Consider the following 70712-nt stretch of genomic DNA (forward strand, 5'->3'; position numbering starts at 1 on the left):
CACAAAGCCCTCACGCGTGAGCCAGCCAAGCTTAAATTTGAACGGGCGACGATTCGCATGAAAGCCAGCAGAACCAGAGTCTAGCAGAAGAGGGACATGATCGGAGAGGCGATCAAGCCGTGGAAGAGCCTAAACAGGCACAAGGGGGAATTAGTTCCCACTCAGTAGTCATGAATACCCTATCCAACTTCTCAAAAGTGGGAGTTTGAAGATTGTTAGCCACGTAAACTGACGACCCGATAGGTTAATTTCCCTCAAGTCCAAACTGTCAATAACAACATTGAACAGGAAAGGCCACCGATTGTCATTCCTTTAAAAAATCTTCTTTGAGGTAGAGCGGCACCAAAAACCGCCATATACAAGACTCCAATTGAAGTCATTAGATCGTGTTCTAAGATGGAGTTTCACATAGAAATTGTCACCAAACACATCCAAAACCTCAAAAATTGCATAATTCACCCTCAAGTAAAATCCTGCCCGATCGACCCCGAGGAGGAATAGAATGCCACTGAAAGTCCAACCCACCAGCAAAATGAGTCAAAACATGATGAGGGAAATCCTTCCTACCTGACTCCAAAAGGACCACAAAATCGAGACCATGGTCGCTAACAATCTCAGCGATGTACCCATGTTTAGCCAAGTCACCAAGGCCTCTCCGATTCCAGAAAACGCCTTTCATGAGGAAACAATTTGGAGAGATTTTAAATTATTGACGACCTTCTTGTAGCTAGATCAGTAGGCGTTCAATCTGTGTGTCGACAGCTTTCGACCATCGACGCACTTCATGCAATAGCAAGTTTGGTTTGTAAGCGAGCAGAAGGCGCCGTCAGGCCAGCCGCCGACCTTGCACTTGGCGGTGCAAGATTTAGGATCGCTGCAGAACCCGTGCGGGAACTGCGTGCAAAGCCTTGCACTTCCACCCCTGCTCTCCACTGTTGCACCAAAGAACAAAACAACAACAGGTTCTTGTTAGTTACAGAGTAATCGATCCTCCCTCCGTTCCAAAACAGAAGGCGTATGGGTTTTATTGACTGTCAAGTTTAATTTATAAAGTTTGACTGAACTTACGTCACAAGATAGAGAGATTGACAAAGCATGTGTGTGTGCGCGCGCGCGCTTACCGGAAGAGATCACCATGAGAGTCAGCATCAAGATGGAGATGAGGGCGATCTTGTTGGAATCCATGAGGTGGGTTAATTTTCGTGCTGGTTTCTTTTGGCAGCTTGGGGCGCGCTTCTAGGTCTACTTAGTTGTACAAGGTATTTGTAAGGAAGGAACTTCTTAGGAGAGCCATCGATCACGTTTTGTTTGGTGCAAATGCATGATGGGATCAAATAGGAGAGGAACAACACAGGTTTTTGCAAATTTGGATAAAAATGATGGATTTTTATAACATATATTTATCAGGCCATTAATCAATCAATAAACGATTGCCTTAATTGGCGCAAAAATGAATTAAGGAGCCATTAACAATATACTGTTTTTGCCTTTTCGTCATTGTGTGTATCTTGTGGTATGACTTTATTTTCTTTAATTAGAAAAGATATGCTCGTCGATTCTAACCCATCAGTATCGTGGGTGCATTCTTGGTAACACTTTGTGTATATCTTGTTTGGAAAATCTTATGACTTTTGATTCAATACACCCCCCTCTACTCTAACGAAAACACAAGGACGGTCCAGATCATTCCGTACCCCTTCATAAAAAAGGCACGATGGACACTTCTCTTCATTTCCACTTGGCTCCGAACAACACTCAGTGTTTTGGATTTTGCCGAAGATTGCACCGTTGGATTGCGTCAAAATTTCACTATATTGTATTAGACACAAGTTCTGCACAATCCCACCGAAGGGATCGGCGAAATATTTCTTTAGCCAGTGGGAATCATACGAACAAGTCGGATGTACGTGCTGTCCCGCACGGCCGCGAGAAATCCAAACAACACTCAGTGTTTTGCAGTTCTCCGACGATTACACGGTTGGATCGCGACAAATTTCACATGGTAGTGGAAGACACAATTCCTCAAAATATCACCGAAGGGATCGGCGAAACCTTTCTTGAGGTAGCGGGAAACATGTGAACAAGTAGGACGTTTGTGCGGCCTCGCAGGGTCGCGAGAAATCCAAACAAAACTCAGTGTTTTGAAGTTTTCTGGAGATTCCACCGTTGGATGGCAACGAAATTTAACATTGTGGTGATAGACAAAATTCCGCACAACTCTACCAAAGGGATCGTCGAAATAATCCTTGAATCAATGGGAGACATGCGAACAAGTCAGACATTTGTGCGGCTGCGAGGAATCCAAACAACACTTGGTGTTTCGGAGTTGGCCGGAGATTTCACCGTTGGATCGAGACGAAATTTAACAGCGTCGTAGTAGACACAATTCCGCACAAAGGCACAGTAGGGATCTTCGTACTTGAGTCATCAAATACCTTGTGAGAGAGGAAGGAGGCAGGAGAAAGAAAAGAATGGCGATCGGAGAGCAAAAGAAAAAAAACATGAAAATACCATCCTCCCCTTCTAAGTTTGGGAAGGGGGTGTATTGAATCAGGCCTCAAATCTTATATATTTTTGCATGTTATTAAGTTCTACAGCCTGTTGTTTAGATAGGCTCGTCGATATACAAGTACCATCGGTCAACACCTGCCAGTCATTTTTTGCACGCTGACAAAAGATCAATAGTCGATTACATGTCATGCCTAGCATTCTTTTTTTAATAAATGTTTGAATTTATTAACTGATAAAGGAAATAAAGCACACTCTGTGTCAAAGAAACTGAAACAAGGATGACCAACAAAGATAATCCATAAAACTAAAAGTTACACACTAAGGTACTTTCAAACTGCCATTTCTAGCCCCACATTTTCTCGATTTTACTTATTTTCTTGATGTTCTTTGATGCAATACCTTCTTATCCGAAAAAAGAGAGTAAAGAGGATGATCAAGGAGTAAACTTCGCCGACAACTCGGACCTTTTGTACAAGCAGCATACATAGATCAATTCCCCAGCCTGTAGCTAGGTTTCGTCAGGCGTTCAAGGAGGGCTGCTGGCTGGCCTTGGCCCTGGGTCGTCGTTATTCTATTGACCCAATTCATGCAGTAGCAAAATTGCTCAGGCGAGATCGCACAGTAGGCGTCTTTGAAACCGGCGTCTTTGCACACTTGGATGCAAGATTCAGGAGAAAAGCACAACCCATGCCGGGTCATCATCGGGCAATCGATTGAACCCGCAGCTGTACCCTCTGGATCGAGTAAATAAGAAAGTAACAACAATCAAAGGTCATGTTAACAAAATTACGAAATTTTGTAGTACCACATACTTGGGTCGAAGGTCATTTTGTACACAAGCACACTAGAATTGCTCATATAGCACATATACTTATAAATAGCCATGCATGAAGTTCTGCGGATAAACATGCATGCCCATGTGGTGGATGCCATTCCAAACGTACGTGTCTTTTAGGAGAACCTTAGTTGGGCCAATCTGGAGGAAATAATTGTTACTTATGATGAATTGATGCCATTCCAAACGTGTCTTGGCCAGGATGAGCTTGGGACGCCTTGAACTCGTTAAACCGTTTATTCATTGGAAAAATAATTGTTACATCGTCGAGTAAAAGAGGTACGATACAAGGAGGGGAAGTGCGAAACCATGAATCTGGAGGAAAGACCAGATTTCCTCGTTCGTTACGCCATACATAAGTACCCCTTTTTTCGGCTGAATAGGATTCGAGAATTGCTTATTTCGCCAATTCCACGAGCTCATGAGCCACACCATTGGCCTCCCTCAGGCAGACTAAACGAGATTTTGAAAAAATAGCGACAATTATCTATAGTTGCAGCCGCCGAAATATAGTTTGATTCCAGTTCCGTCATGGCTTGGATAGCTTCCAGATTGTCTGAACAAACAACAAAGTATTCATTGATTCTGTACTTGGTCCGTGCTCCAAAGGCCGGAGGCCAAGGAGCTTCTGGTGGTTATGTGTGGCAAACTGCGGAATGCATATTCGTAGTGTGTTGTTTCTATTATATATCTTTGTTCCTCGCCAAATGTTTATTTTTCGTTTTCTGTAAGACTTGGTTTGGGCCATGTGCATTAGCCAAAAGGATTTTGATTGGGTCTAAGTTCCACAACATATTGTTTAGATGGGCTCGTCAATATACATCCATCGGTCAACACCTGCCAGTCATCTTTGTCGACAAAAGATTAATAGTTGTTTTATTGGATTTTATTTATTTGCATGTCATGTCTAGCATTTTTTTAGCTAACAATCCAACTTTGGTGAATAATGAAATAAATTATACTGGATCAAAGAAATCAAAACAAGAAAAATCAACAAAGATACTCGATAAAACTAATAGTAATTCATACCAAGGTACGTACTCAAAGTTATCATCTTTAGCCTCACATTTTTCTTTTCATGCCTCCAATGAAAATGCAGACAAAACTGCAGAAGTTGCACTGACATTTTTAAAGGTTTTGATCGTACGAGTGGTTCACCCCAAAAGGTAAGAACATAAGATCGCTAAATGCACTATAGTCACTGACACACCCTTTGCGAGGCCTCTCAAGTCACACCACTGCTTCAATTCTTTGATGTGTATATGTCGGGGAAAAAGATCAAAAACAGAAAAAGAGCAAAAGCAAAACTACCGACAAAAGCACACTTGACACAACTACTAGCTGCCAACTCATGCCAAAGTACCGGACTACAATCATTTGGATCGAGAGCCATAAGTCCGCTTGTTGCTTAGGATTACGTACGATAAATTAAACCGTTTGATCCTGTGTGCCACGACATATGCCAGGTAACTTAGGTGTCTAGCTCGAGTCTCCTTACCCTAATTTGTTGACCGGCAAGTACTCGAGTCTGTCATCCAAACAGTTTATATAGATCGATCCATCCTGTAAGGTTATGTCACGCATATATTTAAGGATGTTGGGTCGTTGTTCCATTGACGCAATTCATGCAGAAGCAAATTTCAAGAGGTGAGACCGTGCAGAAGGCGTCTTTGTAGCCTGCTTCTTGGCAGTCTTGGACGCAAGATCGAGGGGAAATGCACGGCCCTTGCTGGACCAACACCGGGCAATCGATTGAACCCCCAGCACTACCATCTGGATCGAGTACATAACAAAATAATCAGTACCGATATGTTGACCTTCATATGGTATATTTACAACGTACTCCCTCCGTTTCATAATTCTTGTCGAAATATTACATGTATCTAGACGCATTTAGGAATAGATACATCCATTTTGAAGCAAATTTAAGACAAGAATTATGGAGCAAAGAGACTATTGTAATCTTTACCATGCAGACTAGAACTTTAGAAAGAAAGAAAAAGGTGACTTAGCACTGAAAACTTCCTTTAATTAGTTTAGAGAACAAAAGGAGGAGTACTATATACATCGTCAGAGGATTTTTTTTAAACATCTATATATCAACCAGACAACCATATGATTATGATAATATTGTAGAAACACACACATATATATAGTTGAGATATATTCAGGCATGCTTACCGGAAGACACGATGAGTAGTGCCAGCATCAAGAGGAACATGAGGGCGATCTTGCAAGCCGCCATGATCAAGGTTCTTCTGGATCTGGCTGTGGTTCCTTCGAGAGCTTGAGGTCTATATATAGGTCTATGTACTGCCTTGTCGTACATTTGTATATATGGAACTTCTTTGAAGAACCTGTATGTAGTTTGTTTGATGAAATATGGAAACGGGTCACGCAGATTTTGCAAAGTGGGTAAGAAATTAATGATGATTAATTTGATGGACATGCTGTATCAATTCTTAACATGCATGTAAATATATCGGGGATGGCAGCATTTATTTTATCACTATAGATAGCTAATATTCTATTGAGTGGTATATTGCATTTTTTTTACCAGTAGAGCAAATCAAAGTTACATCTTTCACGAGGAGAGGTACAATACTTTCAGGTGTTGCATTCTTGGTAACACTTTGTGCATATATCTTGTTTCGGCTGTGTGCGTGTTCGGCGATCAATAAAACTTTGTGTATCGATCGATATGCCGTTGAGATCAATCAAACTTCCATTATCGAAAAAAAAACATACTCCATCTTGTTTCGGCCATGTCTTTTCACTCATCATAGGAAAATGAAATTAATAATATTGTTAATTTATATATCCATCTCGAACAGAAAACATGTTAAGTTTTGCTGATTCTCTCCATCTATACATAACATTTTTTACACTGACAAAGGAAAGTATATATACTACTGTAGGCAGCAGTAGCTAGACAATGGTTGATTCATCAGACAGGCAGCAGGTAGCAGAACTCTGCGTCATAGGGCTCGATCTCCACCATCTTCTCCAGCGCCGGCGTCGGCCATTGGCACGTCGCTCGCCATGGAGATGGAACGGAGAGCTTCAAGAGTGTTGGGTAGAGTGCGGCTTCTTCTTAGTTTGTATTAGTTCCTGAACAAAGAGGTTTACACTTTTTGTGTTGAAATTAGTTGCGGTTTATCATTTTGAGTAAAATCTGTTTAAAATTAATTATGTTGTAGTTTGCACACGATCTTCATGCACAAATATCTTACTCCATGCATAATTTCATAATAGACCAGATCTACTCATGCACCGGAAAATTTATAGAAACAGAATTCGATGCTACAGAAATTCCATTCATCAAATTTCTGATCTAATAAACGACGTAATGAATAACCCATCAGTCAAACCAACAAACACATGAAGATGCAGACAATCACTTGATCGACATATAAAAATTACAGTATTACCCCTTTTCAAAAAAAAATTACAGTATTACCCAACAGATCTACTACTAGTATAATCAGGGACTTCTTGAGTCTTGCTCAATGCTCATTAGGCAGAAGCATTTCCTGAGAGGGGAAGCTTCTGGTTTCCTATAGCTGATAACAAAAGGCATTGCCTTGCCATCTAAATTTCTATTCTGAATCTGAGTAAGTACTAACATAACATTGCGTAGTTCTTGATGCAGTATGGTGTGGTCAATGAGCCTGCAATTGCAAGTCACAATCGTTTCCTTCCGCATCTTCAGATGAAGCGCAAGCACGCCTCGTGGGGCAATTGCGGTAGTCATGGAATACATATTCCCCACAGTACCTGCACAGCCTTCGATTTCTTGGTGGCTTTGCCTGGGAACGCACAACGGTCGATCTAGTCAGTAAAGATAGATGATACTGCTTGGGAGTTCGAAGATGATACAGGGAGAGAAGCAGTAGCATGGTAATATGAGAGGTAAGTGGAGTAATTACTGGCAATTGGAGATATATACCACCATGCTAAACAATTTGTAGCTTCTAGAAGCTATTCTGTTGTCTGATATGGTAATTTATATCAAACCTTTGGGACATATCAGTTAGAAGATTTACTATGGAGGTTGCTTGCTTAACACCACATTTATAGCATTCATTTGAAGCTAAATGCGATGACCGCAGGAAGATAAAAGACAGAATTTATTATTCACCATTGGTTGATACTAGTCTGCAATGCACCGAAACATCTACAGCCTGCTCAAGACAATAGTGTTTATTATCAAAGTTTTAAATAACGAGATATGATGTCTAGCAACAGCTCTCTCCAGCACCTAAAAGCGGAGCTAAATGGCGCTATAGCCACTAAATTATAAATAGGTTAAAAATAGCTGAACTCTGCTAAAAAACTGCTATAGCCCTCTATTTAAAACTTTGATTATTCTGTATTATAAGCAAGCTTACTGTCTTCCTGTAGTACTCATTCTCATCCCTCAACTTTTCATTCTCCTTTCTCAAGGACTTGTTCTCCTTCTTCTTCGAATCCAACTCTACTTTGAGTCTCCGAATCATTTCAGCCTCGAGCTCTTTCGTCTTGCAAGCAAGCTGCCGCCTCAGCATCTCATTTTCAGATCTCAGATACTGACCTGTGTACATACAAAATATTACAGAGAAATCACACGTTGTGTTTTTAAGCGAGTAAGATCTAGTGATGATCATTTTTATACCATGGACATTTTTGTTCTGGATCTCAGCTCCAATTGTCTGCTGTTTGCTGGGTGACATGGATGCTTTCCTCTTCCTTCCTTGCATCCCAACTTCATGCTCAACATAGGTATCCCCAGAAACCTCCTCCTCTGCATTTGAACATTCCATTTCGGCCACCATTCAAAATGCAATCAGTCTCGTATATGAAGAAGCATGCATTCTACTCAACAGAAGACATGAATACTGTGTCCTATAAGTGCCAGTTGCAAGGATAATCAATATTCTTATACCTTGACATATTTTATCTTGGGTATCAGTTCCAGTAGTCTGCGGTCTAGTGCATGGCACGGTTACTTTTCTGTTCCTTCCTGCAGCCCACCTTCCAGCTGAAAATGGCTGTCCTCAGAAATCTCCTCCTCTGCAATTAAACATTCAGTTTGCGCAACACTCAAAATGCAATCGATCGCAAAGATAACGAAGCATGCATTCTACACAGGACGAAAGTACCAACTGCAACAAGGGATAAGCAACTTTTTTCTACCTTGAACTTTTTTGTCCTGGATCTCATTCTTATTCATCTGCAGCTTACTGGGCGTCACAATCACTTCCCTCTTCTTTCCAAGCAGCCCATCTTGACCATAGCCATCCTCAGAAACCTCCCCTGCATTTGAAGATTCGATTTGCACCACCACCCAAATCCAGTGAATCTCACATATATCCGTTTTAAAAAAAAGACAATCTCACAGATAAAGAAGCACCCATCAATCCTACTCACGATGGAACTGCACGAATAACAAGAACAGTATGCAAATTGCAGCAGCAAGGGATAATCAATACAATTTATAAAATCCATCTAATGTAGAGCAGCTGGAGGAGCATTTGAATCTGGTCAGGAGGCAACATCGGGTGCTCCTGCAAACTGTGTTGACTAAAGTGCATGCGCTGCATTGCCTAATCCATTCTCGACAGATTAAACCCTAATCTGTTGGGTGATCGTTGGTTAGGATCGAAATCAGCGGCCGCATGCCTTTCAAATTAGGCCAGGTCTCCCGCTGGAGAACTGAAAATTTGAACCCCTCTCCCCAAAAAAATCCCAATCTATGATGAAGCATTCAAAACCCTCCAAAAATGGGCGTGCGATTTCCACAACCGTACGGAGCCATACGAGAGGATCGTACCGAGAATTAATTAAACTAGAACAAACCGCTGCGAAATTAAAAGGATGTCTCCCGGGAGCTTAATTAATTTAATTACCGTCGCCATGACGACGGGTGGCGGCGCTGTTCTCGGCGCACGCGGCGGCGGCGACAGCGGCCAACTCCTGCTGGGCCACCGCGCCGGCATTGTCGATTCCGGTGGCGATGGCGGCGGCGGCGGCGGGGATGCCCTCCTCTTCGTCGTGCTCCTCCTCCGCGTCTTCGTCTTCCTCGACGCCGTTGTTGAAGGTTCTCCACCACCCTTTGAGTTCCTCTGGGGCGTGGGCGGCGTCTGCGGCCATGCTTTGCCGGCGGTTGGAGGCGCAGCGAAAATCGGAACACTATACCCCTCTCTCTCTCGCTCCCTCTGGAACTGGAACTGAAAGAAAGAGAGGAAAGTGGTTTATATTTAAATTTCTTTTTTCACCTTCCCGCTCTGCCCATGCTGCCGCAATTTTCGTTCTACTCCAAAATATACTACGGAGTACTCGTTCAAAACAGAGTGAGCAGTGGTAATCAGATCATTCGTACTTTCTTCTGCCGTTTCTAAATATTTGTCGCTGTTTTAGTACAAAATTAGTAGTTTATTTAGTAAAAAAAATTAATGTAGAAAAAGAAATGAACTAATTTCCTTAAGTCGGAGTTGGGTTCTTTTTTGGACGCATGTCACCGTTCCATAGCATTCTTTCTGCACAATAGTGTTTGTTGTCATGTTTGGGAGGTCCAAACTGCAAAAGCACTACCTAAAATTGGTCAAGAGACCATGCATTCTTATCGCCGCTGCAATCACATCAGGGAAATCGCCTAGCCAGCAACAAACATCTTCCTTTTCAAAAAGAAAAAAATACTCCCTCCGACCGGTATTACTTGTCTCAAATGTGCCCAAATACAGATGTATTTATTTGTAAAAAGCGTCTAGATACTTGTAATATTTTGACAAGTAATTCCGGCCGGATGAAGTAAATATAATTTCTGTTATAATCTAAAAATCAAATACATTCACACAAATAGCACAGTAAAGTCCAAATATCAAATGCCACCGATATTTTATTAATTATGCATCCATGCCATTTTCTCAACATACATGGTTTATGCTTACACCATACTTAGGAGAGTAGCATACTAGCAGAGAGTAGTATCGATGCTGCCCAAAAAACAAATACTAGGAGTAGTATTTGAGAACCAAAAATCACCATACACATGGCATACACGCAGTCAGCATTTGTTTTATCACTATATGTAGCTGATATGCCGTTTATTTTTATTTAGTGATGTATTGCATTCTTGCTAACACTTTGTACATATATCTTGTTTCGGTCATATCTTTTCTACTCATCGTAGGAAATGACATTAACAGTATCGTATTTCCGTCACACATTTTCCATCTCGGTCCAGGTAGTGAAGCGCGTTGTTTTTTTTAATCTTTTTTTAATTATATGCATGGGCTGTTGTATTTGATCGACACGACGACAAGCCGCAATATATTTGTCCCCATCTATTTTTTTAATTATTTATAATTGTATACTCCTATCAAATAACTGAATTTCATACGGGTCCTAGAAATAACAGGTATTGCATTGAACTGGAAGGGAAAACATGTTTATTTCGCTGATTCTCTCCATCTATATATACACATAACAAAGATACTGACAAAATATATATGGAGCAAACGTTTGATCCCTGGTCTTCCGGCGTGACGGATCTCATGCACAATCTTTCTTGGTTGGACGGTCAGCAGATCGTTCGCTCCGAGAGACTAAAGAGCGAACATTTGTTCCATATAAATTCTGAAAGCATATATAGGCAGCAGTTGATTCAGCAGACAGGCAGTAGGTAGCAGAACTCTGCGTCATAGGGCTCGATCTCGACCATCTTCTCCAGCGCCGGCGGCTGCGGCGGCTTGCCACGGCGATCGCCGCCGGCGGCCGCGACGAGTAGCAGGACGTCCCTGATGGCCCTCTTGAGCGCGGGCGACTCGCCGAGCTGGCTGTGCACCCACTCGAGCAGCGACTCGACGTCGTCGGCGAAGCAGCGCATGTGCCAGTGCAGCAGCTTGGGCAGCACCACGGCCATGGCCGACCCCTTCGCCTTCTTCTTCTTCCTCCTGACCACGCGCACGCACCGCTCCAGGTACCGCACCTTGGCCTGCTCCAGCTCGCTCGACACCTCCTCCGCCGTGTACACCCCAACCTGAACGCATTACGCATTCATCCCCAAACCCCAATTCAAGCTCGAGAAACTTGCAGTTTGAGGATTAATGGCGGATGATGGAATTGAACTTACCGCTGGGGAGGAGCGGCTGCCGCGGCAGAGCGCGAATACGACGTTGGGCTCAGGGAACCCCAGCCCGTACCGCAGCTGCAGATCCCTCTCCAGATCCCCTGCCTCCTCTAGCATCGTCGTCATCATCCCCTGTTCGTTCAGTTTTCAGAATGTTTTTCTTCAGGTTTTCGATTGGGTTTTAAACTGTGAGAAAATGTTTAATTGGTGTGCGATTTGGCTATGATATGATTTGGTTACCTGCTTGCTTTGATCAGGGGAGGAGTGGTGTCTGAGGAAGAGGTGCTCGATGGAGACGACGCTCAGGACTGTTCCTCCCACCTTCACTGAAGCCTGGTTCAGCAGTGCCAGCAGCTTTTCTGGAGATGGAGGCAGCCCATGCTGAAGAAACGCCTGAAAGTTATATGACAGTTAGTTTCTTCTTGGATCAGCTGTTGATAAGTTCAGGCTGCATATCTTGCATCATCAATTATTCATGGTGCTGCTTTGTGTTTGTTGGTCAGTAAGCTAGCTTTGGTTAACTGATTACATGCATCACGCAGAAGTTGTAGATGTTGATCCAGAAGGCCAGCTTCTGCTTGTTGGTCAGGAGGCTCGGATCCACAGTGCTGAGCCTGTTCATCAGTACTCTGAAAAAACAAACAAACAGAGCACAAGAATTTAGTACACCCATCCATGGCTTCCAAAATTTAGCTCACTTCCTCGTTTGAAGATCACTCTCAAGTCTCACCTCAAGTTCTTGATGTCGGCGAGGCACAGCGACACGCGGCTGGCGTCGAAGGAGCTCCGGGTGAACTCCACCAGCCCCTTGCCGCAGCCGCCGCACTCCTCCGGCAACGTCGCTCCACGGTTCTCAACTGCCGGTGCCGGCGACGACGAGGAAGACGATGGCTTGGGGACGAGGCTCCTGGAGGAGCCGATGCAGGAGGAGATGATGAGCTTGGGCGCGCTGCTGCTGCTGTTGCTGCTGATCAGCTCATCATGATCGGGCGTTGTGTTGTTGAGCTTGTGGAATATGGTGATCGTGAGTCTGACAAGCTCCTCGGAGAGCTTGTTTGGGTTTACTGAGCAGATTGTTCTTCGTCTTCTTTCTGGGAGCCTGAGATTGTCGAACGAGTGGCTGCTTCTTCTGCTCTGTTCTTCCACCACTTCATCTCCTAAACAGAGTTAATTACAACAACCATCACAAAAAATACAACATAGTCTGTGCAAAATTCAGCAAATTTCACTCAAACTCCACATATACAGTTTATGCAAAATCAACAAATTTCGCTCAAACTTATAAATTTTGTTTCTGCTAGAAATCTGAACATTTCATCCGTACCTTGTTCAGAGACTGACAGTCTTCCAGCAGAGGTCTTGCTCTGACTCTCGAGATCATCTTCCTCGTCGTCGCCGTTGCCGGGACAAGGGAGCAGCCTTTGGGGGAGCTGCTGATCACCACCATGGAATCCGGAAAGGCGGCGATTCTGCTGCAGCCAGGTCTGCCGCTGCTGGAGAAGAAGACAGTGGTCGTTCCAGTTGCGCTCCCGGTAGAGCCGCGTGCGCAGGTCCTCCACCTTCTTCTCCAGGTAGCATATCTCCTCCTCCACCATTGCCAGCTCCGCCAGCAGCCCCCTGATCTATACATACATACATAAAGCAATTAACTCCCAAAATTTTGATCAGAGAAAAGAGTAAACTTGGTAATTCCTGTTACTAGTTGGTACAGCAGCAGCAGCAGTACTGGATTAGTGTTAGATTGCTGGAAGAATTGAAAAGAGCGTGTGAACTTAAAATGCAGTGTGATCAGAAGAGAAACAACTGATGAATCTTATTTACAGTGGCCACACGTAACAGTGATTAACGGAATGGATGGGATATATGTTTGTATGTATGATGGTGATGGTGGGGGCAGGGTGTTGAGAGAAACATAAGCAAGCCGTACTGACGCAGGTGACTGATTTGGTACGAGAAGGCGAGCAGGATCCAAGGAGACGAGATCTGGTAGATAAGGTGTGGTTAGTTGCTGACAAATCTGGCATTGTTGGCGCAAATAGTACTTTGGACGTCCTCGTGTCGAGATTTCCTTCCATGCGAATTAACTGCAGATGGATCACCTCCTATGTACTATTGTCAGAAACACAACATCTGTGGTAATATTTGCAGACAGATACTCCGGCCTAAAAGTTAGCAGTAGCAGGCAGAGGCAGACATGATGGATCAAGACTGTCAAAGTGTCAAATCTTTGGGGATCGATCAGGCATGGGCTGAACACAAGAAGTGATGTTCCCAAGAACAGGATTAATTGACGCCCGTACAATCGAACTACCGGTTTAAATTCAGACCGGAGACTGAAACAGTTTTTAACTCCTTAAAAACAGTCTTTCTAATCGGAAGGTTACACTAGTATACTAGCTCTGGAGATTTCAGTCAGTAGTTAGCAAGCAATTGTTTTGTCCAAGGTATAGTTGTCCGAGAATGAGATCAAGATTCAGAAGCACCTGATTAAACTAGAGATGGTATACGGTGAGTGAAATTTGTGATGGACTGATGGAGAGAGGTTGGTTACCTTGGCGGGAAGCATGGCGGAGAGGCAGCAGCGGTAATGGCGGCAACGGCGGCCGCCACCGGCGGCGTGGAGCGAGCAGTGGCGCAGGATCCGGCCGAGCCGCTTCTCCCTGTCCAGGACGCTCTCCAGCTCCGACACCTCCAGCTGCAGCAGCTGCCGCGTCTTCTCTTCTTCCTCTTGCTCTTGCTCCTCCTCGTCCATGAGGAGCAAGTGCTTGAGCTTCGTCTTCCTCCCGCTCGCCGGCTGCGCTCTCCTTAATAATAGCCGCCTCCGGTGGTGCAGGACGTGCTGCACGGAGGAGTAACTGCCGCCGCCTCGTAATGGCGTCGGCGGCGGCGCCGGCGCCGACCCCATTCAATAGAATTAACCTGGGTTTGCTACTCGGAGAGGGAGCAGAGGGCGGCCGGGCAGAGGAAGAGGGAGATAGAGCGGTCGAGGACGATCACATGAGGACCGGGATAGAGACGGATCGAGGACGGGGCGCTTCACGGAAACGGCTTCCGGAGAGCATGCATGCAACGCATATGAGCGGCTTCAATTCTTCAGCGGTTGCAATCCATGTTTCCATGACCCCCTTCAGTATTTATGCCCGTGACACATTCATGCTCTGCTCGTTCGTCCTAGAAGAAACGACTCACTTCACAATAGCAAAAAATAAAAATGTTTCCTGAGATCAATATAGGTTAATTTTTTTGAAATCAGGTTAATTTGAGTACTCCCTTCGATCCTAAAAATTACCACGACAAGAATTTAGAAACGGAGGTAGTACATACCATTGTCATATTTGCGTTTTGTAAAAATGTCACGGCAATTCTCATACTTCAGCCCCTATAGGGGTATTTTATTTTCCGAATAGTCTGCGGAAAAGATTTTCCAGTGGTTTTCGAAAAATTGCAGTCATTTTTCGAATACCCAAGGAAGAATTGGAGTCACTAGAGTTTCGGCAAAATCCCATTCCCGCGTCAGTGTTTGTAGACGTACCGTAGCACGTACGATCCATCAAAGCATATTGTTATGTCAGAGTCCTGGACTAGTACAAAACCGGTGCTAGGTCACCATCTTGGAGCACCTGACAAGGAGATTTGACTGGCTGCAACCGTGCAATTTTGCACGGTGCAAAGATACCCGCTTTGCGTTCAGCCTCGCTCATTCATTCATGTGACACAAAGTGGCAAAAGCACAAGATTTCACCTGGCAGTGAAGCTCAGAAACAAGATGGAAAAACAACGAGCTCGTCGCACGATTCACAATCGCCAGGTCGGAAAAAATGCAACGGCCATTGGATTAAAATCACATATGAGAACCCACGACGACAGAAAGGAGCTAGAATATTATTGGCATATATGTCCAGCGGTAAAACATTATTATTGGCACGCAAGCATGCATATGCTTCATCAGACAAGTCAGGGGAGGGGGAGAAACAGTAGCTGCTCCACCACAAAATTACTAGCGGTTTTACATAATACATGAAAAAAGGGTTTGCTGTTGCTCTTCAGCGATTTTTCCGCCCGCCCTGAGGTGAAGAAGGGTCTGCGCAAGATCTTTAGGCAGACTTCACGGTGGCGGAGTTGATGATGTCGATGAATTCAGGCTGCATGATCAGCAGGTAAACAGCGTTTAGCGAGTAAAAGCAGGACTAGTGATGAATGGATATTCTCTACAGTGTCATTTTAGTTTACCTTCAAAGAAGCTCCACCGACGAGGAAACCGTCGACGTCTGGCTGTGCTGCCAACTCCCTGCAGCTTGCGCCAGTTACAGAACCTGCAGCACAAACACAATCATATATCAAGGTGCTTTGGTGCTCCATGCTTGAAAATTTTGGTATTGGACGGTTCATATGGTATGTATACCTCCATAGATGATGCGTGTGGATTCAGCAACCTCTGGGCTGACGTTGGTCTTGAGCCACTCCCTGAGGTTGGCATGCACCTGGCAGAATACAACAGTTTGAGTATAGTGCAAACAAGGTAATAAATTGTAGCTTAACAGTATATCTAAAACAACAGGAACAATAGACCAATAATAAACATATGTACAGATTCATGAAACAGAAGGATGTGATTATCATTAAAGTACTTACTTCCTGTGCCTGAGCTGGTGTTGCAACTTTACCGGTTCCAATGGCCCACACTGGCTCATACGCAACAACTACGTTAGTCCAATCTGTGATCTTTGCTGCAAAAGAAACAAACATTTCAGCATCAGCCTGAATTTTCAGGCAATATAATACTTGAAGCAAAGTCAGAATTAGTCATTCAAACTAGAAAAGGCAAATAAAAACATGCGGATTGGTCAAACCATCAATCAACAATTGGTATATGCCATTTGGGATACAGCTGTTCAAGAGTAAAATTGTAATCCACAAAATAATACAAACAATTCACAGGTAAATTTATGCATATGCATGAAACAAAAGGCAGTACCAGCAATCGCTTTTGTCTGTTCAGCAACAACATCCATGGTTTGCCCAGCTTCCCGCTGCTCGAGAGTCTCGCCAACACATGCAATGACCTTCAAGCCCTGAGCGAGTGCGTATGCAACTTTCTCTCCAACAAACTGCCATTCAAAAAAGCAACAGTTAGACATGGACACTTTTTAGATCAAGTCAGGTCATTACAATATTTTTAAGATTCAACTGCAGTTTGCGACTATATATATTGCAAAAAACATCTATAGAACCAAAGTAATTATTGGGCAATTTAATGGTAATGGAGGAGGACTGAACAAAATCCAAGTGTTAGCTCAGTAATCAACTAGTCACGATATTGGTAGTTTGTTTTTAAATAGAAGTATTTCACAGTTTTGTTGGTTGCGCTATTTGCAGTCACAACTGCACATGATTTAGGAAGACATCATGTCACAGAAATTATAAACCCTGGTGTACCTCGCTTGATTCTCCCAACAAGCTCCTCCTCTCAGAGTGTCCAAGAATGACCCAGGGAATGCCAAGGTTGGCAAGCATCTCAGCACTGCATTAGCCAGATTTTTTGAACCAGCGTATTAGTTGAATGTGGAATGAATTGAAATTCTATAAATGAGTATACAAGAATTATTTATCTGAATAAGGTATCAGTCACTAAACAGATCTAACATCATCAATACTGGATAGGTAAGGAAAGTTAAGGTACATAGAACAAACATGAGACTATATATCATCAATACTGGACTTGTAAGACTAAACTTTTGCAGTGCAGATTTGTGGTCAATCCATATCATTCCAACATGTGGGCTGTACAGAAAGACAGAGAACTGAAACTAACCTGACTTCACCGGTGAAAGCACCTCCCTTCTTCACCCAGCAGTTCTGTGCCGCAACCTGGATCTCAGGACGCAGCTGGCTCTTGACAATGGGAAGGAAAACATATGGCGGGCTGACAACAACCTCTGCAGCTCAGCAATAACAAAATTATAAGAACATCTTGCAATGCAGCTTTAAGCACTTCTACAGAGCATCAGGCCAAGGGGCATGGTTCCATACCAACAACATCTGTAGAGGCGATCTGTCCTTCATTCAGAACCTTGACGATCTTGTCTACCTGATCGGTGGTTCCATTCTGCACACATCCAGGACCAACCATGTCAGCAATCAGCAAGCAATACATCAAAGACGGATACAAACTCACACTAAAACTGTTCCAACCTAATAGACGTGACACAGCTAGCAAGATCACATCGTTCCAGCCTAGATGTAATGTAACAGCTTAGCAGTATCAAACTGTTCCCTACCAATATCAGAAGCATGTCGTCTTCGGACCCAGGAAAGAGAGCCTATCATCACGATCCCAAGCTCGATGTATACAGATACAGTAAGTAATACTCCTAGCTGTAATAACCCCCAGAATAAGCATGCTAATTGTACATCAAGCGACGGCAGCGCTTAGCAGGAACAGGACGAAATCATTGGAATTACCGCCCAGATCTCACGGATAATCACACCTTCTACCTACCGCATAGCCGCATCCAGCCATTCCCAGATAAAAATCGAGAGGCGCAGCAGAAACAAACCCATCTCCACACCGATCTGAATCGACATCGAGGAACCAAAAAAAAATCCACTAGTAAACTCAATAACCCTACGGATCCACAAACATCACAGACAAAGGAGACATGCAAACAATTCCTCCGCACCGATCAATCCATATCCATGAGGAAACAATCAACATAACAGTATCACTCTAGCTATAATCCGAGAAACAACATCAAAGAGCAAAAGGGGGAGGAGGGGAGGAGATCACGCACGCATTTCCAGTTGCCACCGACGAAGAACTTGCGGCCCATGACGACGCGAGAGAGAGTAGATTGGGTTAGGTCGGGAGAGGGAGAGACCGAGATTGGATTTGGTGGTGTTCTTCTTCTTGTGGAGGAAGAAAGAACAGGATGGATGCACGGGAGGATATAAAAAGGAGGGGCCTGTGAGGCGCTGGCCGGCCGCCGATCTGTCACCCGTGACATGACATGTGGGCCATACCTCCACCACCGAATTTTCTAGGCTTCTCCGACACAAATGCGAAAGAAAAAAGGATATTGCTTGGAGAGCAATTTTTTAGCCTTGCTTATCTGTTCTGTGCTTTGGCTTTCCAAAGCTGCTACTCCGGTAATTATCGAAATTTTGATGCTAGCTACGCAAAAAAGGCTTCTAGAAATCGTCCGAACCAAATGGCCCGCTCAAGACTGTGCTGCATTGTTTGCGAAATGTACTGCCGTTGAATGAATCGCAGTTCATTGTATTTGAAAATCTGCGTGCAATAATGGACATTGCTTTCTGTTAGAAAAATGACATGGAGAGAGAATATCTTCTTTTTTTCTGTAAAGGAACGAGCCAAAGTGTGACTTGTTTTCCAATAAATAAAATAAGCAAAAGACAGGAGAAATGCGTCCATCTGCTTGAGGAACAAGGTGTTTTGTTTTGTTTTGAGAGAGAATTGCTTGAGGAACAAGATGTACGAGTGGCTGTAGCAAAAGCCAAAAGGCGAAAACGAAACAGTGGGCGGATCGTTGGTTCTGATGCGCATCTGCCGACTCGTTGATTCCTTGGGCCGCCGTTTTTCAGAATGGGCCTGATCGACAGGTGGCATACGTTAGAGACGAGGAGCATAAGATTGAAGGCCTAGAAGGCCCGTAATTTTGCGGCCAGTCTGAGCTTGCGGTCTGGCCCATGTGATCTGCCTAGATCTGTAAAAGCGTTTTAAAGAAAAACAAAAATGAGACGCATTTTGACAGCATTTTGGCCCGACCCAGGCCAAACCCAATTTCTTTTCGACACAGGCTGAGCGTGCGTTTGATTTGTTTCGTAGTAAAGCAAAGCAAAGTAAGTTGCTTTTTCTAGTTCATTTCACAAAGTACCTCTGATTTGCTTTTGCTTTGCAACTTTCAATTTTATTACCACTGCCACCCATAAGTCATACCGATTCGTTCTATTTTTCCCCGGCGTCCGTCGCTCTCTCCTTTGCTCACATCGCGCCGCCCGTCTCTCCCTCCTCCATGACCGGCATCCCCCAATCGATCTCGTCCTCCTCCCCTCCCTCCCATCGGATCCATTGAAGGCCTACCGCCGCCCACCATCCGCCGCCTCCCCGTCCCATCTATCTCCTATGGCGGCCGTGCCCGCAACTTCCTCCCATCTAACTCCTCTGGTGGCCGCCGCCCGCCTTGGCTCATGGATGGGCGCCACCCCTCCAAGCCACGGACTCTGGCGCCGCCCCTACCAGCCCCTTCCTTCGTCGCGTCTCCATGGCAGGCATACGGGTTCATCCCCACTCAAAGTCAACGCAACGACAGCCGCAGAACCCGGCGTGGTGGAGGTCGGAGACAACTAGCAGGCGGCACCGGAGCAATGGGGTCGCGCGAGGCGGCGGAGCAGCGCGGGGGGCGCACGCAGAGGCGGCAGGGCGACCTCGTGCGGAGGCGGCACGGCCGGCTCGCACGGAGGCAACGGGATCCGGTAAGGGGCGTGGCCGAGATCCGATGGAGGGCCGGCGAAGGCCAGCACCATCGGCCATGGGGGCACTTCGGTCGCCGAAGGGAGAGGCGACGAGGAATCAGGGGAAGAAGGAGGAGTCGTATGACGCATGAAGACTCAAGTGTGCCCGAGGTTGAAGAAGGACTGGACAGAGGATGCAGTATAAGGGAGAAGCAAACCGGAACAACCAAACGAGGTTTTTGCTTTTTCAAAAAAAGCTGCTTTTTGAGAAAAAAAAACAAAACTGCTTTTGTCCAAAGCAAAGCAAAATCAAACGGACCCTAAAAAAAATTGCTATACCGTGTTGCCCTGGGGGCCTTAGCTCCGCCTCCCTGAGCATATAGAAATACGATGATTTGATAAAGCTGGTCGATGTTGCTTTGAAAAAGATGATGTTGATCTGGGAAAGGCAAATCTGAAACAATATATAGAAATACTAGCTATAGCACAACGTGGATTGAATTTATCGAGACTTCAATGGCCGGCGTATATAGATGGAGTCGTTCCATCGGTCCACGGTCGCAGTCCCAACACACGAGACCAATACTTTTCACTTTCACGTACGCAAGTTTGGACAGGAGTGGATGCTTCTGAACTTGAACTTGGATCCCGTGACTTAAAGTCACAGGTGAGACCGGGTCCACATGTCAGCGACCGTGAAGTCATTGACTTTAAATCAGAGGATCCTTCTCCGATGCTTCTTGACTTACGTTTTTCTCTTGAGATTTTTTCTCTTGCTAACCGAAATGCCCGTGCGTTGCAACGAGACAACAAAATAAATTGTACACTTGAAAATACGTATTAAATTTTGTTCTCTTTGGTCTTTTTTTAATGAGCACCAAACACCAGTAGATTTAGGATTTTCCCTGCATTTTCTGATAGATCCCACATATCAATGGCACATTTTTTTTTCTTTTTTTCCTCTCGTCACACCACCTCCCCCAACTTGTCTCGTGTGGTACAAATACAATGTTACAAACATATTTCTACGAAGGCTCAAACATCAATTGCATTCAGATTTTTGTACATTATATATTCCTAATTCAAGCAATATGGAAAGTAATCAACCTGCACTGCCTCTCAATCCTACCCGCAGGAGTATCACTTGATCTGGACCAGTACAGCATGTTCAATTGAGGTTTATTAATTTCAACACAATTAACTCAATTCTTGGATACAAAAAAACACAAAGTTCAAAAGCTATTTTCAAGAGCTCCAAAAAAAGCTATTTTCAGGAGAGATGAAATTGGCAGTTGTAAACTCGTGCATAACTGATCACCTCCATCATCGGTGCAGACGTGCGCGTGCCTGCAGTATCCGCATGAGGACGACCTCCTCGGCGGCAGCCTCTGCCCTGGCCTCAAACCGTCAGCTGGCAACGGTGTCCATGACCTGATGCAGCGATTTGCGGCTCAGGCGGACGAAGTTTCGTCGATGGGGGCTGGCCAGTAGTATGTACTCGGCAGTAGGTACTCGATCGCAGGCTCTAAAAAATATTTATAAATCGATAGATGGGTGGATATTTATATTTGGCAGTTCATATTGTTATCTGAAGCTTATGTATTCTTCCGCGGATGCCGTGAAGCTTATGTATTCTTCTGTGGATGCCGTGAAGCTTATATATTCTTCTGCGGATGCCGATGAGTGGATTCCAGTCCATTCGGTGCAGGTAACGGGCCAGCCTGCTTAGTAGGTCTAATATACATGCAATCTTGGGGGGCCCATGAATTTTTTGGGAAGTTTGACAGACGACGGTAAAAGAAACGGCCCGTATTATTTTAAATTGGTATAGATTTTTGGTGCAGCCAGGAGGAGTAGTTGGTTAAAGTAATTCATGCATCTGAACTGAAGCAGATTCGGTCGGAATCAGGGCCAGTGGTTCAACAACTTGCACACCAGTAATCGTGATTAAGGTATGACCATGATAGTTAGCATACGTTTGATCCGTATATAATATTAGTGATCGGGCGTTGGTATACGTCGGCAGATTCTTCCACCGTATAGGAACATCATCGTAGCTTGAAGTCGTTATATATACTGTACTCGTATCATCTCCGCCCGATTGATCAACCCTGGAATGGTTATGCAGAGTGACGATGTACGTCTCTAGCAGGTAACGCAGAACCTTTTTCTTTTTAGCAGGTAACGTTAGTCCAACCATCTTCGATTTTCCCAGGCCTATGGCATGCATGGACCTCAGCAGTAGGTGAGCTGGTAGCCGATCGAGTTGCATGTACATGCATGCCCTTATTTGCATTCGCCAAAAAGAAAAGCAAAAAAAGATGCACTTGTATATTTGCATGTCGATATATATATGTACGTTGTCCACCAAATTAAACTTAATTAAGATTGACGCTGCATGCATGCATGTCTCTTGTGTTGATTAATTTTACCATGGGCTACAAGCCTACAGTGGTGTTACTGTTAGAGCTAGGTGCATATATAAAAGACGTCGCTATCACCACAAAATGTTGTTTTGGACGGTGAAGAAAACTGAGCAATCAGCGGCGGGGCTGCTTTAATTAGCTAGCGTGCATACATGTGGAAGGTTCTGTGGACGAGTCACCAAGCATGAAGTGAAAGCATTGTTTACTTTTGGTAAACATATATATGCCTCTTGGACGAATAGGCGATGGAGTGCTTAATTGTACAACCGTATGTTTGTGTAAGATGAGGTCAGTTGCAGGACAACGAAAGTAAGATCAATCGCCATGTATACACGCACGTGGACACAAAGAAATACTTATACGGGTATTATTACTAGAGGAATTTAGTGTCATGACCACACGCCATTTCAAAACGGGGCAGGGACTCTTCACGACAAGGTTAACACGTGCGCCATCCCTCTATGGTGCCTTAGCGCGTGGGGCGGTTGATTCCACGCGCAAAAGATGAAGCGCGGGGCTTGCTTGTTTTTTTATCCCCACTTCTCCATCTCTCACGATATTTCTCCTCGTTCTCTCCATCTCTTCCGATATTCCTCTCCTTATCAACGCCTTCTCTTCTCTCCTGACCGAGCGAGCGCATAGCGGGCGGGTGAGCCGTAGCCGGCAACGACGACGAGGACGAGGCACAGATCGAGCCGCGCGCGCGGCGGCGGATGCGATGATGTGACGACGGAGAAGAGACAAGCCTTGACGACCCAAACCTAGAGTGGGGGGTGGCCGGTGCCAGAGAAGACCACCGGTTTTCCGGACTTAGAGGTGTGGCCGGGGGATGGTGACAACTGGGCAGGATGTGCGCGGGGGGCGAGGGGGCGGATGGCAGGAGATTGATGGTTAGGTCACGGTCGGCCGGCAGGTTTGCCGTGGAGGCTGCTCTCCCCTCTTTCCCCATCCATCAAAATTGTCGGGTCCGCACTGATCGAAGGTTTAGATCCCATGGCATGAGCTAATTAATTAATTCCTTTTTTAGTCATCTTTTATTTTTTGAAACATCTTTTATGATGTGAACGATATCAGATTCTCTGCGACACACGCGTCAAAGGCCTCCCCCCTCTACCTGCGGCAGATATCTACACTCTTCCAACATCTTCTTCTTCTTCTTCTAAAGACAGTGACTACCCCCAATATTAATCACACGTAATCTAGAACGTTTGTTCCATATCCTCATAACCTTTTCCGGTCTCTCGTGCCAACAGGGTGCACGACCACCGGGCAGGACACAGTTCTGACACGGCGGGTCACGCACAACTGGGCCCCACTGGCGGCCGCACGCAAATAAAACTACGCATCCACCGAGGCGGCACGGCACGGCACGTACAACAACAGTTTTTTTTTGTCTACCTGCTTCGGGTTCTAGATCCGGACGTCCCGTGGTCGCTGACATCCCGGGCCCGCTCCTCAGCGACCCGCCCTGGGGATAAGCAGGCCATATGCCCCACCGTCCAGGCACCCGCCACGGCAGCCAACCGAGAAGAGAAGCCGCCATTGCCCCCTCCAAGCAATCGTCTTCTTCGTTCCTCTCTTTCTCTTCTCCTCCTCTGCAGTTGGAGGGACGCCAAGTTATAAATATCAACCCGCATCGCCTGGAGCTAGGGTTTACCTACCGACCGATTTCCCCTTCCCTCCTCGGGTGGTTTCGCGGAGCGGGCCTGGCCGGATCGGTTCCTCCTCGGCGGGCGCGGGCGGATCTCTCTCTCGCCGCGCTGCTTCCGCTGCGGCTGCGCTGCGTTGTGTTGGGATAAGGATTTGTGTGTGTGAGGGGGAGGTGATTCGGGAGGAGGGGGGGGTGAGGGGGTGATTCGATTCGGCGAGGCTGGGGCGCGGGGGCGGGCGGTCGGGCCACTGGAGCTGCGCCCACTGGCTGCGGGCCATGGCCGGGATCGACCACGGCGACGCGCCCGCGCCGCCACGGCCGGAGGTGACGCCGCGGGAGCGCGTCGAGCAGGTGACTGCGGCCTACCCCTCTCTCTTTCTGAGTCTGTCTTGCTCTGGTCCGATCCGTCCGTCCTACCTGCCGCAACCGCCCAACCCACACCCGTCCCGGCGGTTGCCTGTCTGTCTCCGTGGGGATTGGTTGGCCTCCCGGCGGGGTGGTGCCGTGGAATTGGAATTAGACACCGGTCCATGTAGACAACAAACACCATTCCCCTTTTTGGTGGATGCATAACTATGTACCTTTTTCTTCTGTTTTTCCTCCTGTTGGTGCAAACTTTGTGAATTCTGTCAGAGACGCGGATGCCACTGTGGTGTTCTCCATCCTAGTTTCAGTTGCTCTCGTTTCTTGAGGCAGGAATAAGAAGTGTTTTTAACATTGACCGTCTAAAGAAAAGATGCATTTTTCTCGATGCAACGATTACATTTTAAGGCAGGAATAAGTACTAGTACAACAGGATCATTTGCAAAACCCTCCAACTTGGCTAATTTACTCTCCTCCCTGCAGAAGCTGATTCTCTACGGAGTTCCAGGAGAACAGCTGCTACAGCAACATCAACAAGGCCTACTCATGTTCTTGGAGGAGCACAAGGAGAACATTTCTGGAATCGCAGAGGCCATCTTGTCGGCAGGCACTGATTTACTGGACGCCCGCAAGCGCTCCAAGAAGGACGGAGACACCAGCAGCAGCAGCAGCAGCAGCAACAATGCATACAGCGAGAGTTTGTCGTGGTTACAGTGGATGATGTTTGGAACTGAGCCAGATGCGATGCTTCATGACATGGAGCATAGCTCTGCAGGGGAGCGTGCTGTCTGTGGGTCTGTCTGGGGGCAGAAAGATCTTGCTTACCGCTGCCGGACCTGCGAGAATGACTCCACGTGCGCGATTTGTGTTCCGTGCTTCCAGAATGGTGATCACACAGATCATGACTACTCCATCATGTATACAGGCGGTGGATGTTGTGACTGTGGGGATGCCACTGCTTGGAAGCGCGAGGGGTTCTGCTCGAGGCATAAGGGGGCCGAACAGATTAAGCCTCTTCCCGAGGAGCTTGCGAGTTCTGTAGGACCTGTGTTGGACGCGCTCTTGCTGTTTTGGAAGGAGAAGATATGCCTGGTGGAAGGTCCGCCTCGTGCAAAGGCTGATGGTGGTACCTCCTACAAGAAGGTTGCGGAAGAATTGACGACTTCCGTTGCTGACATGCTGCATGGTTTCTGCTCATGTAGTGAAAGCCTTCTTAGTTTTGTGTCCCAAAGGATCCGCGAGTGCCCAGATCTCTTAGATGCATTGATGAGGGCAGAAAGGTTGCTGGACAAGAAAGTTGTGAAGAAGTTGCATGAGTTGCTATTGAAGCTTATCAGTGAACCAGCCTTTAAGTATGACTTTGCCAAAGTTTTTATACACTACTACCCTGTTACGTTTGGTGAAGTTATTAAAGGGTGCAATGACTCTCTTCTGGAGGAGTATCCACTGATGCCAACTTTTTCTGTGCAATTATTCACTGTGCCTACAATGACTACAAGGCTTGTGAGGGAGGTGAATTTGTTGGGTGTTCTCCTTGGATGTTTGACAGATCTATTTCTTTCTTGTATTGGTGAGGATGGTCGTTTACAGGTATGCTTGGTTTCTTATTTCTATGGCCTAAAGAGCTGAATGCTTATGCTTTAACAACTTACTGCGCGTTGATGGTATTACTTTTCGAATATAATGGCTATATTTTGTCTGCCGGTATGGTTTGCGTTAAACATATTTCTCTGACCCTTTAGTGATGATACAAAAATAATATGTCAATACCAGGGCAGTGGCCCTGGTGGCTTGCCATCTAATGTTAGTGTGCCTAGCATCTCAATCATACTGTGCACAAGAAAAAGAGAAACAAATAGAATGTCCACTTGCTTGGATTACCGGGAATGGATGAACAGTAGTTGTTTCAGGCCAAATATGATCACTTGTTTCTGATAAGTACATTTAGTCGTTCACATGCAACAAACAAATCATGGAAACGTTTGATAGGTCAAGCTAACCGATAGGCAGCTTACCGATTAGATTATGCTTTCACTTGAGCATTCTGCTGATATGGATGGAGCAACTTAATATATTGTGGTTTGTGTAGTGCAATTTGATTTCACATGGTCACAGGAATTTTTTCACATTGTTATTTGCAGACAAACAAATGGGCAAATTTGTATGATGCTACTATTAGATTACTGGAAGACACACGCTATGTTCTGAGTCATGAGGAGGTTTCTAAGTATGTTGCTTATGAGAGGCCTGATCTAACAAGGTCATGGATTAAGCTAGTGTCACTTGTGCAAGGAATGGATCCTCAGAAGAGAGTGACGAGTATTCATGCTGAAGATGAGAATGAGAATCTATCCGCACCTTTCGTGCTAGGACATTATCTTGGGATCGTTCAGAACCTTTTGATGAAGGGAGCATTTTCTTCTCCTGGGCAAAATGAGTCAACTGATGTGACTGTGTGCTCCACTGCAATAAAAGGCATGGAAAGTGCTGAGAATCAGAGGCACGCAAAAGTGGGAAGGGTCTCTCAGGAGAATTCAGTGTGCAATTTAAGTAGCAGAGAGAGTTCTTCAAGCAGTGAATTACCGTCACCCGCCGGCTGGTTAATTCTTCAGTGCTTGAAAGCTATTGAAAGCTGGCTGGAACCTGGTGCAGCTCTGAGGAGCAAGTTGTCCCCCCTCAATGCTAGCAGCAGTGATGCTCACGATTTTCTGGCTTTGCTTGAGGATAGTTTGACTTTTAACAAGGGTGGATCCAATACATGGATTGGTCAGGTGGGTGTAAAGATAAATGAAGGATCCCAATCAGATGCCATTGCAGATTGTCGTGAGCCATTTGGTTCTCCTATGCAAGAGTCTGACAACAGGATGCTGATTGATCAAGTTGGGATGCCTCAGGCTGGTAACATCACAGGCAAGGGAAAGATACAAGACAGCAGCAATGCACCAGATATACAATTGCACTCTGAAAATGCCATTTCTTATACTCTAACTGATGGCAGCCTGTTATATGCTCCCTTAGGTTCAAGAATCGAGGAACTAGGTATACTCAAAACAAAAGGCTGGCCCCATGTGGTCTTTGATGTCAGTTCACAAGAAACATCTTTTCACATCCCTTTACACCGTATGCTTTGTTTACTATTGCGGAAGGCAATGAAGAAATGTTTCGGAGAGGAAGCCAAACCAGAGGACTGTTCAGTTGTGCGGCCCAATGCGTTCTTCGCTCAGGTACTTAGAGGTTGTGAGCCTTATGGGTTTGCTTCAATTGTGATGGAGCATCCATTAAGAGTGAGAGTATTTTGCGCACAAGTGCGTGCTGGAATGTGGCGCAAGAATGGCGATGCAGCTATGCTGAGTGCCGAGTGGTACCGCTCTGTGCAATGGTAATTTCTTGGCCACCTTAAGTGAATTCGCTATTCGACCAATAGTGCTGAAGTTATATTATTACCCATCTTTCCAGGCTTGAACAGGGCTTGGAGTCTGATCTGTTTCTGCTTCAATGCTGTGCTGCCTTATCTTCTCCAGAGTTCTTTGTGAGGACCATTCAAGAGAGATTTGGTCTGTCAAATTATACATCATTGGATTGTGCCGAACAAAATGAGTAAGTTCCAAGTTGTTTTATCAGGACATAGCAACTTCTATTTCTGTTAACACAGTGCTTCTTCAATTTTTAGTGTTACATGTATGTACTTTTGTGTTGATAATTCAGTCAACCACTTTCTTGCTTAGTTGCTTGTGCCACCTCTCGTATACAACGAAAAGTTCCAAGTTGTTTTATCATGACATAGCAACTTTTTTTTTCTTTTCTTTTTTGTTTTTCAAAAAGGAGGATGAACCCCCGGCCTCTGCATCAAACATAGCAACTTCTATTTTTGTTAACACAGCGCTTCAATTTTTAGTTATTTACTTTTGTGTAGATAATTCGGTCAATCACTTTCTTGCTTCTGCCACCTCTCGTATACAATGATCTTAGAAGTTAAAATGACCTCTCACACTTATTTTCATCTTCTGGTCTTGTAGACTGCAGACAGCTTTATCTTCATCAATTCATTTTCTCTGCCAGCAACGGAAAGTAAAAGTGGTTCATGTTGCCATTCGTTTGTGCTTTAGTGGTAGAGGGAAAGTACTCAACTTGTTAGTACATGTTGTGAGATGTATAGACTCGGTCGTGTTTACTGTTCTTTTTTTTAGTTGCGCACTCCAGTGTTGTTCAGCTCAGGTCACCTTTTTGTTTGTTTGTCATACGACCGTACAACAGCCTGAGGAATATCAATTTGTTGCTTCTGCATTTCTTGTCAATGTCCTCATATCCACAATGTTAGTTTGTCTGATTTTTTTTAATGCTAATCTTGAGGAAATTTCTTATGCCTTTTCAGGTATGAGTCGGTTCTGATGCAAGAGATGCTAACACTTCTCATACAAATAGTCAAAGAACGCAGATTTTGCGGGCGTTCCACAGCAGACAACTTGAAGAGAGAATTGATTTATAAGTTGGCTGTTGGAGATGCCACGCACAGCCAGATTATGAAGTCTCTTCCCCGCGACCTTTCTTCAAGCAAACAGCTTCAAAATGTTCTAGATTTGCTCGCAGTTTATTCTAATCCGTCTGGCATGAAACAGGTTTTAATCCTTGAAACTATATTACAAGCTTCTGCAACTTGCTTTTTATATTTTATTCATATTAATATTAAAAGTTATCACAGGGTAAGTATGTGCTTCGCAAAGCATTCTGGAAAGAATTGGACTTGTATCACCCCCGCTGGAATTCCAGGGAATTACAGATTGCTGAGGAGAGATATTACCGTTTTTGCAAGGCTTCTGCTCTCAACACTCAACTACCTCAATGGACTCATGTTTTTAGTCCTCTGCGCAGTATTTCTAACATAGCTACCTCGAAAGCTGTCCTTCAGATTGTTCGTGCTGTTGTCTTTTATGCTGTTTACAGCGACACATCATCGGTATCACGTGCCCCCGACAATGTCCTTGTGACGGGTTTACACCTGCTTTGGTTGGCACTTGACATATGTGAATCAGAGAGTCAAATGTATACTGACCAACATGGCATGGACATAGTGCAGCATGATGCTGAATCATGGGTTGTCTTGTCATCATATGCAGAAGAGGCGTTTCCCATATTGACGTGCTCTACTGAACTTGTCTCTCCAGAGTCTGACAAAGCAAAGAATGAAAGCTTGTTAACCTTGCTTGTTTCACTAATGCGCAAATACAAGGAAGAGAATGACAGCGCCTTTTCTGGATCCAAGTACTGCAATATCCAATCTCTAGTTGAGAGTTTGTTAAAGAGATTTGCCAAGTTAAGTAAGCACTGCATGTCTGCATTAAGACAAATGGCACCACAAGTAGTCCCATCTATTCCGGACCATACCAGGGCCAAACAAAATTTAGGCTCTTCAGATTTGATGGAAAAGAAGGCAAAAGCACGCCAACGCCAAGCTGAAATCATGGTAAGAGGTTTCTTAAAAAAGTTTAGTAATCATATTCTAAAAAAGTTTAGTAATCATATTCTCAAGCCATCTTGAAATAGAGCTTTAGTAAAATAGAAGGTCTTCATTTGGATTTGCCTGCAAAACCTTAGTGAACATATAAATTTTCTGTAGGATAATGCTTGGTGTACCACGATGAGCTGTTAAATTTATATTTGGACCTTTCCTCATTTGTGGTACTTTATATTCCAAGTGCTAGTTACTTATCTGAATCGGTATGTTTTAGGCAAAAATGAGATCAGAGCAGTCAAAATTTGCTGAAAGTATGAAGTCATCAGGAGATGAAGGGCATGATGCTCCAACATTTGAGCCAGACGTGTCCAGTTCAAATGGCGTTGTCTCTGAGGAGTCACGACCAGTATGCTCTTTGTGTCGGGAATCCGATTCCAAAAGTCCACTATGCTATCTGATTCTTCTCCAGGTAATTGGCAAGGGCTTGCTTTAACCAATGATGCTCTGTAGCCGTAGGAAGTGGTAGTTGTCTTTTATGTAGTGTTTTGAATTTTCACAACTTAAAATACCTCTCTCTCTGACCCATGTTGAAAAGTATGCCAATGGGACTAGTCAGAATTTTCTCATATGATGTCATTTGTTCATGGTATAATATTCTTATTTGTTCTGTAATCCAGAAATCTCGGCTTGCAACTTTTGTGGAGATGGGCAATCCATCCTGGGAAAATCCATCCCAATCAAACAAGACATCTGGGTCCATCAGGCGGGAACAATCAACTGATTCCTCGGATACTGGGCCTTTTGGTTCAGAGGAACTTGTCAGGAATACAGCATTAGAAATAGATCCTAGTGATGATTTAGACAGCATGGATATCGATGCATATATTGATTTCTCAAATGAGCAGCATCCACTGATTAGATATATATCATGTTTCCCCAGTGGACACTGTATCGGCAATGCAGATGACAATGTCTCCCTTGAGACAATTGAGGCAGATGTCTACAAGTCTATTGTAAATGATCTGGCTGGATCCAACAGTATACGCATTCAAGATGGTGAGCAGACTTTGTCTACTCCAAATCTCATAGCTGGCTCCAAGAAAAGCGCAGGCCCCAAAAGTTCTGTGCTAGGAACATATGTTACTTGTCTTTCAGCAAAAGATCGTCATTCTTCTCTCTATGATGTAGCCTCCAAATCTTGTACTTCAGTAAGAACACGGAACAGATTTGGTCCTGTTGATTGCGATGGCATATATGTCTCTTCTTGTGGACATGCTGTACATCAAGATTGTCATGATCGATATTTGTTCTCCTTGAAACAAAGGTATGCAACATTGGCTCCGTTCAAATCCCCTGAATTCATTCTTATTCAGCTCAAACAGGAAATGCAATACTGCATATTATGCCCTTTGAGTGGTTTTGTGTTTGAATTTGAATCTCACAGTTATCGCAGTGCAAGTGCAGGACTTACCAGTGCACAACTTCTCAAGTGCTAATTGCTTGAAATGTACACTATTTTAAGTTTTAGGAGCCTGCATGAGTCAGTGTCATGTGTTTTAGGAGACTGCTCAAACTTTTGTTGATTGATCCTATGATCTGTTTGCAGGAAACTTTTATGTTTCTTGTCCATTGCTTTATGTTGGCTGCTCATACTTCTGTTGATTAAGCCTACTCTTCCTTTTATGTTTCTTTACAGATATGTCAGGAGACTTGGTTTTGAAGGAGGTCATATTGTGGATCCTGATCAGGTATTTTCTATTGATGCATTGAATAATTTTGCCTTCTTTCTTTTATCCATTCTGTGTGCTTACGCCTTATTTTATACAGGGAGAATTGCTGTGTCCAGTGTGTCGGAGATTTGCAAACTCTATTCTTCCAGCATCACCTGATTCCTCTAATATAACAAGGAAATTGATGCCATCTGTTGTAACCATGCCACCTGAAGCTGCTGCAACTAAATCAAATGTGACTATAAACAACTTACAGTTTCCTCGCGCACTGGCCCTCCTTGAAAGTGCGAGAAAAATTGTTGGACAAAGCAGATTTTTAAAACCTTTATCTGGGAATGTTCATGACACTACAGAGCCAGCTTTAGATCCTTCCCTTCGAAGACTGGCTATGCTTTACTATCCTGGCAGCTACAGCAGCGTTTCATCTTCTGAAAGGCTAAACCCGGCCCTCTTTCTCTGGGATTCACTTCGGTACTCTGTCATTTCTACAGAAATCGCCTCTCGTGGTAGAATGTCAAGCTATTATGCTGAATCGAAGTCTTGTTTAGAATCTTTGCGCAGTGAATTGAATTCATCAAGTGGATTCATTTTGTCTCTGTTGTTCCGTGTTTCTCACTCTGCACGTATTCTGAACCGCCTTGAGGTTCTTCTGAGATATGAAGGTATCCAACTGTTAGCAGGGTCTATTTGCTCTGGCATTTCTGGTGACAAAGATCTTCTGAATGCTACTAAGGGAAAAGGTATCATGTTAAACTGTATTTGTTATTAGGAAGATGTGACTTGTATGGTACACTTCTAAAATTTGTTTTGTTGTACAGAAATTTTGGACCACTCTATCTTGCATGTGCAGGAACATAATGATACCATTTCTTACTTTTCCGTTTTTGACAGGCACTTTGCCACCTATGTCTGAACTGGGAAGTGAGGGTGAAATATTTCCCGATATCCAATTTTGGAAACAATGTGCTGACCCAGTCCTTGCTCAAGATCCATTTTCTTTATTGATGTCAACACTTTTCTGCTTACCAGTTCAAGTTGTAACATCCACAGAATTCTTCGTCCCAGTTGTTCATCTATTCTATATTGTTTGCGTTATTCAGGTGTGCTGTTTTGCTTTCTGTAACCTACATATTGTCTGTTAAGGTATATTTCTCTTTAACATATTACTGTGCATTGTTCTGTAGGCACTGATAACGTGCTATGGAGAAGAAAGTTTTGACAGGTCGAGCTTCCGTGACTGCCTTCTTAATGATGTTTGCCAGGAGATGTCAGGATATGATATTGCTAGAGAATATTTTGTGTCCAAGTACATCGACCCCTCCTGTGATCCAAGAGATGTGGTACGGAGATTAACACATCCTTATCTTCGGAGGTGTGCATTGCTTTGGGAGCTGCTAAAATCGTCTTCCTCAGCACCCTTATATGACAATTCCAATATTTGGGAAGGATCACATCTTTACTTGAATAGTAGCACAACAGAAGGCAGTTTGTCACTGGCAATGGAGCTGGATGGAGTAAGAGAATTGGAACACCTGTTTCAGATTCAGTCACTGGACCTGATTCTCAAAGATGATCGTGTACATATGCTCGCCTTGAGATGGTCTCAACATTTCTGTGACGACTACAGATCCCGCAAATATAGAGGCGTTCTCTTTTCTACACCTGCCGTTCCATTTAGGCTGATGCAGTTACCACCTGTTTACCAAGTTCTCCTAGAAAGGTTGGGTTTGAATCTTCTAAGCTAGAATTCCTTTTTCTGTGCGTGTTCAGTGGCCCCAGGTTTAGACTTTTATTTTAGACCTAACAATGGCTCACTTTTTTATCCACTAGATATGTCAAGATGCAATGCCCAGATTGTGGTTCAGTGCCTGATGAACCGGCATTATGCTTGCTTTGCGGCAAACTATGTTCGCCTAGTTGGAAACCATGTTGCAGGTGATGGTGTTTTGCCTTTTCTAGTTCCCATTGCACCAGTGCGGTTTTTCTGTAATTTATGAAATGCTAATCCTGTTTTGTTCTTCTGTTTAGGACTGGTAAATGCCTAAACCACTCGTCTCAATGTGGTGCTGGTGTGGGCATATTTCTTCTGGTGAGGGTATGTGTCAAGATTACCCCTCTTCATCCGATGAAGTTATTGCCAACAATTGTCTGTTCTTGTTCTTTGATATAAGATCTTTGATGTTGATGGATGTTCTTTGCAGAAAACGACAATTTTGTTGCAACGATCCGCTCGTCTTGCATTTTGGCCATCTCTGTATCTTGATGCCTTCGGTGAGGAGGTATTTTGTTAACTTACTAGTGAACACACTTTTTTTTACAGGCTTGGCCTATTTTTTTCATGATCCTCTCTGAAATTCCCCATGTTTACATGGGTAACATAGGGATCGTTTATCGGTACCCTCTTGTTTCTTGCCATATGCGGTACGCTCGAGTTTCCTTGCCATATGCTAGAAGTTCTGTACTTAGTGAAATCTTGCCGTCAATTGATTATACAATGCACAATCGTTGAGTTGCTACAACATTTGAATTGATCACTATTTACTAGTGCCTTGATGTCAATACCTGTTGCCAAATCAACTGCTATAGGCACAATTGTCCCCATTTGCTAAATCAGTGTAGGGAACTGTCACCATGGATGGTCTGACTTAATAATCTTGCTGCCTTGCGTGGATATTATCTATGGGAGTGTACGAGGGACGCCCTGCGCCCCTGCCACCACCATAGTACTAGGTTTTTTTTGGGGTGGGGGGCGGGGGGTAGGGGGGGGGCACCACCACAATGTGGTACGATTGTGATTTGAACTTGCATCGAGGATACATCCAACATTGCACAAAGAGTGAATTGTTACACACTTGTTGTAAATACTTAGAAGCGTATCTCAGTGTTCCATTTCCTTGATTCTTCGTATTTCACTTGGACAAATATGGGGTTTGTTTTGATCGCTACTTCATGATGCAAACCTCTGAAGTCGAGTAACTCCTTGGCTTGTGCTCACGTGGGGCATGCTGCCAGTTCTCAATCTAAACAATTGACATTGCTCAAGGCAGTGTGCAACTTTTATCATATTCTTTTATGGAATTTTTATCATATTTAGAAGTTACCTTATACGGTTATATTCCTTGGGCTTTATGCATGGGTCTTTGGGATGCAGGACCATGACATGCAGAGAGGAAAGCCCTTATATCTAAGCCAAGAGAGATACGCAGCTCTCACATATCTGGTAATTCTCTCACCCACTTCATCTATGTTTGTCCCTATTGCCGTAAATCTATGTTGCAGATGTGATGGGATAACATGCTCTCTTTTGATCTGATAGGTGGCATCTCATAGCCTTGACCGGACTTCTGAAGTTCTGCGGCAAACAACTATCAGCTTTTATACATCTGATTAAGTGCACTGTTTTGAGGAACAATGTGCAAAAGGTTTGGATGATGTATACTTTGATTACTATTTATGTGTTAGATTATGCAATACTTAGGTGTCAGATTCCTTTATCCTGAAGGATGTTAGTGTGCTAAGAAGATCCAGTGAAGAAATATATCTTCTCCGTAATTAAGATAGCTTGCATGTCACCCATCATATAGTAGCTACCGCTGTTGTTACTCCTTTATGGACTATTGATCTATTCAGACCATACGGTTTCTGAAACACCTTTTTTTTAAATAGTAGAGCTCATACGGTACATGTAAAAAAAAGTAGGTTGACATAGTTGGATAGTTACTGAAGATTGTTTTGTCTTCGTAGATAATCACGTCCATGACTTGAAGCAACTGTTATTTGGACAGGATCATGTTGATGTGCATATTTTCTGGGAACTATCGTGCAGCTCCAGATTCATGCTTTCCAGCGATGGCAAAATGCATCCGCTCGCAAGGTATCCAGCGATGTGCATATTTTTATTTTTATTTTGCAAATGCATGCTTACTGAACACCATATGATGTTCTCTATCTTGATTCTGCAGGCTCTCCCCTTCGGTCTCGCAGTCCTTGTTCTCGTGCACAATGTACAGCAGTGGTGCCTTTGATCTCTTTTTTTCTTTTTCCATTTCTTTTCTTTTCTTGTTGGGCTATGAATGGATGCATGGTCGGTCGTACTGTTGACCTTGTACAAATTTGTACAGTGCTTGACTACCGCATGAAATGCAGGCTAAACTTGCCAAATATCCGCATCATTAATTTCTTATGCCTTTGAATGTTCCTTGTGTAAATTTGCATACTATATGCAATGTTACACACTGGATTAGCACCGAACAAACGATGCCATCTGTGTCCTTGATTTGTGATGAACAAAGCTGCAGAATAGCCTGATGAAGACAAGGTTCGCAGTCAAGTGTTGTCAGAAAGGTTTGGTTTGACATCTATTCAGACCGCTGCTCAAAGATATCCAGCTGGTGGTCTGCCTAGAGAATTGTTTTGATTATGAACTTAGTTGGTTGTTGATGATTATTACATCAGTAATTGCATCAAAAGAGGACAAGAGACGGGTGTCTGAAATGGTCTTTAATCCAAAACTCATGCTCCTTCTCCGTCTCGTGACGAAATATTATCTAACTTTTTTTATACAGATACATCCATATTTGAGCAAACTTGATATGGGACGGAGGGACAAACGGTTCCTGATTGCATCCTCCCTCACGTTATTCCATAGTACTTCTCCCTCATATTGGTTCATAGATCTCACAAAGTGACGGTAAAAGAAAACGTTGTAATTGTACAATCCAAAATCCCAAGAACCAAAATGGATTGAAACTCAATGTATTGTCCTTCAGAAAAGAACGTAATTGGGGTGGGGGTGATGAAGCAATGGTTGGCTTGCGCAAAGTGAAGTACTTGTCTGAACGCCACGCAAAAGAAATGCGTAATGGAGAGAAAGAAACGGCATTTGATGCAAAAAAAGGAATCCTCGGATGAATTCACTTAGAAGCTGTTTGCAAAAGCTGTTTGCATGTTATCAATCTGATCCTTCGAGCACCCCGCTGAACAGAAAAAAAAAGTTCTAATCTTCGAGTGTTATAATCTTACCGTCATCTCTTGTTGTTAAAAAAAAACTTACGCGTTTTAAAAAAAAGAGCGTAGCATCATCTCTTTAATAAGCGCCGCCCTTGTGCTGTAAGACGGGTAGCAAGTTGAGGATCAGTTTTGTTCGCGATACAAATGGATAAAAATGTCACCGGTTTCGAAAACAAAAATTAAGAACAGCAAATCGCAGCAGAGGCAGAGTAAGTTTTTCATAGCTACTATTTCCTCAATCTCATGTCAAGCGACTCAAATTTGTTCAAATATGGATGTATTTATATCAAAACACGTCTAGATGCATGCAATATTTCGTCACTTGATATGAGACGGAAGGAGTACCTTGGTTTCACATCGACTGTTACAGACAGAGGAATTGCTGGAGATCAAATTTTTCTTCCGATGAATTGGGTTTGTGGCGGTTTGCTCTCGTTAGCTTAGCACAGGCAGTGCCGTTTCTTTTTTAGAGGTAGCTGTTGAGAGTCTTTTACACAAAAAGGGAGCTTTTCTTACACGCGGGCTGTCGAGAGTTTTATTTCCTGAGAACAACGATCTGCACCTTATTTCATAAAAGAAAGCACGCTAGATCGATACAATTGAGATTCGAACATAAGTAAGGAAAAAACTCGATAGAAACCCGTAAAAAAAACTCGATAGAACTAAAAGCTTTATCATGGTCCTTCAAAATCAACATCATCTATCCTTCGCATCTTAACATTCCTCCAGGTGGTGACGAAATTGCAGGACCTTGGACACCTCAAACAGTGAAAACCAAATATCGTTTAACACATCATGGCTGGGTACACACCAATCTGCTTCGTCAATGAATCAACAAGAAAAAATGACCAAAAACATTAAAAGATGAGCCACACGAACGACTGACTCTATGGAATAAGCCACGCCGCCTACACTAGAAGGGGGACGACTGAGCCAAACACTAATATTCTAACGACGCCATCTCCACTGTCAAGATGCCACCGCAAAAAACACACAAACCTAATGAAAAAACAAAACAAAACTAGATGCCAAATATTGATCCGTGGTTTTCATGTCTCTCGACGCGAAGTCGGAGACTAGGGGAACCGTGGGAGAGTTAAAGTATCAGATGAGTATTGAGTAGGCCTTTAACCTGAAAAAAAAAAGCTAGGCCTTTGACAGCAGTGTCGGAGCTGGGCCTGCAGCAAATCCGGTTCAGGCTCACTCAGCGCCGGCCTCTCACTGAAAGCAGAAACGCAGTTTACGTCTCCCGAGCCTCCCTTTCCATTCCATGTCAGGCTGGAGCAGGGCGGCGGGCTAGAGGGAGTGAGAGGGGGGCGAGATCTAGAGCTCTCGGCTTGAGGTCGAGGAGATGAGATGCTGGAATCTGTGTCACACATGCGGACCGACAAGCATAAAAAATGGTGCAGCTTGATCTATTGAACTGACATTATTTCATAGAACTCACAAAGCGGCAGTACAAGACAGCATTGGAAATACAGTTCATTATTACAATAAAAAATCCAATGAACAAAAAGGAATTAAGATGCAATGGGAATTGGCTTTGCAACAGCTTAAGAACATTGCACTCCAGCATAGGTTCAAGAAAACAAGAACATTACACTCCAGCATTCAAGGACAGACACATCCCATTGTCCGACTCCAGTCAAAGAGATCCATTAGGCTTCAAGGTATATGATGAAGGATTACGATGAATTCGCCGACTGTAAAGGACGTGTGAATGTGATCAATCTGATCTTTCGAGCACCCCCACAGGACAGAAAAAAGGGTATCAACTTACCATCATCTCTTTAATAAGCGCGACTCTTGCACATGCTGTAAGAAGGGCAACAAGTTTAAGATCAGTTCGGTTGGCAATAAATGGATAATAATTTTAACTGGAAGTGAAAATGTCCCCAGCGTCGGAAACATAAATTAAGAACAACAAATCACTGGAAAGTTTTTCATGGCTGCTACCTCCCCAGAGTCGGAAACATAAATTAAGAACGACAAGGTAAGTTTTTCATGGTTGCTACCTACCGTAGTATCCCTATGATCATGAATTCTTGACTCAAATTTGTCCAAATATGAATGTATCTATTCTTAAAAAGCGTTTAGATACATGTAATATTTCGACAACAATTTAGGATAGAAGGGAGTAGTACGTTTCAAAGTATCAGTGTCCTACTGTCCTTTTAGAATCTGTGTTGGTCAAACTTCTTCTTGTTTGACCATCGGTTACAATTTACTATAGAACTATCAAGATTAGCAACATTAAATTGATACTATTAAATCCCTCACGGGATATACTTTCATCATGTAAAATTTATTTTTGTTTAAAGCAACATATTTTCTAAGAAACTGATGGTCAAAGTATGTCAGAGACCATTTCAATATCCAAAATTAAAAGCATTTTAAAGAGATTGAGTATTTCACTTTTTTTTGAAACTACTTATTTCACTCACTCACCTGTCTAATTATATAGAGATTCATCCGGGAAGATATTATGGCCACCTGTTGCAGCATGGACTAGGACGCCTTGTTCTTCTCCCGGGAATAAACATCTCTTGAACTCTTGCGCTTGCTGGCAGTCAATCATGTACACGCGTTTCAGCGACTATAGGTTCTCTGCCTGATCCAGTGCTGGGCAGTCCTGTGCAAGCAAGTCCTGCAGATTGAAGAGATTGGAGATCTTTTTCAGACATGTGTTGTTCTTCACCTTGAGCCACACAACTGCAGGAAGGTCGACAACTTCTTGCAGCTCGTGAGCACCTTCAATGTGGATTCTCTTTAAGTTTTTCAAAAAGCCCGGAGGGAGAGCTTCCAATTTTGGGCAGTCAAGAAGCAGCAGGCGCTTAAGGTTAGGCATCAGAGATAGCTGCTGAGAGTTTCCCTCCATGTTATGACAGTCGTTCCCATTGTTGAGGGACCAGCGTTCCAAATTGCACATGCCAATGATCTGAAGTAGTATAAGTTCTGGGAAAAAGACTGCTGGATTTCCGACTCCTTTCCCCAGGAGTCCTGTTCCAATGGTCTTTATGGCATCTGCACCTTGAATCTTAAGAACTGCAGTTGTGGCATCTGACCTGCTGGTGGAAGCTCTGCACATGATATGCACTCATCGAGGTGCATTTGATGCAGACTTGGCATATTAAGCTCCGGTTCTGAGCGTAGCCATTCTGGGAACGTTGTACCCGGGAACCCAACAAGAAAAATATATATTATGGTTGGCGATGGAATAAGCATATCATAGATTTGCTTAATTTTCTCAACTGCATTGGCCCCGTAGTGAGTTCTATCATGGGTACTTGTGCCCATTGTGCAGCGGAGTCCCAGTTCTCTAAGATTGTGACTGTTCTTCAGTACAAGCTCGCCCCCGGGTGTTGCTTTCTCTAGCTTTTCGACCCAAAGACGGTGGATGTTGGGGAGACGTCGCAGTTCATCCAATCTGAATCCAGTCTCACTCTCGAAAACTCCTCTAAGGTTATAGAGCTGCTGAAACTTTGCAATCCCTTTCGGAACATGATCGATTGCAGTCTGCTCTAGCTGAAGGAAACTTATGTTGGACAGTCTCATCAAACCAGCTGGCAGGCTATGCAGCTGGTGGCAACTGTTGGAGATATGCCCTAGAGGCAATCATGTGATGACGTTATTTCCTATGTATTCATGAGTTATTGTTAATGTCTTTGAACATCATCACTGATATGTATCAATAAATACGTGATTTGTTTGTGAGACTATGTATTCTATGATGATTGTTCTAATGGTCCCTGGTCATTGAGGTTATACGGACACATAACCTAGACTAGCAATGTGAATCAGTATGATGACTATGTTTCACAAGTCATAGGGCAATGTGTTGCCGACTGATAGCATGGACTCGACAATGAGATTGTTGAGTCGGACAGACCCGCACTGAGACACAACGAGATGACTGTCATTTGTTAGTCTCAATTACGATGTATATACCAGTCCTAGACCTGAGGTCATCGCATGAGCTTGGAATGTGAATCGGCCTACTTAGGGGTTGCCAAACGCTACTTCGTAACTGGGTGGTTATAAAGGTAGCTTTCGGGTTTGCTGAGAAGCATGCTGCGAGTCATGGTTGATCAAGATGGGATTTGCCCCTTCTGTTCAGAGAGATATCTCTGGGCCCTCTCGAGTGATCAGATTCGGAAAGCATGGCCATGCGACTTGGGTTAAGTGTTAACCCGTTCGAAAATCTGTATCACAGGAACGAGAAGAGAGTCGAGCTATCCACAAGGATGACAAGCACTCGCCTTGAGCTCAACACACATATCGTGAGGCAAAAGGAATGTTGCATATGACACATTGTATGGTTCGTCAATATACCTTGTGGTTACTTGAGAGTTGGCACGTGCTGCTAGGCGCCGCTACCAACTATCGACTTGAGTCGGTGCCAGTGGACGAGTAAGGTGTTACTCGGGCCCGCAGTCCGAGCTCGTAGTCGTGTCCTACTGACCGCGAACCTGAAGGGTCACACGCTTAAGGGGTGGGAACCGAGTTGGATCGGATCCAACTCGTATTGGGCTTAGACTCCTAATGGGCCTCAAGTGTTGAGCCCACTAGGGACGTCTATATAAGTGGAGGAGACCAACCCGTCTAGGGTTACACCAGTCCAGACGCGAGTTAGACTCGGCCGTCACACCTCCACGCCCAAAGCCTTGCGATCGGATCTAGCAGTCCGCCGCACGGAGTTCCTCCCTGTACGTGTGGATACCTCGGAGGCGCTGCACCCGCATCGCTTGGACAAACTGTTCGTGGGATCGGCGAGGAGGAGCAGGCTGTTCGACTACTCGGCATCGACGCGCTACATCGACTCTACTTCCGCTACGGGTCTGCGCGTCTAGTGGTAATCTCGTGATCCATTATCTACGGCATTGATCCGGACAGAAACGGTAGAAATTGTTATTTTGTGCTAGCGTAGCATACCGCGTTCCCCAACAGCAACCTCGCAAAGAGAGATATTCAAGGCTGATGAGGCTTCCTGTCGACTCTGGAAGTTTGTTAATTTCCGTAAAGCTCAGATCTAACAATCTCAACAGCACCAAGTTTCCCACTGACTCTGGTATGTTTTGAATGCTTGTTCCACTGAGAACTAAGACACGGATGTGCTCGAGCTTTCTGAAAGTGTCCTTGTGAACTGACTTGAAGTTCTTGTTATTAAAAAGTAGGAGGCTCCTCAAACACTTGTGCTCTTCTAGGGTGGGTATTTCTTCTACAACATGGCTGATCCCTAAGCGGCGCAGATTCAACAGGCTATGATTACTTTCCGCATTCATGAATTGCGAGTGCTCCTTTGTCAAATATTGTCCAAGTGACCTCAATACATCATGCATAGTTGACACACCTTTGTCTACAGACTCTGGTATTGGTTGCAGAAGGTTCCTCCTAACTAGCTCAAGGTAGTACTCTTCAGCAGTTTCATGTATTGAATACTCATGCTCTTTCCTCACAAAGCCTTCGGCGACCCACTAGTAAGCTACAGAATCACGATGAATTTCAAAATTAGGAGCCAGCAAAGCACACCAGAGAAAGCACTGCTTGAGTTGAGGGGGTAGGTTGCTGTAGCTTAAGTACAAGGGGCCTCCAAGTTCTTTGGGGAGTCCATGGATAGACCATTTGCTATCTTGGATGCTCTTCCATTCTGCAGTTGTTCTTTTGGTAGATAGGACACCTGCAACAACCTTGATGGCAAGAGGAAGGCCATCACATTTCTTTACAATTTCATATCCAATACTCTTGAACTCACTTATTTGCTCGCATGATTGAAATGACTTCTTCATAAGCAGCTCTAAGCCATCATGATAATTCATTGTGTTTACTTGGTGAGTATATGTTGCATGCATTTCTGACAAAACATCCAGGTCTCTTGTGGTGACAAGGACATGGAAATTCAAGGCTCTCATGAAAGGTGATAGAAGAAGATCAATCCAAACATCAGATTTCCACACATCATGCAGCACAAGAAAAACACGCTTTCCTTTGATAGTGTCCATTAGAAGTGGTAGAAGCTCGCTCTTGGAATCCAATTGAACACACTTTCCTCCGGCCATTCGTATTGCCTGCTTTATCAACCCAGTCTCTGTGTAGCTCTGAGAAATGCACAACCATATATGAACTTGGAATTTCTCCCTTATCATTTGCTCATTATATATCGTCTGAGCTAATGTTGTCTTACCAATGCCTCCCATCCCTTGAATACCAAAACATTTGACCTATTCTCATGGCAGCTACTGACAATCATTTGCACCATGTCATCAACAGACTGTTTGATCTCCCTTCCAACAACCTCTAGTTCATCTATAGGAGATGTCTGATTTCTATCCACAGTTGTTACCTGGAATTGTTGACGACTGGTTCTATCCAAGCTGAACATCTCTGTGTTTGTTTTAATCTCATCAAGCCGTTCATTTATGTCCCTAATTTTTCTAGCCACCCTGTGATCAAATGAAAGCTTTCCAAAACAAGAGGTCATAAAACGATTGCAACATACCGATCTAGGTGGCAGCAAAAGCTTCTGTGATTGTACCATAACAAGATCTATGATGACATCAACATCAAACATAACATCGCTCATGTTCCTCCACCATGCCTCAATCTGCCTATCTTCCAGGGCCAGAGCTTCGGCATCTTCACGAACCGCGCTGAAGTGTTCCAAATTGTTTTTGAGCCTCTTGATATCCCTTTTCACGCTTAGTGTCATCACAACCTCGTCCTCAATAAGCTGACCAAGCTTTGCCAAAAACATTGAAGCGAGAGCATCTAAAATCGTGCCCATAGTGATTCTGAGTATGGTGCAAATGTGCCGATTTGATGTTTTGCAGGCCTAGTGTGCTGTATGAGTTCTGCCCTATGTTCCTCACAGGATCATCGTTCACATGTGCTCTTCTCTGCAAACGTCAATAACAATTCATTTCATCACAACAAGCTCAAGAATCTCATGAAGACATAAAATTCCCACAAGAAAAAACACTGGGACAGTCTCTAGTATATTTTTTCAGAATAAAATCATTTGTAATCTAGAAAGTAAAAGTTACTTGATAGATTTTTCTAAACCGATAGTAAATTTGCACAAGTCGAGATCTTGGGAGCAGCCAAATCGGAGCTTGGAATGAAAGGGAATGAAGCGAGACTAAAGGTTGTACCTTTCTACGCAATTGACAAATGAAAGGAGCTGAGGACAGTGATGACAACGCTGTCTATGATTTTGTGATTGAAGCTGACTGAGGGGACATCTGGATCAATGAACGATCAATGGTTATCTCAAGCCAGGACAGCATAAGAAGCCATATATGCAATTCAGGTATGGAGAAAAGAAAAACCTGTCATACCTCGTCACCGTATAGATGAGCATGTGGCGGTGCTCCTGCTGCTGATGGGAAGTGGGAGAAGGAGAATCTCCTGCCTAGGTGAGTTCTAGCTTTCGCTGCACAAACTATCTTGTTGTATGCTTGCTCACACCTCATGGTTGCTTCATTTACTTGGAAGGTGGGAATACCAGCCCATTTGGCTCCGATCAAGCTTTGCCTTAGACCTGTCCGTCCCCTGTCATAGGCAACTAATCAACACGCTTAATTCTTGGCAATTTCTTGCCAACTTCCTCATTGTAAATTATCAGTAGGTACATACATAAAAAATGGACAATTATCGTTGCAGTCTTGCAAGTTGAAGTCCCTGTCAATATATATTATTTTCTATCCATCCACTTGTTAATAACAATATGAACGATGGAGCCCCTTTTCTTGATTCTATTCACACTTGCAAGTTCGAAGCTATTTCTTCTGCCTACAACGACCAGCTACAGAAACCAGAAGTCTTTAATTAGGAGCAAATGTCGAGGAAGAACTGAAAAGGAATGGCCAGAATTAGTGTGAATGGGAAGCTCTGGAGAAACACAAACGAGAGGAGGTGCGAGGGACCAGACAAGAAACTAAAAGGAAAATCAAGCTACAACATCTCTCCTAATCCAGCGCCCGCCTGAGTCCAGAGGGCAGCTTCCTCCTTGATGAGATTGAACGTCATGGACGGGCGAAGAAGCTTGTGTTGAAAAATCCGCATGTTCTGCTCCTTCCAAGTCTCCCACATAGTGAGTAGACGCCTAGGCCTTAGCACGCGCTTTACCCAGCGCTTGGGCCGAGGAGAGACGCTCCGTCCACCAAACCTTGTACAAAGTTGATCTGAATTGACAGCAACATTTGTACAGTGCTTGACTGCAGCATGAAATGCAGTGCCTGAATATTCCATGTTCCAAGTTTCCAACTTAATTGGATAATGACAATTATGTTGATTGAAGCATCCGTAAGACGAGTGTCTGAAATCTGCCAGACGTGGGAGAGACAAGCATAAAAATGGTGCAGCTTGATGCTCAATCTGAGATCTTTTCAACTGACAGTATTTCAGAGGACTCACAAAGTAACAACCGTACAAGAAAACATTGGAAAATCAGTCCGTGTTTACAATCCAAAATCCAATGAGCCAAAAGGAAGAAAAACGCAGCAGTGGCGATTGGCTTTGCATCAGCTTGGGTGTTTGAACACTACACAAACACACTAAAGGAAACACAATGGAGAGAAAAGTAACAGCAATTGCACTCCAGAATTCAACGACAGAAACATTCCAGTGTCTGACTCTGACCAAAGAGAACCATCCGGCTTCAAGGTATACAATCAAGGATTCCGATGGATCCCCTGAGCACGCAGCTGGTCCTGCAAAAGCCGTTTGTATGTGATCAATCTTATCTTTCGAGCACCCCCGCAGGACAAAAAGAAAAAGGGTCTAATCTTTGCGTGTTACCAACTTAAGATCATCTCTTTCATTCTGATCTTTCGAGCACGCCCGTTTGTTCTGTAGGGAGCCAATTGTAAACTTTTGCGGCCAATTTATAATAATTGTAATGAATGTTGTGCAAACTCTTTCCTTCATAGTAGACGATAAGGAAAGCTTTTGCGCATTCATCAAGGAAAAAAAGAAGGGTAACAAGCTGAAGACCAGTTCGGATGGCACTAATAATTTTAAGTGGTCGAATGTCCCCAGTTTCAGGAAAAAAATAAGAATAACAAATCTCTGTGTAAATAGAGTAAGTTTTTCACGGCTACTACCTTTGTTTCAAAATAAGTGTCCATTTAGAATCTATGTTGGTCAGCTTTCTTTATGTTGGCCATCAATTACGATAGAACTATCAAGATTGACAACATCAAATTGATACTACCAAATGTATCACGAAATATAATGTATAATAATTGTTGTTTAAAAAAACATATTGTCAAAGGAATTGATGGCCAAAGTGTAACATCAGAGACCATGTCAATATCTTAAATGACGCGTATTTTGGAATGGGTGGAATATATCGCTTACTCACCTGTCTAATTAAGGATCAACCAGGAAAAATATTATGTCCATCTTCTTATGTTTAAGTCTTAATTACTATAGAGCTATCAACATTGACAACATCAGCTTGATACCAATAAATCTATCACGAATATACTTTCACATACAGATATTTTCGTTTAAAGCAATATATTTTCAAATAAATTGGTGGTCAACGTAGAACAGATAAGATCGTGTCAATGTCCTAAAAAGACAAGTATTTTAAAAAGGCAGAGTACAGCAATCACTCACCCGTCTAATTGTAGAGAGATTCATCCGGAAAGATATTATGGCCATCTGCGGCAACATAGACTAGGACGCCTTGTTCTTCTCCTGGGACTAGACACCTCTTGAACTGTTGCTCATGGTGGCAGTCAACCATGTACACGCGTTTCAGCGAGAGTAGGTTCTCTGCCTGATCCAGTGCTGGGCAGTCCTGCGCAAAGAGGTCCTGCAGATTGAAGAGATTGGAGATCTTCTTCATACACACATTGTTCTTCACCTTGAGCCACACAACTTCAGGAAGGTCGACAACTTCTTGCAGCTTGTGAGCACCTTCAATGTGGATTCTCTTCAGGTTTTTGAAGAAGCTCCGAGGGAGAGCTTCCAGTTTTGGGCAATCAATAAGCAGCAGACGGTCAAGTTTAGGCATCAGAGATAGGTGTTGAGCATTGCCCTCCATGTTATCACAGGGATTCCCAGTATTGAGGGACCAACTTTCCAAATTACACATTCTAATGATCAGAAGCAGTACAAGATCCGGGAAAAAGACTGGTGGACTTCCGACTCCTCTCCCCAGGAGTCCTGCGCCAATGGTCTTCACAGCATCTGCACCTTCAATCTTGAGAACTTGCAGTTGTGGTATCTGACCGGCCGGTGGAAGCTCTGAACATGACATGCACTCAACGAGGTGCATATGACACAAATTTGGCATGTTAAGCTATGGCTCTGAACTTAGCCATTCTGGGAACATTGTACCCGGGAACCCAACAAGAAAAATATATACTAAGCTTAGTGATGGAATAAGCATATCATAGACTTTCCGAATCCTCTCTATCTCATTGGCCTCATAGCGAGTTCTATCATGAGTATTCATGCCAAATGTGCAGCAGAGTCCCAGTTCTCTAAGAGGACTGTTCTTCAGTACAAGTTCACCCTGTGGTTCCGCTTTCTCCAGTTTCTCGACCCACAGACGCTGGATATTGGGGAGGCGTCGCAATTCATCAAATCTGAACCCAGCCCCACTCTCAAAAACTCCTCTTAGGTTGTAGAGATGCTGAAAATTTGCAATCCCTTTTGGAACATGATGAAGTGCACTATGTTCGAGCTCAAGATAACTTATCTTGTGCAATCTCATTAAAGTAGTTGGGAGGCTATGTAGCTCGTGGCAACCACACAAACGAAGGTATTCAAGGCTGATAAGATTTCCTGTGGATTCTGGAAGCTTCTTAATTTCCGTAAAGCTTAGATCGAGTAACTTCAACAGTACCAAGTTTCCCACTGATTCTGGTATGTATTGGATGCCTGTTCCACAGAGAATTAAGACACGAATATGCTGCAGCATCCCTAAGATGTCAGTGTGAACTGACTTGAAGTTCTTGTTATCAAACACTAAGAGGGTCCTCAAGCACTTGTGCTCATGTAAAGCGGGTAATTCTTCTACAGCATTGCTGATCCCTAAGCGGCGCAGATTTGGTAGGGCTCCGTTATTTTCCACGTTCATGAATAATGAGTGATCATTTTTCACATTCATGAATAAGGAGTGATCTTTCGTCAGACGTTGTCCAAGTGACCTCAATAGGTCATGCATAGTGGACTCACCTTTGTCTATAAACTCTGGTTTTGGTTGCAGAAGATTTCTCCTAATTAGTTCAAGGTAGTACCCTTCAGAAGTCTCGTAGATTGAGTTAACATGCTCTTCCCTCACAAAACCTTCGGTAGCCCACCAGTAAGCAACAGCATCACGACGGATTACAAAATTAGGAGGCAACAAAGCACACTATCGAAAGCACTGCTTTAGTTGAGGGGGTAAGTTGTTGTAACTTAAATACAGGGCGTCTCCAAGTTCTTTAGGGAGTCCTTGAACAGACCATTTGCTATCGCGGATGCTCTTCCATTCTGCAGTTGTTCTTCTGGTGGACAGAACACCTGCAACAACCTTTATGGCAAGAGGAAGGCCATCACATTTCTTTACGATTGCACGCCCCAACTCCTGGAATATACTACCAGATGGTGGGAAGGAATCCTTCATAAGCAGCATCAGGCCGTCATCCTCACCCATTCTTTTTACATAGTGAGTGTAAGTTGCATGCATTCTTTGCAAAACTTCCTTGCTTCTTGTGGTGACAAGAATGCAGGCAATCAAGGCTCCATAGAAAGGCGCCTGAAGAAGATTGATCCAGACATCAGGCTGCGACATATTATCCAATACAAGGAAAACACTCTTTCCTTTGATGGTGTCCCTTAGAATTGGTAAAAGCTCGGCATTGCTCTCTTCTTTATCGTAGTTTTCCCCGGCCATCCGTATCACCTGCTTTAGCAACTCAGTTTTGTTGTAGGTTTCAGAAATACACAACCATATATGAATCTGGAATCTCCCTAGTATCCTCTGGTCATTATATATCTTCTGAGCTAACGTTGTCTTGCCAATGCCTCCCATTCCTTCAAGCCCCAAAACACTTGGCTCGTTATTGTGGCACCTAGTGACAATCTCATCTACAATGGAATCAACATCACGTCTGATAGCTGCTCCAACAAGCCCTGGTTCAACTATCGGAGCTCTCTGGCTTGTATTCGCCCTTTTTATCTGAGGCTGTGGAGATCTGAGTATCCCTGGGGTGAACATCTCTGATGTGCTTCTAATATCATCAAGCTCTATGTTTATGCTCCTAATTCTTGTAGCAACCCTGTGGTCATCTAAAAGCTTTGCAAAACAAGAGAACATGAAGCAAGATGACGACGATCTATGTCGCATATGTGAATGAACCATAAAAAGATCTATGACATCATCAACATTGAACATAACATCGCTGATGCGCTTCCACCATAAATTGATCGATGCATCTCTCATGGCCTGATCTTCGGCATCCTGACGAACTGCCCTGTAGCATTCCAGATTTTGCTTGAGCTTCTTGATATCCCTTCCCACATATAATGTAATGACAACCTCTTCCTCAAGAAGTTGAGTCAGCTTTCTCAAGGAACTCGAAACGAGACCATCCAAAACTGTGGCCATAGTGTCTAAACCTGCGAATTCTCACTCAGCGGCCGTGAGACAGTTTGCTTGGTAAGCTCACCAAGCAATCATAGGTCCCTGCTGAAGAGGGTAGTAAGCCAGTCTGCCCTGCATCCCACGACTCACATGATGGGATGCCCTTCTCTGCACAAGACATCAAGTGACAAAAGTTTTAGAACCAATTCCTTATTGCATGGTATATACAAATTCATTTACTTAGATGTTCGAGGAAAAAAACATTAAGTGAAAAATTTGTAGGAACAAACTCTGGGAAAAAGGAGGAGATTCCTTTAAAATTAGTAATAATCTCTAACAGTGGTAGAATTTATTCTGGAAAACAACATCAGAAGAAACTAAATGGAATCTCGGAATGACTGGAAAGTAGCAAAACTGATGAAAGCATGGAACCCAGAAATTAGTGATACTCCATTTAGTTGATTTGGTGTAGGAACAATGTCATACCATGATAGAGAAGCAGCGACGAAAAGGCCGCGTTGCAGTGGTGGTTTGCTCTCCTGTTGGGATGAACAACGAAAAGATCGACAATGCAGTATTCGCAATTCAGGATCGAAAGAATGAAGAATCGGCTGGTGGGAAAGGAATTGGTCGCTGTGCCCTTGGTGTAGATGAGTGATAATGACTCTGTTCCCGCTGGGAAGGGGGAGGAGAAGGGGAATCTCCTGCCTAGATGGGATCAAGCTAGCTCATGTTGGATGGTTGCTTACAAGCTAAGGCTCTACTTCTGCCTGCATCGTTGCCTTCGTTTTGCTCCGTTGATGCAAAGCAGAGAGACGCCGAGGTGTGGGCATCTGCCAATCTGCTTTCTTGCTGTAGAAAGTCAATGCAGAATGGCTACCTAACAAGTTTCTTAAAATGATCCCCGCTTGGGAGCAGCCAGCTCGACATCGGCGGGCTCGCCTTCCAGGCCGACATGACCGTCCGCTTCACTAGTGGCAGCAGCGGTGGGACTGGGCCGGAGGCGATGGGGGGAACAAGATGCTGATCGCGGCATCAACACGGCCATCGTGCTCGTAGCCAGCACCTACGCGCTCACCAAGCTCTCACCGTCGACCATGACTACTGGCATGTACGTCTTTTTGTTGACCCTGAGCAAAATTGTTTTTCTCTTCTTTATAGCTGGTTGGTTCGAGATTAACCTTTGTTTCCGTGATTGGATTTGGTGCAGGGGTGGACCATCTTTGAGATCCTGCGCTACATGCCGGAGCACAACTGGTCTGTTTACGAGGAGGCCCCCAAGACCAACCCAGTTCTTTCCAAGATGATGATTAGCGGCGTCGTTTACTCCCTTGGCGACTGGATTGCCAAGGTGCCAATCTTCCATCGACTTTTCTAATACCACTTCAGCTGTCCCAAACTTCCAGTAGCCAATTCTGTTTGTTGCTTGTGTTTGCAGTGTTATGAAGTGAAGCCGAACTTTCAGTTTGACCGGACTCGTATGTTTCGCTCTGGCCTTGTAGGGTTCACGCTCCACGGATCCCTTTCGCATTACTACTATCATTTCTGTGAGGTAATCACTATGAGCTTACATAGTTAGCTGACTCTTGATTACAAGCTTGTCTTATGTTATGTATTAACTGTCAACTGAGATAAATGCATCGATTTTTTTGCATCAGTCTTTGTTTCCATTCAAGGATTGGTGAGCTGTTCCTGTAAAGGTTGCATTTGATCAGACGACTTGGTCTGTGTTGTGGAACAACATCTTCTTCGTGGTCTTGGGCTTTCTTCATTTCGAACCTCCAGTCACCATATTCAGCGAATATCATCAACATGTTTCTCCACAGCTGCTTAGTCCTTCTTGAATTGCAGGGCGGAAAGAGAGTATAAGATCACCATTATTTGTATTGCTGTGAGAACAGACTTGCACCACCTTCAACAGTTTCTGGCTTGAAGACGTAGGGATATGCCTTAAGAAACTATCTAATTACTTGATGTAGTCCTCAGGGAGTCACCATCTTGAAAGTATTACATCCACACTCAGAGTTGTTGCTATGATTTCTTTCTTGATTATGCATCTTTTCTAGAGCCCTAACGATGATTTTGATAATGTTTTCTTGCAGCTATGTCGGAGTGTCCAGATCCTTTTTCTCTACCACGTTTGGTCATCAAGGAGAGATGTGAATGATTAGAGTGTTGTAGAGGTTATACTACCAGAGTCTGCGTCCAGCACAGATGGGGCACTCCCTCAATATAGGTACTTCCCCTGCCTTAGCTTTTTTTTATTACGTGATCACGAAAGTATTTACTGATCCAGTGTTAGTTCCGTCAATCTATATATAAGATATATTTACGCCAGCTCTTGCTGGATACTAAATTAGGTAGATTATTGCTAGAATATGATCAAGGCTGTTTCAAATTGTCTTCTTTGCATGTAGTCTTTGAACGAAAGGACATCTCCAAGCAAACTAATACAGTGGACTGTGAATACTGATATGGTGTTATGTATAGCTTCAAATTAACATATAATGCCAACACTTAGTGCATCCAAGATTGTTTCATTGGTAAACTAATTAATGTTACATTGTTGTACCATTTTTTTGTTAGACCATCTGAATAATGAAAAGGTGATATTTGATGAACTTACGTGAGCGATATATTTGGTGGAAATCTGTTACTTCCTCCGACCCATATTACTTGTCCTAGATTTAGTACAAAGTTGTACTAAATCAGTGACAAGTAATTCCGTCCGGAGGGAGTACTACGTGTGTCAAGGGAATTTTTTCTAGAATTAGTTTGATCTTTTTTCCTCGTGAAAATTCATAGTTTGGCACAAATCCATATATTGCATGATATCGAGACTGGTAGTAAGAGATGAATAGCTATTTAGGTGGTGCTATTCCACCATTCATGTTGCCTTTGTTTTACGCTGAGGTTTATATTATGATTTTGTTTGCTGTTCATATAGTTAAATTTAGAGTTTTATTCCCCCCTTGCAGAATAAAGGCATTTCTTTACTGCTCTCAAGAATGTCCGTATAAAATGGAACTTGTATATGCATATTTGTGTCAAAATGTTAAAAGGTTTCAATAATGGTTCGCCAGTAACAGTTTTTATGCATGAATGACCAACAGAACAAGGGTATCGGGCGTGATGTTTTTAGTGGCTTCCTTGTTATACAGTACTCCCTCCGTTGAGGTTTAAAAGGTTGATTCCCGTGAGTTCCCGATTTCAGATAAAAGGGCCGATTCTCGTACGACGCGGCCGAGCGCCTCCTTTCCTCGTAAAACGGCTGCTCCTTTAATTAAGGAAAATGAACCGGCCCCTAAAAATGTACGTGCGTTCTACTCTCCTCCAATCGGTACCTTGCCTGGGTGGTTGTGGTTGTGGGATCGTTATTTCGTTCCAGCAAAATTCCGTCGCTCAGCCTTGGTTACAACAAAAACTGAGATGAGCCCTTTAAACCGGAATGGAGGGAGTAAATAGAAGGATATTGGGTCAAGGCTTTCAATCAAAGTGAAGCTCCCTTGTTCTTTGCCCTTTTTTGAAAATCATCAACTTCAGTCTTCCAGATGGAGGGTTGAGTGGTCAGTTTTTGTTGTCGTTGCTTTTCCTCTTTGAAAAATGGGCACGAGTATTTAATCATTTACCTGGAATAGATGGCGGGTTGAGTAGTTAGCTTTTGGTTGCTTTTAGTTTCCAGCTTATCCTATTTTATCTTTACAAATAGGCAGTTTTTTCTGTACTGTGCCATATAAAAACTACTGATACTTATTTTTCGGACGGTGCTTCGATTGGATTCTGATTAGCAAATAAGATGTTTCATGAGTACCTATTTATTAATTTGCAGTTTGCGTCCTCGTGGGTCCTCCATCTCCACCCCAACCGCACGCAAACAAAACCGAGTCCCGTTGCCCGCCAGTCTGCGTTGCCCACGCAAACAAAAACCTCAAGAAAACCAATCCGCCCCACCCATGCATGCTAACAAAAACCAGTTTCTCAAAAAAACCGATCTGCATCTCCAACTGCCGCCCAACGCAGTCCCTCTGGTCACCGCCGGCGCGCGGTCCCTCCTTTTCCCTTCTTCCATGACCACCCCCTATGCCCATCCCCAACGCCGATTTGCATCTGCCGCCGCCAGCGCGCGGCCCCTCCTCTTCTCCCCGCCGCCGCCTGATGCCGCCGTCGCACAGCTTCTGCTTCGCTGCTCCCCATCCCGCGACTCCCGCCGTGCAGCCACCTCCTCGGCTGTCAGCCGCAGTCGCCGTCGTCCCACCGCGCGGCCGCCTTCGCCCCGCGCCCAGCCACGCTTTTTAATAAGACTGTTGACAGCATTAAGCAATAAGCACAGGTCATCCTTAAGCATCATTAGCAGGGTTTGATCTGGTGCCTGGTTGCATTCTTATGCTTATGTGAAAAACTATCGAATTGCATTCTTATGGATATGTGAATAACTCTGGATTGTGGACCTGTGTGTTGTCGAAAGAGGTTGATCTGGTGCCTGGTTGCCTCGATGATTAGTATCTTCAGCAAGTTGCAAGTAATTTAATGTGTGGGCTGTGGCATTCTCCAAGTGGTGGTTAATTTCAGCAAACTCCAAGCACTTGCACATGTTCAAGAGATGAGGGATAACAATGCTGAGCTAAAGGAGACCATGAAGAACCATGATGGTGCGAAAGCGTTGCATATTGAGAATATGATGCAGCTAGAGAGAACGTTGGAGCAAAATGCTCATTTGGAGAGATCTTTGTCAGCTGCTACTATAGAGGTTGCAGGATTGAGAGAGAACAACATTGCACTGGAAGAATCCTACAAGCACCTTAACTCCAAGATCAGTGGCCACCGGTCCGAGCGAACCCTGTTCACTGCTCTATTTCTCATAGCATGGAGAAGCTATGACAGGAGAACATGTTCTTGGAAAAGAAATGTTGTCTGAAAACAGTATTCTGCTTGAGATACATAGGAAGAAGCTGACGAAAGACTTGGAAGATAAACAAAATTCTGCACTTCGATCTGACAAGAGAATTCTTATGCATAAGGTACGTTGACCAAAATCTTTATACTTTCTTAATTCATAGTAGGATTAAAAATAATGTAAGAGTTTAACTTGATCCCTAGATACTTTGATGTTGTTTCAGGTGGATAGCATAAATAGCGGGGTTAATTTGCTCTTAGTGAAGTAATCAAGGTACAGGAGCTGTTGAGGCTAGAGAGCAAGAAGAGCAAAAAACTCACCCACTGAGACATGAGTCATGTCACATGACTCTGTTCAGTGCTATGTAGAAGCAGATAGCCCTACTGCTAGAAGATGGACTCCATAAGGACAAACAACTTGAAGACCAGGAGCACAAAATTATTGAAGCTCGAAATTTTTGTCTTGCAGCGGTGCTTAGGCGACATAGTAGAAACAAATTCTGATGTCTCAGGAGAACTCAGAAGCAACAAGAGGCACGCAAGGTTCTTGCGGGAGGACGGGAGATCGCGAGTGAGATGGAGTCGTCAAAGGAGAGCTCCCGGCGGCGGAGCACGTCAAGCCTGCAGGAGCATATATGCGTAATTTTGTTGAGCGGTTGCATCGCACGGTCATTGTATCTACAGTTGATTCTGTTACTGAGATATGCTCATGTTGTTTTCAGGTTTGTGACATTATTTTTTCCATACCAACAGTCTTTGCCACGAGTTCTCGCAGTGTGCACCTATCATGATGAAAAGGACTGAAGCAAAGGTAGATAATAAGATAAGAAATAGTGGACCTTGCTCCACTCTTCCTGATTTAATTAGTGTATTTGCATCATTGCTCTGATGCTTAATATTTGTGATTTTCGCTAGTGTAAGCTAATGCGGCTGTGCCTCGATCCAGCCGTCGGCCGAGATGTAGCTTAGGCTGGTAAACCTGGCGATCTGCGTGGCACTCACTGCCCTAGACCAGGGAGCTCGCCCCGTCCTGTTCGATCCCTGCCCCGTGCACTCACACTCCAACATCGTGAGATTGCGCCTGCACACGCATGAAGACGGCCCCGATAGTTGGTTAAGACGGGCCCGATATTGCGATATGTAATAACTGGAGTAACTCAATAAGACAAGGCCTACTACTCACTCATGGCCCACGGAGTGCCAGGCGCTCCAGCCCCGTCTGACGACGATACTGGACATGCTTGTTCTGTAGAAAATCACCCTTGCGAAGTCTCGCCACGCGCGTCCAAGATATACAGGAGTCACGCCATCCACCGTGCACTCTGTGAAGACGAACTCATCGTGCTGCTCCGCTTCCCAGCGCCCGTGGGCCGTGATGAAGCCCGGCGCTATCCCCGCTGGCAGCTCGCATGATCACAACGTGCAACGCTGTTAAAAAAACATTCATTATTGGCACACGCACCTCCTTCCCAATTTATAAATAGTATTAGTATTAGTTTTTTTCCTCAGAATAAATGTCAGAGTTTTACTGACGTACAATTTTGATCAAACTTATTGCAATATATATAGTCATATTGTCTTTTCCCCCACTATTTTTGTTTACCTGAAAAATAGATCGTGCGTGGCCGAAGATAAAGTCTATCCCGCCTTCGATGTAGCAGTTCTGGTACAGGTGCCTCCCCTGTAAGTCACTGAGGTGTCCTGTGTTAAGATTAATTAGATTAATGTTAATCATTCTTTGTAATTACTCCGAACAGTTGCATTTGTGCAAACCTTGGGCCTGCACGCCTTGCACGTGCGTGTCTCTCCCGAGCGGACGCGGCTGTTGCTCGCATCTCTCTGGACGAGACGCAACTCTTTGTAAGCCTATATATTGGGCAGAACATCATCGCATCACATACGGTTTTTCATTCTCATCACAATACAAACACGTTATCAGCACGACTCTGCCGAGAGCCCGAGAGCAAATCGAGAAGAACAGAAGAAGGGGAAAGAAGAAAACCAAGAGATTTCTACGGGAGTTAATCTGATGGAAGAGGAATTATGTCTTGTGGACAGCGCTACCACAAACTCTATACTAAGGGAGATTAAATATTTCCAGACTCTTACTAAAAAGAGTGGAGAGATTTTAACAATCACTGGGCGTGATGCGGTAATTGTTGGCTCTGGACGTGCCATAATTACCCTCCCTATGGGTACTCAATTGGTAATCGAGGATGCTCTATTGTATCCAGATTCAATCCGTACCCTACTAAGCTACAGAGATATCCGAGAAAATGGTTTCCATATTGAGACCAATGATAACGATAAAGAGGAGTATCTTCTCTTTACCAAAGATAGCGGATATGGCAAACGAATATTTGAGAAAATTCCTTCTTTAACGTCTGGATTGTACTATACATACATCAAACCCGTAACACATGTTGCGTATAAGATAATTTTCCAGAATGTCAATACATTCCAAACTTGGCATGATCGCCTTGGTCACCCTGGAATAGGAATGATGCGGAAAATCACCAGCAATTCTATCGGTCATGATTTAATTGATGCTAAATTCCCACAATCTTCAGATTTTATGTGCACTGCATGTGCCACTGGAAAGCTAATTTTGAGACCTTCACATCTCAAAATCCAAGCGGAACCACTTCAGTTCCTTGAACGCATTCAAGGCGACATTTGTGGTCCCATCCAACTGTTAACCGGACCTTTCAGGTACTTCATGGTTCTAATTGACGCATCTACACGATGGTCCAATGTGTGTCTATTATCCACACGGAATCATGCTTTTGCTAAAATAATGAGGCAAGTTATTAAGTTACAAGCCCATTATCCCGAACATCGAATTAAATCAATTCGAATGGACAACGCCGCAGAATTCTCCTCAAGAGCCTTCAATGATTATTGTATGGCACTAGGGATTGAAGTTCAACACTCTGTCCCATACGTTCACACGCAAAATGGTTTGGCTGAATCTCTGATTAAAAGAATCAAGCTCATCGCACGGCTCTTACTTATGAATTGCAATTTACCAACTTCATGTTGGGGTCATGCAGTTTTACACGCTGCTGACTTAATTCAATTGCGACCTACTGCATATCATAGTACTTCCCCTCTACAACTAGTACGTGGAAATACTCCAAATATTTCCCATCCGCGTAAGTTCGGATGCGCCACATATGTGCCGATCTCACCACCGCAGCGTACATCCATGGGCCCACACCGGAAATTGGGTATCTATGTGGGGTACAAATCGCCGTCGATTATCAAGTACCTAGAGCCCCTAACGGGGGATCTATTCACAGCCCGTCACGCTGATTGCATCTTTAATGAGGACCATTTCCCGGCATTAGGGGAAGATTTCAAGTACCAAAAAGAATGCCAGGAAATCAATTGGAATGCCCAAAACATTTCCTCCTCAGATCCACGTACTCAAGAGACTGAACTCCAAGTTCAGAAAATAATCAATTTGCAACACATTGCAAATAATCTGCCAGATTCATTTACTGACTATAAAGGTGTTACAAAATCCTACAATCCTGCGAGAAATGCACCTGAAAGAGTGGAGGTACCAACTAAAACCACTCAACCTCCCGTTCAAAATAAGAGGGGGAGAAGTACGGCTGCAACCCAGGATCCTGCTCCTCGCAAGCAACAAAGGAAACAAAGGAAGAAATCCTCCGAATCAGTAAATGCAAGTCAACTCCACGTTGATAGACACCAAACGGGCACTATTCGCCCGGTGGAAGGGAAACCTCCACAACCCAGTTCTGTGGTGCACACATTAACTGGGACATCGGAATGCCCAGACTCAATCGTATTAGGAGATAACGATCAGTCACTAAGGGTAAATGAAATTTCCACCAACTACATTGATTCTGGAGAATCATATGACCGAAAGTCTACAATTGTCGACATATATTTCTCAACTACCATTGCAGAAAACCTTCAAAATGATCATGATCCAAAAACCATGGCTGAGTGTGAAAAACGCTCCGACTGGCCTCAATGGAAGGATGCAATCCAAGCAGAAATTGCCTCGCTTAACAAAAGGAAGGTATTCAATGACGCAATACCTACACCTCCCAATGTTTTCCCTGTGGGATTCAAATGGGTTTTTGTCCGGAAACGGAATGAGAATAATGAGGTGGTGAGATACAAAGCAAGGCTTGTAGCGCAAGGTTTCACGCAGAGACCTGGCATTGATTTCAATGAAACATACTCTCCAGTAATGAGTGGGATCACTTTCCGATATCTTATATCTTTGGCAGTCCAAAATCATCTATCCATGCAGTTGATGGATGTAGTGACCGCATATCTTTACGGGTCACTTGATTCGGATATTTACATGAAGGTTCCTGACGGAATCCCTGTCCCGAATCCTAACGCAAAACGCAACATGTATTGTGTAAAACTGAATAAGTCATTATATGGCTTAAAACAGTCAGGACGGATGTGGTACAACCGACTTAGTAAGTTCCTTTTACAAACGGGTTACTCCAATAATGATGATTGTCCATGTGTTTTTATTAAGAAATCCTCAACAGGATTTTGCATCATTTCTGTGTATGTCGATGATATCAACATTATCGGCAACTCACAAGATATTGATGAAGCATGCAATCACCTAAAAATGGAATTTGAGATGAAGGATTTGGGTAAAACCAAATTTTGCTTGGGTCTTCAACTCGACCACCTTCCCTCAGGTATTTTGGTTCACCAGGCCGCTTACATCCAAAAAATATTGGAGAAATTTAATATGGACAAATCATATCCATCTAAAACTCCCATGGTCGTTCGATCTCTAGACGTAGAGAAAGATCCATTTAGACCAAGGGAAGATGGAGAAGAGATGTTGGGACCCGAGGTTCCTTATCTCAGTGCCATTGGAGCGCTTATGTATCTTGCGAACTGCACCAGGCCTGATATCACATTCGCAGTGAATCTACTTGCTAGACATAGCGCTGCGCCAACCAAACGTCATTGGACGGGAGTTAAGAATGTCTTTCGATATCTCCAGGGCACCAAAGATCTTGGTTTATTTTTTCAATTCCAGAGAAATCTGGACTCTACTATGATTGGATATGCTGATGCGGGATACTTGTCAGACCCTCACAATGTCAGATCACAAACCGGCTTCGTGTTCCTTCATGGTGGAACAGCTATCTCATGGAAGTCTTCCAAACAGACCCTAGTGGCTACATCCACTAATCATTCTGAAATCATATCTCTATATGAGGCATCACGCGAATGCGTGTGGCTACGCAGAATGATAAACCACATACAACAGTCATGTGGTATTGGTCTCATTGGATCAGCAACCATTATCTATGAAGATAATGCAGCTTGTGTTGCACAGATGCAAACAGGTTATATCAAGAGCAACATCACTAAACATATTATATTGGGCAGAACATCATCGAATCACATACGGTTTTTCATTCTCATCACAATACAAACATCCTGGACGCTTATAAATCCACAATTATAGAATGAGACACGATCTCCAGAAACTTGAGCTGCCACGGCTGGCCTTACACCCTTTATCACCGCTGTCTTGTACCATTCACCACGGCTCGTTTTGCATCCTTCACAATGTTGAACGTATTTTGCATGGAATAAAAAGATTCGGACAAAAAGACCATTGTTGAGAAATAGTAATGCATACTTGAGAATATTCTGGAACATTCTGGATAATTGGAGAGTATTGGAAATTAGTTATGCATATTTGAGAAGATGTTAGAATACCTTGGATTACTGAAGGAGAAGATATTTACAAGGAGCTTTCCAGTGAATATGAGAAGATATGAATATTCTAGAAGCCTTGAGAGGTTACTTGAAGAGTGTTGCAATTTACCATGGAAGGACATAGTTAAGATAAGTTTCAAGAATAAGTGAGAATTCTCTAGAACTAGATACATGTAGAGTATTCTAGAGAATTGTAGTGAGATGTACCACATGGTCTTGTACAATTATAAATAGGGGTGCCCCCACCTCATATGTGTACCACAATCACCACAAGTAGTGTATCACCACACCAAGTAGAGAAGTGAGCTACCATGGTAGGGTTATGTGTAGGGTAGCCACTAAAGAGAGTGTTGTACCAACATTGAAATAGTGAATAAAGTGTTGAGTTCCCACAAGTTTGATATCCCAAGTAGTGTAGTGTGCAAAGGTCCTCAAGAGTGGGTGTTAGGGTCGCCGTCCATAAAATCTCTACAATCATATATATAAAAAATATTACTCCCTCCGGCCGGAATTACTTGTCAAAATATTACATGTAGGTAGACGCTATTTACACATATATACATATCCGCATTTGAGCAAATTCGAGACAAGTAATACCGGTCGGAGGGAGTAGTAATACTCAATCCAAATTCTGCATTGAGTGTCCTGAGCCTATTTGCTTTAGGAATTGACAAAATTAATTAAATCTACACTAAATTTTGTTCTCAATGTGCAATCAACCATTGCATGAAGAAGCATTAACATTTACTTAGCATTTAATTAGATTGTAATTAATTATTGTGATTTTTTAATATACACTTACCTTGAAAGATATGCTTCGCGCTATGAAATTATCGGCGCTACAGTCGAAAGTTGCCGTAGCATCTACATGCACGTTACGATGATGGCTATGATCAGTTGAATTGTAATCATCCCACTCGATTGAAGTGTTTTCCCTTCCGTCCCCTTCCAACATGATGAACGTTTTGTTCATGGGTATGGTCACCTTCTCCCTACACGCAACAAATAAAAAAATATGCAATGCAAGTACCAATTAAAATCCAAATCCACTGTATTACTTAAATAATACCTGTAGACCCCAGAGGCGACATGGATTCGTATCCATCCAGGGTTGTTCGCTGGGACTGCGTCAATCGCTGACTGTACAGTGTCAAAATTGGCCTGCCCGTTGGGGTTGACGGATATATTTCTTACAATTATCCTTGCTACAACTATGATGAAATTTAATCATCATCAATCACCGCTTAAGACTAACGACATAGAACGGAGTACGTTACTGGTACGTGGCAATCTACACTTACCAGACAGTTGTGACGGGGCTCTCTTGATGACGGCGCCAGCTGGCCGCGGTGCCGTGGTCGCATGTCCCACGGCCACAAAGACCAGCAGAGCCAAGAAGATAAGACGATGGTGCATCAAACCCATTATCGAAGAGGATCAAGCCTAAGGTATTTGGCATAAAGCTAATCAACCTATTTAAACTGCCACGATCCCATCAAATCTGTACCGACCACCGAGCCCATTCTTTCTACTGCATATTCTAAAGAACTAGTACGTTGCCGGTCACCATATTCTAAAGAACTAGTACGTTGTCGATCACCATCTTTTCTGCCATCCCTAGAATACACCAAATTTGTACTTGCCATCACCAAATTCAGATATTGCCTTCCTTTCTACTGCATATTCTAAACCCCAACTTCTAGATGAAAAAAACACTCATCTAATCGGCATGCCTAATTTCTAATGATTTGCACATCCTTCCGATCGATACGCTGTACCTGTCCCTTCATCCCGAGGGCTGCAGCCTGCAGGGACAGCACGGTTCACCACAGTGAAGATACTCGTATATCTAGGTCGCCAGCATAAGAATAAAGAAGAGGAGCCAAAAAAAAGATGAAGTTTCCTGGGAACGTATACTGTGAATCCGGTCAGGTCGTGCATCCCTTCATCCCATCAACGTGGATCATCCGATTTAAATCAATGGTAATCGTTGTCTTGCTGTAACTTTTACGCTAGAAAGAAGTCCATATTTCACCCTCAAATGTCACTTGCCGGACGCATAACCCTCTGAACTTGAAAACCGGTTCTTTAGACCCCCGAAATCCATAATAGCGTTTAAATCAGCCCCTAAGCGGTTTTAGAGCACATTTAGGGCGGTTTAGGGCTGACTAGGTGATTTGAATTATTTTTTGACTCGATGACGTGGTGATGACTTTTTTTTACTCGATGATGTGGCGATAGTTGCTCCTTCCTCCTTATCCCCCGGACGACGGCGGCGGCTGTTGTCGTGCTCAGGGAAGACGAAGGGCGCGGGGAGGCTCCAGTCGTCGTGCGGTGTCAGGGCGGAGTCCTTCGGGACCGCAACGTCATGGCGAAACTCCCGGGGGCGTCGGCTTCGAGCGGGTCGCGGTGGAGGAGGCTGTCAATGGCGCGAGGCGTGGGCCGGCGGAGGAGCTTTGCGGCAGGGCGGCTTCGGGCTGCTGGAGGTGGGTACAAGGGCAGTGGAGGCTTCACGCGGGAGAGGAGCTTCTCCCGGAGGTGGCGGAGAAGAATGGGAGGCCGTTGGCGAGGGGATCGACGACGGGCGGCGCTTTCGCCGAAGGCGAGGAAGAGAAGCGCGCGAGGTGCTCGGGCGTGCTGCGGGGCTGACGAAGGGGCGCCGTGCTTGTAGGGAGATGCAGAGAAGGGGATCGGGAGCTGGGGAGGCGTTGGAACGGCCGGGCGAGCTCGCCGGAATCCATGGCAAAGGCGACTTCGGGGGGGGGGGGGGGGGGGGAGAACTCGATGGGGGAAAGAGCTCGCCGAAATCCACGTCATCGAGTAAAAAAAAACTCAAATCGCCTAGTCAGCCCTAAACCGCCCTAAATGTGCTCTAAAACCGCTTAGGGGGTGATTTAAATGGTATTAAGGATTTCTGTGGTCTAAATAACCGGTTTTCGAGTTTAAGGGGGTATGCGTCCGGCAAGTAACATTTGAGGGTGAAATATGGACTTCTTTCTTTACACTAACATGCCCACACCAAGCCTACCCCAGCCTTTTTCTTTTGCACAAATCCCCATGTGCTCTGGATTGCATCGACCGGCAGACTGCACTCACTTGCCTCGCGATCGTGAGATACCTAACTAACATCGTTCGAAACTGCAAATCAATCTACTCTGATGGCGGCGATGTCTCGACGTCCCTGCGCGGACACAGGGCATCCCTTGTGATTGCAAGACACGCCGCAGGATCGCCCCAGGAAGAACGTGTTGCGTGGCCGGTGGCTCTACTTCGGCACTTACGGGCTGCTGACGTTAGACTTGCCAAGAATTCAACTGAAGGCATTGACTTTTTAATACCAAAACATGAGCCTTTAGGTGCCTTTAGACCAAATTTCTCCTTCAGCTGTCAAGCACAAAGGCAAGAGGAGTATGAGGCATTCGTTGGTTGCAACATTCAAATATACATCCACCAACTGATGTTCGTTCGGTTGGGAGATGTAGAAGAATAAAAAGAGGAAAGGAAACAAAGAGGAGGAACAACAAAAGAAGAGGAAAGAAGCCAAGGCAAAGGTCACACGCTTGTGCAGGACGTGCAAGAACATAGTGTTTCATGATAGTCGCACTTGTCCAAGCAAAAAGAGTAAAGGAAAAGAGGGGGCAATTGGACAAGACATGCAACCAAATTGTGCTTCATGATAATGGAGACTTCTCCAATATATTTGTTATCTTATGATTTAAACTTTGATGTGGTGGATTCGTGTAGTGAATGGACATTTCTTTATGTCAAAATGGATCAGAATTGATTTTTCTTTTGTCAGATTTTGATGCTTCAGAAATTCGAATTTAATCAATCCTCAACGGTTTTTCCTCTGTATTATTATCATACACATGCAGAGGATTGTATTATTTGTTTCCATAAAAATTAAGAAGGCCTGCACTAACTTCCTTCCAGCAAGAAATTAAAGGGAGAGCAAACTGCAGAAACATTTTTTTATATTCTTGTCTGACAAAGTAGAACCAGTTTACAAGACAGATACATGTCACAAGCTGTATTTTTCTTTCTCAAGGATGCTTCTTAGATTAATGAAGTTCATGCTTATATTATGTAGATGGACAAGGTAATCAACACTCGCAATAGTTTTTTCCCGATACCTCCCGTCAGCCACCAGCCGCCGATCTCCCTATCCCTCCTTGGATCTCCTCTCTCTCTCTCCCTCGGTTCGGCTAGCCCCGCTGCCGCTAGCCGGCAGAGCCGATCTCCTGTTTCCCTCCAGCGCCAGCCGACGGAGCTGCGCCCTGCTACCTGTCCTCTGCGGCTCTGCTCCTCTTCATCATCCTCGTCTCAGGCTGAGTCCCATGCTGCGGGACTGCATGTGGGCTAGGCCAGCGAGGAACCGGGCGGCCACCTCAGCCAGTGCGAGTAGCATGGCAGTGGAGGAGGTGCAGCGACCCGCAGACCAGCAGAGCACCTCCGTCTCCTTCGCGTTGGGGTCCAGGTAGTGGGCCATCTTGAGCAGTTGAGCCCCAACGGGACGTGATGGTTGGCGTGCGCGCGTTGGTGTTCGAGGATGGAGCCCTGGTTCAAGCCAGCCGGCGATGGGGAGTGGTCCACGATGCAGGAGGCGCGACGGCAGGCCACCGAGAGCGCCTTCATCCTCGCCTGGCTCGGGCTCGCCGTCATCCTCGTCCAGGCTCTCGCGCCCGCCGCCTCCGGTCTACTACTAGAGAGCACAGATGGGGGCCCTTGCGATGCTACAACGACCAATTCGAGCCTACCATGGTGTATTGGTGTATACGCTTTCTGCTCCGAGGGAGCTTACTATGATGTCTTCATTTTCTGATCCGGGGATGTTGCAAGAAGACCAAGCGAACAGAGAACGTGTAAGAAAGGTGTTTGGGAAAATGCTAATGCAAGCAAGATGGACGTGGTTGTGCCGATGCTTGCATATAATTTATATTCTTGACACACTAAAATGTTGTTTACTATTGATTCGCATGTGTTATATCACTGATTGCCATGTTGGATCAAAAATGTCCTAGAATGCACTAATAGATATCATTTCTTGTACTATCTAATTGCCACGGTTTTTTTGTCCTAATTGACACGTTCTTTGGTCTTAGTTGCCATGTTGTGCTTTACTCGTTACCATATTATTGGGTCATAGTTGCCATGTCATGCAGTACAAGTTGTCATGTTGTTTGATACTAGTTGCCACCTCGTGCACTACCAGTTGTCTTGTTGTTGGATCCTAATTATCATATTCTTTGGTCCTAGTTGCCATGCCGTGCAGTGCCAGTTGACATGTTGTTGGTTCCTAGGTGATATGCCATGCACTACTAGTTGCCATGTTATCTGATCTTAATTGCCATATCGCGCGCATTACCAGTTGCCATGTTGTTGGGTCCTAATTGCCATGTTCTTTGGTCTTAGTTGTCATGTCGTGCACTATCAGTTGCCATGTCGTTGGGTCCTAGGTGATATGCCGTCCACTATTAGTTGTCATGTTCTTTTGTCCTACTTGTCATGTCGTGCACTAGTAGTTGCCATGTTCTTTCGTCCTAATCCCCATATTGTTGGGTCCTAGGTGATATGTCGTCCACTATTAGTTGCCATGTTCTTTTGTTCTAGTTGTCATGTCGTGCACTACACGTTGCCAATTTGGGTCACAGTTTTCATGTTCTTTGGTCCTAATTGTCATGCCGTGCACTACCAGTTACAATATTATTGGGTCATATGTGATATGTCGTCCCCTATTAGTTGTCATGTTTATGGATGTCAATGGGTACCCTTTACCCGCATACCCGGAGGGTATTTACCCAATTAAGTGAGGGTTTATAACATCTACCATGCAGAACTATCAAGTATCAACTATCTCCAATTTGCTGCTTTTCATAAGATCATGTTGTGCTTATAATGTATTCTTGTGCGGGTAAGGGTTACCCGGTGGGTGGAGGATATGTGAAACATTTGCGACCTGTGTGCGGGTACGGGTACAATTTTTTGTAGCGCGTAGGGGTTTGGGTGAGCTCCACCTGTGTCCAAACCCTGTGGTGCCATCCATAGACATGTTCTTTTGTCCTAATTGCCATGTCGTGCACTACCAGTTGCCATGTTGTTGGGTCTTAATTGCCATGTCGTGCATTACTATCTGTCGTTTTGTTAAGTCATTATGTAGGAGTGGATAAATTATTAAGTCGGTAAGTAGACACATATAATCGAGTAAACGCAAATGAATAAACCAACAAATAGACACATGTTCCAAGTATGTAGGGAGTGCACTACCAGTTGTCATATTTGGGTCACAGTTGCCATGCCGTGCACTACCAATTGCAATATTGTTGGGTCCTAAGTGATATGTCGTTCACTATTAGTTGTCATGTGCTACTCTAAATTACTATGCACTATGACCAACAAAAAGTTCATGCCCACTGTGAACACAAAGTTGAATAAATTCATAATAATAATGAAGTGCCAATATAATACTACTAAATAATATAAAATATATTTAGCATTACATGGATGAAGACACGACAATAATCTACCGGCCTGAACTTTTTCCAAATATGTTCGACCAAATCATTTTTCAGAGCTCTATGCGTTGGACGACCCCGGATTCTAGCATCTCTTTCAAGCACCTTGGCACCGTGGGTAAATACCGATGGAAGGACAACAGATGAGCCGGCTTCCTCATTCAAATCAAGAATATTGGCCGCCTCCTCTTTTTCATCTTCGACTACCATGTTGTGTAGAACGATGCAAGCTGTCATAATATTATGGATATTTCCCTGGTCATATAGACGCGCCAGTCTAATCGTGTGTAAGCATTTCAGAGTTTACAAAGAACTTGGCACAAGACGATTCGTGGACCCTCTAAGGAAAGAAGCTTAGTGGTGTTTAGCGGCTTTTTCGGTTGATTTGAATCGTAGGACATCCGTACTATTAAGAGGGAATCCACAAGGGAAGGTAACGGGTGAATCATTTTCACGTACACAACTACACAAAATTGCACCCACTAAAAAGCCTACCCAAAACGTGAGAGGAGAAACCAAACCAAATTTTCCTGTTCTGAGTGGCAGAACTTCCCGGGTGGCGGAAGTTCCGCCGGAACCTCCGGTGGAATCTCCGGGTGCTCTCGTGTAGGAACTTCTGAATATGTGGAAGTTCCGGCTATTTTGCGGAACTTCCAGTCAGGTGGAAGTTCCGTTGATCAACCAGAAGTTCCGGCCTGACATAGCCCAGTACATAACGGCTTGATTTTGGGGACCCCATTTATATACCCCTTCGTCCCCAACGAGCAGTCTGGTCGAGCAAACAGCCAAGAACAGCTCCCCTCACCTCAAGAACACTAAAAGCTCAACTCTCCAAGATCTCCCTCCCTAGCCACTCTAAACTCTTGATTCTTTGAGGATTGGAGGATAAGATCTTGATCTAGGGTTTCACCAAATGGAAAAGTTGATTTTCCTTGTTTCGTTTGTGGATTTCGTTTCTCTTGGGCATTTGGGAGCCCTAGACAGAAGTAGTTGCCTTGAGCTCTCCCTTTGTGTGAGGAGCTCAGGGATTGGATTGGAAGCCTCCAATTGAGTTGTGGAGCTAGCCCCGGTCAAGTTTGTAAGGGTTTGGACTTCGCCCCCAAGGAAGTCATTAGTGGAACTCACCTCACCTTTGTGGTGTGGGAGCTCATCCCACCTTTGTGGTATGGTGAGTTGGAGAATAGAGTGAGTATTTGTGGCGTCTCTACCTTTTGTGGTAGAGCACTCCTCCAAACGGAGACGTACACCGACCCTAATAGGTGAAACTCTGGTGAAATCTTCGTGTCCACGTGTGGTATCAATTCTTACCCTTTACATTCTTGTTATCTTGTTGCTTCGGCTATTGCACTTCATACTAGGGTTGCATTATCTTTAGAGAATCTAGTAAACCCTAGGATTAAGCATTTGTATCTTTAAGAAAAGAAAAAGAAAAGGTAAAATTTGTTAGTCGCCTATTCAACCCCCCTCTAGCCGACCATACCGATCTTTCACACATACAGTCACCCCTATGAACGCAAACACGCACACCCTACCCCTATGAGCACCTCCGAGAGACTGAACCGGCAGTTCTTGAGAGATTGACGAAATCACCGCAAGCGCCTCGTTGTTGACGGGCACGTCACCTACCACTGAAAGAATAGCGCCGGTTAAACCTAGAATAAATCCAGGTAAAGGTGAGCACCCATGTCAAGTCTAGGACTTAAACCTGGGTGGGCTGGTTCCACCACAAGGAACCACGCCACCTGAGTTAGGCTCAGTTCACAGGTAATAGCCAAGTTGGTATTCCTTCTCGTTAACACGATAGCTCACCCTAGAAGCTTGCCCTTTTAGTTGCCCAACAAACAACTTTGATTGATTAGGAATGTTGATATCATTGTTTGATCCAGCTATACCAAAGAATGAATGTCATATCCAAAGATCCCGTGAAGCAACGGCCTCTAGAATAAGAGTAGGAACGCGTTTATACCCGCTGGTGAATTGACCCTTCCAAGACACGGGCATTTCTCCCACTTATGTGAGATTGGCCTCCATGTGGGTGCTGCTCTTTCCTGCTTTCGCTATCATGTTTTTGTAAGAGCCTAACCATTTCCGATCATCCTTGAGTTTTTCCCACATGATTAAATGTTGGAAAGGATGGCCATATATAGTTGCCTTCATACTTCTCCAATGCCATTTTTTCTAGGTCGTGGGTGCTGTTGCATATAGGTTGGCCTCCTGTTACAAATATCAGAATTCATCACCACAAATTCCAAATTGATGTTGCGTATTTATATATCTGGACATGAAGAACGTGATTGCACCGCAGCAACAACTGAAACAGGGGAGCTTTTGCTTCTTTCCTTACTAGACGATGACCCGCGCGTTGCAGCGGGAAATTATGTTAAAATTGTAGTTTGATTTTTCTGCTTGAAAATTGGATAATAAAGAATGAAGAAATACATTTTAGATTGAGTACTCAAGGTAGGTAAAGTCCAAGCCTTCAGGGATCTAAACCATTTTTTTACGGCTAAACTTGAACAAAATTCGTAGTATAAAAAAGGAGAGTAGCCATAGATGGTAAGTTTATTTCTTCGGTTGGCAAAATTTGTTTTCAGTAACGCCTGAACAAAATTCTGTCTAAATTGAAATATATGGATTCTAGCACACACTCAGATACTCCTTGCAGCAGTCAATCGGTATCACAAATTGTTCGCTCCTGCAACAAACTTCATAAAAATATCAGTTCATGTGCATATATAAAGTTTAGATCATAATAATGAATCTGTAGCAAATTACCCCTGGTTGCATATGGGATAGATGAAGTGAAATCAAGAGATGCCTCCCGTCAACAATCACAGATGATCCCATCGATGTGCTTCTACAACAGAAATACAACAGAAAAAGGCAGAAAACGCGTCATTTCTATTGCAGCTGCACGTGCTCACCTAACGAAATCCGTAAGATTAGGAGGTGGTAAATAGCAAGCTCTGATCACTTCAAATGTTGTGCAACGCGGTGGTGTCCACTGTCCAGGGCAGATGGACTACAGATGTTGGTTAGTATCAGGAAGCATGAAGCAGCCCCGTGGGTGGAAGCATGAAGCAGCCCCGTGGGTGGATGAAGCCAGACAGATCGATCAAGGGAGACGAAGCAGGTGGAAGGAGGTGTCTCTGCTAAATAATTCATGCATATGGAGCGGGCCGGCCGGTTTAAATACACAATTGGTCAGTTACAAAGAAAGAAAACGCCACAGTGACTAATGAAGCGAGAGTAACTGAACATGATCGGAAGGGGAAAGGAGGGGACTGGGAGAGTATCGGAGGAACCATGCATGGGGTGCGACGGTAGAGAGTACCATGGAGAAGATACACAGTACTGGGTGGAGAAAGAAAACTGATCGCCTATCTGTAATGGTGACATGCAAAACTGAACATGCACTTATTTGCTGAGGTGGTGGTGACGTGGCATGCTTGCATGCTTAGGAAAATCAGTTAGTGGGGATCCCCTCTTAGATATAGAAGATTAGTATTTCTGTATACATACTGGTTAGATGGATTCACTTATTAATAGCAACTACCAGACACAGTGCATTCTAGACGTGTACAATTACGAGTAGTGCATCAGGTACTTCAGATGCTGAACAAAAAATGCAATGCAAATTCGAGCTAAAGAGGTTGCAATTGCTGAACATTTTGATTTAGAAGCAGAGAAATCTTACCGTGAGTTCAACGAGGGATGGCATATGAGCTTTAATTCTAGGCCACTAGGGTACAAGTGTGGCGGTGTAGAGGGGTTGGTGGCGCACGAGCTTATTGGGGCGCCGGGGAAGAGTCGCGGCAGTGGCGAGTGGTAGGTGGAGGAGCTCGTCGGGGCGCCAGGGAAGCGCTGCTGTGGTGAGGAGTCCGACGGCCGAGCTGGCGCCGATACCTTAACCCTGCAGGTGCCAGATTTCGCCATGTTTCATGTGGCTCCCTGGGTGGCGCCGTCGGCCAGAGCCACCGCCGGCCGGCGAGACGGAGAGCTGGGCAAGAGAGGAGCTGGGTGGTGGATGGATGGAGTCCTGCGGGAGGAGGAAGAGAAGAAGTTCAAGTGGTGATTTTCTTCTTTGTTTCTCGGACTACTACTAATAATAATGGGAGTAACATAGGTGGTAAAATAAGTGCCAATTAAGCAAATTTTGTGATGTGGCATGTCATTAATGAGGAGAGAGAGGTTTGTGGTAACTAGATATGTTACCATCACATCACACTTCTCAATATAGGATGACTCTATAAAGCAATAAATGAGGTTTTTATGTTACTACCCACTATTGAAGTAGTAACATAGATAAGTAATATGTACATGTTACTAGTTTATGTTATTCCCCACTATGACTAGTCTCACGGAGCACCCACACCGGATCGATAGGCAATAAAAAATCCTCGCACAACACGCTATGTTACG

General features: G+C 44.1%; 4 protein-coding genes and 4 pseudogenes across 5 annotated transcripts; 2 read left to right on the plus strand and 6 right to left on the minus strand.

Moving 5' to 3' along the window:
* Positions 1–6707: 6707 nt before the first annotated feature.
* On the minus strand, positions 6708–8077 carry LOC112270977. The gene is made up of 3 exons (XM_024459780.1): positions 8001–8077; positions 7738–7919; positions 6708–7155 (listed from the first exon to the last, which is right to left on the minus strand). The coding sequence occupies exons 1-3, from the start codon at positions 8056–8058 to the stop codon at positions 7009–7011; spliced, it is 387 nt and encodes a 128-aa protein (XP_024315548.1). The 5' UTR covers positions 8059–8077; the 3' UTR covers positions 6708–7008.
* Positions 8078–10733: 2656 nt separating this feature from the next.
* On the minus strand, positions 10734–14564 carry LOC100845065. The gene is made up of 7 exons (XM_010232154.3): positions 14008–14564; positions 12781–13078; positions 12187–12613; positions 11986–12085; positions 11697–11849; positions 11460–11588; positions 10734–11366 (listed from the first exon to the last, which is right to left on the minus strand). The coding sequence occupies exons 1-7, from the start codon at positions 14359–14361 to the stop codon at positions 10992–10994; spliced, it is 1836 nt and encodes a 611-aa protein (XP_010230456.2). The 5' UTR covers positions 14362–14564; the 3' UTR covers positions 10734–10991.
* A 754-nt stretch (positions 14565–15318) lies between these two features.
* On the minus strand, positions 15319–18406 carry LOC100842850 (triosephosphate isomerase, cytosolic). The gene is made up of 9 exons (XM_003568599.4): positions 18248–18406; positions 17487–17562; positions 17269–17392; positions 16893–16977; positions 16432–16564; positions 16089–16183; positions 15859–15937; positions 15687–15769; positions 15319–15598 (listed from the first exon to the last, which is right to left on the minus strand). Exons 1-9 carry the CDS (start codon positions 18284–18286, stop codon positions 15551–15553), a joined length of 762 nt encoding a protein of 253 aa, XP_003568647.1. The 5' UTR covers positions 18287–18406; the 3' UTR covers positions 15319–15550.
* Positions 18407–23864: 5458 nt separating this feature from the next.
* Positions 23865–35743, plus strand: LOC100845375 (E3 ubiquitin-protein ligase PRT6). Of its 2 annotated transcripts, none has more exons than XM_010232155.3 (19): positions 23865–24356; positions 24852–25958; positions 26510–27747; positions 27825–27965; positions 28741–28984; positions 29068–29829; positions 30095–30289; positions 30498–31144; positions 31517–31568; positions 31648–32290; positions 32442–32650; positions 32735–33270; positions 33381–33485; positions 33579–33645; positions 33752–33829; positions 34702–34770; positions 34867–34972; positions 35295–35424; positions 35513–35743. In XM_010232155.3, exons 1-17 carry the CDS (start codon positions 24282–24284, stop codon positions 34939–34941), a joined length of 6243 nt encoding a protein of 2080 aa, XP_010230457.1. In that variant the 5' UTR covers positions 23865–24281; the 3' UTR covers positions 34942–34972; positions 35295–35424; positions 35513–35743. The 2 variants fall into 2 exon arrangements, with proteins under 2 accessions (XP_010230457.1, XP_003565335.2); XM_003565287.4 differs by having other exon boundaries at positions 35336–35424.
* A 2334-nt stretch (positions 35744–38077) lies between these two features.
* On the minus strand, positions 38078–44302 carry LOC100843872 (annotated as a pseudogene).
* Positions 44303–45134: 832 nt separating this feature from the next.
* Positions 45135–50243, minus strand: LOC100845390 (annotated as a pseudogene).
* Positions 50048–54896, plus strand: LOC100845675 (annotated as a pseudogene).
* A 58-nt stretch (positions 54897–54954) lies between these two features.
* Positions 54955–61203, minus strand: LOC112270538 (annotated as a pseudogene).
* Positions 61204–70712: the final 9509 nt, after the last annotated feature.

The sequence above is a fragment of the Brachypodium distachyon genome, chromosome 2 (genome assembly GCF_000005505.3).
Source record: "Brachypodium distachyon strain Bd21 chromosome 2, Brachypodium_distachyon_v3.0, whole genome shotgun sequence".
In the NCBI taxonomy this organism is placed as follows: Eukaryota; Viridiplantae; Streptophyta; class Magnoliopsida; order Poales; family Poaceae; genus Brachypodium; species Brachypodium distachyon.

What these genes read in the sequence shown, in the direction of transcription:
- LOC112270977 (XM_024459780.1), bottom strand. Translation starts at nt 8,058, where the DNA reads ATGTCACCCAGCAAACAGCAGACAATTGGAGCTGAGATCCAGAACAAA. An exon ending in CCAGAACAAAAATGTCCATG is followed by an intron (nt 7,920 to 8,000) that starts GTATAAAAATGA and finishes GTATGTACACAG; the next exon opens with GTCAGTATCTGAGATCTGAA. An exon ending in ATGAGTACTACAGGAAGACA is followed by an intron (nt 7,156 to 7,737) that starts GTAAGCTTGCTT and finishes GTGCGTTCCCAG; the next exon opens with GCAAAGCCACCAAGAAATCG.
- LOC100845065 (XM_010232154.3), bottom strand. Translation starts at nt 14,361, where the DNA reads ATGGGGTCGGCGCCGGCGCCGCCGCCGACGCCATTACGAGGCGGCGGC. An exon ending in CCGCCATGCTTCCCGCCAAG is followed by an intron (nt 13,079 to 14,007) that starts GTAACCAACCTC and finishes ATGTATGTATAG; the next exon opens with ATCAGGGGGCTGCTGGCGGA. An exon ending in GCAGCCGCTCCTCCCCAGCG is followed by an intron (nt 11,367 to 11,459) that starts GTAAGTTCAATT and finishes TAATGCGTTCAG; the next exon opens with GTTGGGGTGTACACGGCGGA.
- LOC100842850 (XM_003568599.4), bottom strand. Translation starts at nt 18,286, where the DNA reads ATGGGCCGCAAGTTCTTCGTCGGTGGCAACTGGAAATGC. An exon ending in TCGGTGGCAACTGGAAATGC is followed by an intron (nt 17,563 to 18,247) that starts GTGCGTGATCTC and finishes GGATGTGTGCAG; the next exon opens with AATGGAACCACCGATCAGGT. An exon ending in TGTTGGGAGAATCAAGCGAG is followed by an intron (nt 16,565 to 16,892) that starts GTACACCAGGGT and finishes TTTGAATGGCAG; the next exon opens with TTTGTTGGAGAGAAAGTTGC.
- LOC100845375 (XM_010232155.3), top strand. Translation starts at nt 24,282, where the DNA reads ATGGCCGGGATCGACCACGGCGACGCGCCCGCGCCGCCACGGCCGGAG. An exon ending in ATATTGTTTGCGTTATTCAG is followed by an intron (nt 32,651 to 32,734) that starts GTGTGCTGTTTT and finishes ATTGTTCTGTAG; the next exon opens with GCACTGATAACGTGCTATGG. An exon ending in AGTTGGAAACCATGTTGCAG is followed by an intron (nt 33,486 to 33,578) that starts GTGATGGTGTTT and finishes TCTTCTGTTTAG; the next exon opens with GACTGGTAAATGCCTAAACC.